A 55,063-nucleotide genomic window follows, 5' to 3' on the forward strand; every position below is an offset into this window, starting at 1 on the left:
ATGGCTTTGAAAAATGTACTTTGGGCCAGTTTACCTATTTTTACCCCTATTTACCAAGAGTATATAGGCCATGCTATATACCCTTAAGTTGCATCTTATCATTTAACAAACAATGAAATTATAGCTATTTTTAAAGGCTAGCTTCATAATATTGGTAACATAAACATAATTCCAGTGTTTGTCATTCCTATTCAATTGTGATTGTCCAAATGTCAGTCTGAAACCTATGATTTTGTGTTTTTCTCTTACATCTCTATTTTTACACAGGTCCTAGACAGCTACATTATTAGAAGGCCTCCCTTAAATATTAAACTATGATCAAAGAGTGTTTTGCTTTTTTAAGAACACCAAAAGGAGCCTTCTGGGTCATATCAAAGGTTTGTATATCTCTTTGCATATCCTAGTGAGGCCTAAAGCAGGTGCTCAGTGGAGAGCTAGGCAAATTGGTGTCTTGAACACTCCCTCTCTCAGCCTCCTACAAATGTTTTGTGATTCAAGAACTTCCTGAGCTAGGGGTGTTAGAGAGTATTTCCATGCCTTCAGTACCACTCATGGGTGTTTCTTGTTTCTTCCTAACTACATAAATTCAGTGATTTGATAGTATGTTATTTGGGAATTTTATTTTTTTTTTCATAGTATTTAAACATGTGCAAAGAACATTTTCAAAAGAAACAGGGAAAGAATGGAGTTTGCATTCAATGTTGCCAACATCACTGCTTTTGTTTCCTGCAATAGCAGTTCCACTAACGATGTCTTGTTACTGCAGAAGTCTCTCATTCCTGAATTGCAGGCTGCTAGCTGACACCTTCTAGGCTCCAGAGGAACACATGTGTCTTGGATATGGAAACCAAAGTCTCCATTGGAGAAAGCAGGCTTCCTTTACCAGCATGGGGCCCTTGAAGTTGGCTCGGTGTTCAGTGGCGAGCCCCTGCTGCCTGTGGAGCATGGGGAGAAGTACTCATGGCAACCCATGTTGCTAGGCAGATGGATGATTGTGTTTTGTTCCTGCCACTGTGTTCTCAGGGATCCTGGCTTCACTTCTAGATATAATTAATGGTAATAAAGTCTGAAGGTTAAAATATGTGGATCTCTAGGGCCATTTCTGAGCCTGGGTGGGACGGGGAACAGCATCCTGGCACTTACATATAAAATCAAGAGCTTTTTTCTGCTGCAGCTCTTTAGGCATAGTCCCAGAGGCCAAGCACTGCCAGAGTGCCTTGACATTGAGGAATATTGCTGAGGGAAAGAAATGCTTCCTTTTTCCTAGTAACTCATTTGTAATGCATGTTCAGTCACTTTTCCTCAAATGCAGCTTTATTGAAGCTGGATAGGAGCAGATAAAGATCCATAGGATCGTAGCTGTCTATGAGCAGCAAGAGATATTTGCCAGGGCAGTTTCAAAGCCATTCTGTGGACTGAGAAGGATTTGCAAAGCTGCTATTATAAGTGGCCTTCAAACCTATTTTTTCCCTTTCTTTCTGAGTTTTACTTAAAGACTCAGACAGCCAATGAGCCTTCTCCCTCTAAAAGAACATCTTGTCTTCCTGCCTTCCTTCCTATCTCTCCCTCACTTCTAATTGCATGGTCCAATTTCCTGTCTGTGCTGATTCAGATGCTTCTCAGACCCTTTACCAAGTTTCTTAATAGGGCAGAAAACTATTCACTTTTGGATTGTTTTTTCTACTTTAGTGACTCATACCGGGTCTCAATGAATGGCAGAGCCAGCACCAGGTAGAAAGAGCTGGATCAGAATGCACAGCCAGCAGTAGAGAAGGAAGGGCAAGACAGAAAGAGCTGGATCCTCCCTATTCAGCACTGGTGAACGCCATATGTCTCAAGGAATCATATCCTGACATTATATTTAAGAGATCAGATCTGGGACTTCTAGATTTATTATCTGTATTAAAGGTAAAGGTTAACTCCCTTGCCAATGTGTGTGCTTTTTGCTGGTGAGTGCAGGAATATTAATATTTTTCAAAAAGAAAACAAAATGATGACAGGTAAGTTAACATGGAATCTCAGCAACCTGGAAGAGGTCAATAGTGGAGCAAATAATGGTGGGCATGCCTATTTTTCTGCCTCTCCCCATTCTGTTAGGCTCCTCCTCATCTGATCCAAGCTTAGGATTGAAGCTTGCATTATCAAAGAGAACATGCCAGAAGAGAAGCTGTCTTCCCTCCCACACATCAAGGAATGACGTAGCTGCTCTCAGTGTAATTTACCCAAAATCTGAAGGGAAAGATACAGCATAGGCAAGGAATGATGGAGTATTTTTCTCATTTTTATCTGGTTGCTGTGGATCATTTGAGTGAACAGATAATGTTTAGATAATACTCTGTTTTGAAGAAGCTGTTTCTGAGTCACTAGGATCAGCTGCTGAGCCCAGAGGAAGAGTAGAATGAGGATGACAAGTGCACTTGGGTCATTTGTATTATATTGGTGAAAAAGGGTACTGTGACATGGAAACACTCTGAGTGGTAGGGCTGTACCCATTTAGCTCCAGAAGAGCTGCAGGTAGACTCCCATCACAGAGTCATAGCTATTAATTTACTTTCTCTGTGAAGGGCAAATGAATACACTTCTTTGTGCCTTAAGTTATGTGGTCCTCAAGGACCCACAGATGGTGTTCTATAGTGAAGGTCTTCAGCAAGAGTTCGGAGCAAAGATGTGTCCAAATGCTGCAACCCTGAAGGCATGGGGGACATTGTGTTGTAGGATGTTATTGCACCTCCTTGAACTGCTTTATCTTTTACATCACTTCTCCCATCTTAGAGCTGTTTCTTACTGCTGAACAAATTTCTGAACATATGCATGGAAAATATACAAAATGTGTGATAGGACCCTGATAGCTGAGAGGAATGTATATGATGAAATTAGGTGCAGAGTCAGGGGTATCTTATGTCTATTTCAGTGGATTCAGGCTTCGTATCAACAATGCTGGTTTCTTCCATATTTTCCCTGAGATATTTTTTGACATTTTTAAATGAAAAGTTACAAGTTTAAAAGGGTATGTTCTCTTCAAAAGAGCTCTTTAAAGATCTTTCATGCAGCAGCTGATATTTCAAGCTGTTGAATTAGTAGTTCTGGGTTTCCTTTTGTACTTATCTGTGCCAAAATGCGATTAGTTGTTTCAGCCCACTCATACCCTTGGTTTGAGATGTCTGTGCATTAAGTTAGAAGGGAAACAGAACAGTCATGTCGTTCGGGTCCAATATTTGATCTGCATTATAACTGTTAATATTTTTTTTCCTACATAGATTTTTTTCAGGGTATGTCGCCAGGAAATTTTAAAGCAGTGAATTCTAGTTCTGAAGTTCTTTCTCATTCCCTATTTTGTACTGCTTCTGCAGACAGGCAAGGCACCCAAGTCCTGTGTCTGGAATAGGGGGAAGAAGGAGAAACAGGTGCTGATATTTGGCTGCAAGCTATTGAAAGCAAAAGGAAACTCCAAGCTGAAACAGATGATGCAAATGTAGCACTTTGATATACAGTAATGGCCTGAGTGGAATCTCAATAACACGGGTAGGACAGGGCAAAATCCTGTTTGCTGAAATTAGTATCAGCTGTAAGTCACACAAGATTCTGCACCTAGGCTAAAGGTATCAAACATAGTAAGTGCAAACATCCATAATTTGATCAATACTTTTATACATTCTGAACAATGCTCTCTCTGAGGAGCTGTTGTGGCAACTCCTGAGGGCCAGAGTCAGCTGCTACAACAGGACATATACATTGTGGCGTACACAATGTGTCATAGCTGTTATGTACTTCATGATTTCCCCTTTCAGGATTGGCTTTTACACACACTGGCATTCTTGTTGAAGGAAACAAAGACAACAATTTGTCAAATAGGAAAGAGTGCTGAGGAAAGCCAATCACAAGCCCTGGTGATATTGCTGGGAATATGTTAAAGTTAGTGGCCTGAGAGGAGTTACTGTCTTACTGCTTTGCAGTGACTCACTTTAAAGGCTACTGTAAAAACACAAGAATCTCAATAAATCAGGACAACAGGCAATATTTGTATCTATTTTAAAGCTGAATGTTTTCATATTTTGGGTATGGATTTGACATGAAAACCTGAATAACTAGAACAGGATTTTAAAAGCTTTTATTAGGAAATGTGTTAAACACTTTGAATTAGCGTAGCGTTTGTAGAAAAGCTGTAATGTCCTATCAGGTGATCTTGAAAATGGTGTAAGAAGTCTAATGCTGGGCACAGTATTCAAGAACATGAAATTCCACAGTTGGGGTAAGCAGCGTAAGAGATAAGAAAGCTTTATCTTTGCCAAAATGATGTACTTTGCACTGTTCTTCAGTTTCAGACACACAACTGATCCACCACTATAGATCTACAAGCAGGAAAGACTGTTTTCTGTGTGGCAGGGTTGAGAGAATAAGAAGTGGCACCCCTGTAAGACTGAAAGAGCCTTTCCTTCTGCTGCATCCTCTAACTTGGGCTGCCGTGCTGTTCTTACCAAAACTTCTGTTATCAATTTAAGAGGAAACAATCTGTGCTACTTCTGTAGTCAAACGTGTAATTTGAAATATTTAATATTTAATAAACTGTTAAAGTCAGAATATAACCTTTCAGAGGGATCAACTTGTTAACATAATCAGCTGTTTTCCCAGCAGAGTAAAGATGTATTCTCTTGGGTATCTTTTATAACCTCCTTACTCTGAGCCACGCTCGATAAAAATGCAGAAAGAAGTGGCTGAAAGGCAAATAGCAAATGTTAAAATTTATAAAAAGGTGACTATTCTAAAGCAAAGAAGCCCTATTTGGGTTCAATGTGGGTTGTTTTGCTTTAATTTCAGGCTTCCACTGCGCATAACTTTGAGAGGTGGAGGAAGACTCATCCAAATGGGCTTTGCAAAAATTTAACATCCAACAAGCAAGCACCTGCTGTGGTGAGGACAAGGTTTAGTTCTAAGAATTTCATAAATATTTATTTTCTATGAATATATGATTTCATCTTGCCAGAATATTAATATTTATATTTTTTTCTAGTTTCACAGTTGTTTTAGAGTCAGAAGAAGCAGGCATAGCAAGTGTGTCTGCTAAAACAGCTAAATTTAAACTGCACAGTTTTATTTAATATCACTAAGACAGAATATTTTAGCTGTTTTGGCGTGATGGTATTTAGAATAAAATGTTCTTTCACTTCCTAAAGCTCAAATACATGAAAATCTCAGCAATTGCTGGGAAAACTATTTTTAAGAGAAGAGGGGTACTGTGAAGGGGCAGGATTAAGCTGCTCATTTAAGGGCCTCCACCTCATAGAATAGATGCGGGTTTTGATCACCTTTTCCATCTCTTCAGCACAATGGGGAGCGATGCCCGAAACACCAGCGTGAGGTGGTGTGGGGCCCCGTGCCGGGGACACAGACCGAGCCTGGACCTCCTCACCGGCATCCACATTTTGGGCTTGATTCACATTTTGTGGGGGGACTGTGGCCGCGGCACCCTGCCCAGTGCGGCACTGAGCCTGCACGTAGAGCCCTCAGCGGTCTGCCTCCATCCCCCTTCCCTTGCTGTGGACGTTAGCAGGCTGCGAAGGCCGCAAGGAAAGCGCTTTCAGCCCGGCCCGGCCCGGCCCGGCCCGGGAAGCAGGCCGCTGGCAGCCGGCGGGAGCAGAGGCCCCGTCAAGCCCGCGTCGCCATGGCGACGGCGCGAGGCTGCTGCCATGGCGGAGAAGGAGGGGAACGGTGAGGGTAAGGCCAGGACCGGGGCCTCCCGCCCGGCGGAATGTACGGGAGGGCCGGGGGGGCCGGGCACCGGCCGAGGGGGACCCGCCTCGCCACGGCTTCCTGCGTCTGGCGGCGGGAGAGGCGGTAGCCGACGCGGTCTGCCCTGGCCGGGGCTGGTGCCAGGATGGCACACGGGCATTCACTGACGGACACAGTCATATACGTGCGTGTGTGCGCGCATTTATGCCTATGCATGCACACGTACCTACTTACACACGCGCATAAACACAGCCCCTGAGCCCCCGATCCCGTTCAAGGTGTCCACACCGGTGTCTCCACCTCAGGCCTGCCCCCAGCTCAGAGCCAAGGGGATGCCGCCAGCCGCCTGCTGCAATGCCACCCGTGGCCAATGCCACCCGTGGGCGATGGCCATGGGAGCTGACAGCCTTACGGTTGTGCTACTGCCATGCAGGGAGCACCTGGAGTTGATGGTGGTGGGGCCCACCGCCCTGTCACACAGGAGGGTGGCTTCCAGGGCAGCTGTGACGGCTGAACCAGCTGCTGGAGCCAGTTGGTCATCACCGCTTGCAGTCATTTGTGGATGCATCGGGCTCTCTCTGCCAGGAAAAAGTAATCTGTGCTGCTGATAGCACCATGGCTTATTTTTAGAGGCAAGTGTGTTCTACTTTAGGGAGTGTTGCCAGAAATTGCACTTTACAGGCTAAAGGTAGTTTCTCTTGCAAGGGTATTCAAGTGTCATTTCAAGGAAAACATACTTTCTGTAAAACTCACAATATTGTGACTTCTAAAATCTGTCCTTTCCATAAGTAAACTCGTGTATGTTGTAATAGTTTGCAAATTCTGAACATTGTATTTGAAATACTCTAAATAATGGATGGTTTTGTATTGTTTAGGAAAAATCCCAATGTATGCCGTAGAAAAGTCCTGTATAAATAGTTGCTGTAGATGGTGCTAAATTAGTAATTTGATTTTGGTAGAAGTATTTCTAGCTGCCTTCTGCAGCACGTCTTGCAGAAGTGAAGAAATAAGACTGATGTAGCTTCAGTGAGGACTGTTCTAAAGTATCATGCCTTTTATATTGTTTTTAATTTTTGTTTAGTCTTGTGGAAGAATATTTTTTGCTATTTCCAGTTTTGCAAATGAAGCTGAGGCACAGTGCTGGCAGAGGTAGATAGAGATGGTAGGATAACAGCCTAGAAGTCTGCAGAACCATCTGAGAAGAAGGAATCTAGTATTCTGGCAGGATAACAGTAATACTGGAACATTCTGGCTCCATATATTTCGGGCACCCATATGTAAAATACTGAGATTTTGCATCATTTTGTCAATCCACAGGCAGGAGCTCTTGGAGAAGGAAGGTCATGGGGGGGTTGGTTGTTTGATTAATGGCTTTTAATGCTGTTTTTGTAGTTTCACATTGAGAATACTTTGTAAGAAATTTACTGTATTACTGGAGGCAGACTCTTTGTTTTGTTTTGTTTTGTTTTGTTTTGTTTTTTTAATTCTTTTTTTTTTAACATAATCTTCTAGTGGAAAATTGTGCTGTTATCCTAAATGACCTTGATCCAGAAATGCCATTCCTGGCCCTACCAGACTTCCCAATGGGTTATGGAAAGTGACATATTGGGCTTTGTTTTCCTGCCTGTAGAATGAGTACAATAAATTGTACCAAACAGACAAGGTGTCTGACTGAGCTTCTGCCACTCACAAGAATCCCGGTCTGTTATTGGCAAACCAGCTGCTTATTGCCCTATAAAGGTGTCTCATTATTACAGACAGGGCTGAGGTAAACCAACAGTCAGTGTCTCATTAAACTGCAGAAGTAATCCCATAAGAGTTAAGGCCATTACACCCATTTAGAGTTACTAGTAGACTTCTTGCAGATAGCAGTTAGAGGGTTAATGAGGATTCCCTGCTTCTGGATTCACACATTGATCATGCTTTCTTTCAGACATGTGTTCCACATAGAATCATAGAATAATTAGGGTTGGAAAGGACCTTAAGGTCATCTAGTTCCAACCCCCCTGCCATGGGCAGGGACACCTTACGCTAAATTATATCACCCAAGGCCTCGTCCAACCCGGTCTTGAACATCTGTGCAAACTGCAACTTTTACTTTCTTATGCTTCAAACAGAATGATAACCTTAGTTGTATTGTCAAATAACTAGTCTTTAGGGTATTCCTCTCAGTTCTTTGCAGAATTTCAGTTCCACCAGCTTTCATGGTGAAAGTTTCCCTCAGGCCCTATCAGAGTTAAATGCCTGCTTAAATGTTTTTACACATGTACATGATGTACACAAGGCCAAAATCCTCTTGTACATCATGTTACTCACATGAGCATTACCCCCTAACTTATGCAAGTCTTATGAATAAAATCTTGTCTGTGCATAAGTGTTAATGGGATCACACCCATACTATCTCTAGCTTCATATTTTATGTATGAATTTATATCCCTAACTTATGCTTTCAACATTGTTTAATGTTTTTTCTTCATACCCATCTGATTACACTATAATGTTTGCTTAATCTTTCTCTTCCGTATATTTGCTATCTTCCCTCCTATCATTCTTTCCCTTTTTCTGCTACTTAATTCAGTCTGTCTGTTCTTCCATTTGCTCTCAGATACTGTCTTTGTACTTTGACATAGCATGTCAGATTTTCTAAGTTTTAATATCTCTGATCTCAATACTAATATTACTAAAATGTGAAAGCAAAATGTCATTCTGGGAGTGCCTGAAGTAGAACTAGACAGAAGACAGGACATATTTTTATCCAGCTGGGATTTAAGAAATCACATGAAAGTACATAAAGGAAAGAACACTCAGTGTTCCTATATCATTATGTAATTGATCAGTATTACAGTTTTTCTAAGACCATATTCTTTGTGCAAGATAGCTCACATTTAAAATGAGATTAATAAGTCATGAATCTTAATCCAAAGGAATGTATATCCTGGCATCTATCAGAAACAGGGTGGCCAGCAGGACTAGGGAAGTGATCATCCCCCTGTACTGGTGGGGCTGCACTTCAAATACTACTTTCAGTTCTGGGCCTGTCACTGTAAGAGAGATAATGAGGTGCTGGAGTGGGTCCAGAAAAGGGCAGCGGAGCTGGTGAAGGGTCTGGAGAATAAGTCTTATGAGGGACAGCTGAGGGAACTGGGATTGTTTTGTCTGAAGAAGAGACGGCTCGGGGGAGACCTTACCACTCTCTACAACTACCTGAAAGGAGGTTGTAGTGAGGTGAAGGTCAGTCTCTTATCCCAAGTAACAAGTGCTAGAACAAGAGGTAATGGCCTCAAGCTGCACCAAGGGAGGTTTAGATTGGATATTTGAAAAAATTTCTTCACCAAAAAGGGAGTTAGGCATTGGAATAGGCTGTCCAAGAAAGCAGTGGAATCACTATCCTTGGAAGTGTTCAAAAACCTTGTAGACGAGGCCCTTAGTGACATGGTCTAGTGGTGGTCCTGGGGTAATGATTAGACTTGAGGATCTTAAAGATCTTTTCCAACCTAGTTGATTCTGTGATTCTGTATTAAATAGTCTGAGCTCTGGTTCACCCATGTATTTCCATTTGAAACCAAGTAACTATTTCTGGGTAACAGATGTCTTCCAGAAAGATTATGGTGTGAAGACCTACAGACATGGAGAATAACCATTCTACTATGATGGTTTTCTCTGGCAAATGGTTAGTAGTTGTTCTCGGTAGTTTGAGTTACAGCTGTAGTATGTAATCAGGTTTCACAGGTCTTCTTCCCCACTCACAGAACAGTCACATGAAGGTTGTTAGTGGAGAGGGGAAAGAGTTTTCACCCCAAGTTTAGTGTCTTATGTAAATACAGTAACTGTTCAATCATACATATTTATCTCTCTCTAATTGCCCCAGTTTGCTGCATGGCATGCTGGTGAAATCGGAGATGTACTTGGAGCTTACATTTGGTGAGAACTAGCTACATTTCGCATTCAACTTTTACCTTCTGGCAAAGAAGAAGAGCTGCTCCTGCTTCATGTGCCCTGCTGTGTCTGGATGTAGGGTCTAATCCTTCCTTCTCCATGGCACATGGCTCTGCCTGGATTCTGTATCAGTAGAGATATTGAAAATGTGCTGCCACTGCTCATTCAGTTTTGATGAAGTTGCACGTCCAAGCTTGGAGAGTCTAGTAGCTGCCATAAGTACTGTAGGCAGTTGTAACCATTAATTCTGCTCAGAGCTCACTTAATTAACATAAGAGTTTCAAATCTGGTACGGGAAAGTGCTTAAGCTCTTTATGACTTTGGGGAATCCCGCTGAATGGGATAACATGATGCACATGACGTTTAAGCACGTGAGTACATTTAAGGGTCTTGCTGTATTGAGGATTAAAAAATGTATTGTTGAGTGTTTTGCAAATAAGCATCAATGTTTGAAAGGTACGGAGGCTGTGGATTTCGCAGTCACACAATAAACCTTCAGGCTAAAGTAGTCCATCAAACAAATTATCTCTGATTTAAAAAGTGGCAGTGTTTCATTTATGGGAAACAATACAAAATTAGTATGGGTTGTTAAGAATAAGCAGCTTTCACAAGGCTCAAGCAAGTAATATTTCAGCTCTAGAAGAAAGTCTGAATATATGAAATCACTTAGGAAATCAGTTTTATCACAGTGGAATTTACAGATGAACACTATATTTTTATATCATCTTGTGGACACTGCTGTGAGAAATTACACTAGGAGAAAAGTTTATAGCTTTTATTAGACTGTAAAGCAGTTTAACTTGCACCTTGACATCAGAGGTGTGTTTTAATATTTGTACTTATTTCAGAGTGAAGAAAAAAATAAATTATGTCCCTCTCCCATAGAGAAACACAGGCTGTAGATTGGATCCTCTTGGCTGTACTCCTGTACTTAAAGTTGATCTCAAATGGATGTAGAATAGGTAGCTGCAGATTGACAGGTTTCTTGTTCCCGTGGTGCATAAAATGGCACAACTTTTTAGTTTGGCTCTTATTGAATAAAAAATTGCCTGGTTTGCAGGAAGTCTTTAAACTCTTTCGTCTTTTAAACAATGCCAACTAGCACATACACAGCGCTGAGAGGGAGCTTGAGAGCTCCCACAAATTATCTTTTCAACAATAGTTAACATGTTATTAAGAATTTCCATGTCTACATACTAATTCTCAGATCTGAGGGGTTGGGTTTGTTTTTTTCACAATTTAGGAGTACCGCTATTTTGTCTGAGCAGATACTGCTATTGGCAATGAAAGGTGGCTAAAGGCTGGGGAAGGGAAATGGTCTTTCAGGCAGCAGGGGTCTGACATGAGCCTGTTGTCAGATGTGCTCAGGGTTTATCCCTGAGCTGGGAGGTGGCTCAGGTTTATCCCTGAGGTGGGAGGTGACCATGCAGCCAGAAGTGCTGGTCACACCACTGCTCTGCCCCAGCCAAATCCTGCCGCTGCTCTTCCTGCCATGGAGGTATGGTTGAGGTGTTAACAACCATAGTTTTCACAAGCTTACCAAGTTTCATCTTAAAACCAGTCAGGATTATTGTGTTGCTGGAGTAAGGTCACAGGAGGTCCTGGACCGTTCCTGCCTATGATCAGGTTGAAAATTGGACATGAATTCTGAAATTTACCTATAAAGAGTTTGTATCCTTTTTTTTCTTTCCTGTTTGACCGTTTTCTCCTTTAGTTTAGCCTGACTTAGACAGTTACATAAATAAGTCTTACTCGTCATTGATGATAAATGTAAATTACTTAAATTTGTCAGCTGAAATGCTGTTCAGATTCATAATATTATGCTTAGGCAAACAAAAAGAAAATTGGAGGATAGTATTCATTCATGATATATAAAGAAAGTTGTTTATCACCGTGATACTTTCAAGACAGGCCCTTAAAAATCAAGCAGCTGCAGCAAACCCTGGTAATCCCTTGCCGTTTTGTTTCACTGTAACCTTTTTCCTTTGCTTGGTCAAAGCTCTCAGCCAGGCTACTGTAGATAAATTTGCAACCAGTCTAGGAACTGTATTTTTTTTTTAACCCATTTGAGATCCTGTCAGGCAAATTGAAGGGTTTGTGATATGAACAGCATGTATTAAAGTTGTAGTTAAAACCCCTCATTCTCTCATTACACTGTAGGCAGTTACAGTTCTTTCAAGAGAAGGTGGTTTACAAACTGCTATATTCTAGTAGTGCTACTGTGGTGCTCTAGTTAAACCTTGTAATGGTTTATGTTTAAAATAAATTACTTCTCAGAGTGCTAATATCCACTTGATTCTCGTCCCTGCTTCCTGACCACTTGAGCAATCAGTGTGCAGAGACACTCTAGCAGGCATAGTCAGTTTATGAGGCGTGTGGTGCTGCCACACATGCAATCAGGTGTACATGCACACTGTTGGTGACAAGTTTACACAGTGCCCTTTGGGGCCATCCCACCTCACTGGCAGCGAGCTGCTGCTGTGGGGCACACAGCACCCTGTGCACTATGGCATTTTGGTGGAGCTTTGGGTAGTTCATATGTGTCAGGGCTGTGGGGTCAGAGTTGTCTTTTGTGACTCTGCCATCTGCTTCTGGGGCCAGCACTGTGCAGAGTCCCGGAAAAAACAGAGACAAATGCCTTATGTGACCACACAGCATAGCAGCATGGGTTGTATTCTGTTGCAGTGTCCAGCCTATGTATGCTCTTCCTTTTCAGCAGCATCTTCCTCTCAGCATCACCAGGAGACCTATATATCCTTGCAGGGCAGTTTGCTGTTAGTGATGAAAGAGAATGTAAGTATGGGCTAGACATAACTTTTTCATTATATCCCAGGTGTGTCTGAGATGAAAGATATGGAACAAATTGCGACAGTGGAGATTACTGTTTTTGCCAGCTCTGAACTGCAGCTGAAGTGCTGACTGGTACAACTGCCAGAGTTGGGATTTCAGGGATGTGCAAAATGTCCTTAATGGAGATTTATGCTTGAGCTTACCTCTGCCTTATGAAAAGGGAGACTGCATGCAGCCAATATTGCCTTTAAAAAAGGTGTCATAATTTTTTTACAGGTTAACAAATGTCAAGTGCTTTCATTTCACTATAGGAAGGAAAACATCATGACTTTCTTCAAGAGAAGTGCAAGATATTAATTGCATATTATCAGTGAATTACAGAAATACAGGAGGCAACCCAGATCTATGCATGGATGGGGCTTCCTTGTTTTCTTTGGGTGACTGGAGGCATATCTCCAGATCCTCTGCTCAGACGAGATGATCTTTATATCAAAAGGAAATGATTTCCCCCCATCCTTCTGCAAGTTAGTGTGACAAGGCATGCTCTCAGTGTCAGTTGTTTGCAATGGCAAGTATTTGGCAGCTTGTCTGTGGACACCAGCTAGAAGAAGGAGAGCTTTGCTGTCAGAGCTGGACCTGTGTACAGTATTAGGGTGAGTGATACTATCCAGAGCTTGCTGCTTTGGCTCGTGAAGCTCCAGGCTTTTGTGAAGTCAGACTCAGCCACCGTTTGTGTACCTGCAAAATGATGATGTGCTTGGCTTGCTGAAATGTAAGTCATTATTAAGACCTGTTAGGTCCAATTTGGATACATGTTTCTTCCCAAGAGTCCTTATTGCATGCTGCTTCCAAAGGAATAATCTGCAACAGTTGTGAGGCCTGTGGAACTAAAGCAGCATGGCTGTGGGTCCTGAGAGCTGTAGTTGAACATTTCATGCTGTGACCTGATTGTTGCTCTAAAAATGTTACAGCAACTCTTAACATAAAATGTTTGACAGCTTATCAGATGAAAATGTGTATTGTTATGACCCAGGACTCAGTAGTTTTTTTCTGTCCTGTAACTGCTTCATGCCAGAGTCTTGAGGACTGTCTCATCCAACCCTTCCCCCCCAAGTAGTGCAAAAAGGCAAAATAGGTTTGAGAAAAAAAAAAAAGTTTCAACACATGACCAAATATTAGGGTGGGGGGGAAAGAAATTGGCTTTTCTACAAGCACTCTGCAGCAACAAGTGCACAAAGTGTGGGCAGACAGGCTTGTGTGAAACCTGGGAAGAGGAAAACCACTATGGATGGTCAGGGTAGGTGCTGTTGTATTTTAAAAGATGCCTGGGAGGCCTGCCAAGCATTTCTGCTGTAAATAACAATGACTCCAGATTCTTTCAAGTGCTAAGAGATTATCCCTGCTTTTTATCTAAGGTTTGGGCATACACGGGGCATAACCCGCACGCATTCCTTCTGTTTCCCAGTGCTATGTATTCTCCAGAGGATATAGGCAATGTGCTGTTTGTTACTGTTCACAGCATGACCCTGCACTGTTTAATACAGGGGTGACAGTGGGTTAGGATCCAAGGAATAAGGTGCTTAAGAAGGCCAGGTCAAGGCATTAGCTCTCACTATTGACTGTTTCAGAGCTCAGAGAGGCTTTGTACTCGGGGCGATAAAAATCTATAAGCCGTAGTTATAGGGAAAGGTGCAAGATGGAGCTATGAAGTTGCACAGCAATGTGTTTATCACTGGGTGCTAGCTGCAGTATTCCCAACAGCCGGGGGACAGTTGGAGATGGCAGGAGGAGCTCGGGGCTGTGGCCAGATATTGCTACATGCAGTCCTTAGAGAAGCAGCAGAACATCATCAGGTTGGAGCTGGAGAAGGGCTGAGTGCCAGGTATGTGCTTGTGCATTTCCCTGCTACCTACATGTAGTAATCCTTCAGCACAGTGTCATCCTGGCTGGTCAGAACAGAGAGCAGAAAACTTGCCTGTGCTGCTGCATATGTGAGGAATTAACCTGCATGGCCATTTCCTAACGGAAGGGCTTCTGCCTAGTACCACCACCAAGGCAGTAGGTGACAGCCTCTGCTGAACTATTTTCCTTGCAGATGTTAGAGGAATGCTGTAGCATGGCTTACAAATTACTCACTAGAAAATGTGTCAAAATGTCTTTCAGTTTTAACTTGAATTAGGCCAACTTGCGGTTTTCTTTTCTGACTTTTTTTTTAATGGGCATGCTGCTGGGTCCATAACACTTCATCAGCAGGAGAATCTAGTGCTGTAGCCAGGTCCTGGCCCCAGCCTGCATACTTCCATTTCTAAGGCCTGGACTAGCCCATCTCAGCTAGGTGCTGCTATGGGCAGCTGCCTGAGCTTGTGGTGAGGCAGGAATCCCTGCCAGAGTCTGTCTCATCTTAATTTGTTTGACCTGGAACATGATGCATGCTACATACCAGGTGCATGGTCATGCCAATCAGCCAGCCACCGCACCTCCATTTCTCCTCTTCGGCCTATACAGAGCAAATCACAATTTATTCTGTCCAATGACGGTAGAAAGGACTTCTTCCACATCACCCCACCAGAAAAAAATAAAAATGAAAAAATGGAACAATTGAGCACCCATCAAACCTCAGACAGAGCTTCAGGTTTGAACTCTAGCTGAGTACAGCTAGGTAGTGTTCCTTGGTCATTTCGCAGGATTGCAGGCTTCTCTGCTGATGATCATGAAGACTGGTGCTCCAGCATATATAGATATATGTGCAGATGTAGCATATCTGCACAGAGTGTGTACAGGAAAAACATCAAGGCATATTTCGTTGAGCTTTTCCTGGGATACTTGAAGTACTGTCACTGACATGGATTGTTATGTACCTGTGCGGAATCACTCAGAAGAGGTGCCTCCAAGAGAATGGATTTTTCCTTAGCAAACCATATGACTATAGATTCCTTCCCCAGTACATCTTGGGTTTGTGCAGACTGAACTTGCCCTCACCAACAAGCTGCTCAGGAACAATTTGAGCAGCAGGAAGGGAGGATTTTCTTGTCTGTAGGGCAGGGGAGAGACTAATCACATGCAGCACATGAAGAGAAGCGAAGATTATGATGCCAAAAGCATAAAGCTGGGAAGGGAGGTTCAGCAGAGCAAATAGGTGCTATGCTGGAGGTCCTCCAGGGGAAAGTGAGCAGAGTTGACAAGCAGTGTCAGCCACCTCTGCCTGTGTTCATTGGTGTGTAAGGAGCCCAGGCAGCTAGTAGGAAGGGCAGAGTCATATCCCTTACCACATCTTCAGCACACGCTGATGATTTTTGTCTTCAATGGCACAAAACTCACAGTCTGTTTTCCATACGCCTTCCTCACGAGCAAACTTGCCACATGTCCAGCCCTGAAGAGCACTGGAGTTGTACAAACTGTAAGAAGCACAATATGCCATTAGCAGGACTCCTAGGAACCAGTCCCACTCAGCCAATGCTAACCCTGCCCCTCTTCCCTTCACTTGCAAATTCTGCTTGGTTATAAATAGTTTGAGTAAGTTTAGAGTAAGTTTGGCTTGTGTTTTGTGTGTAAAGTCCTTATGCCTTTTATTTCTTTGAAACAAATTGCAATTCTCCATTCTGAGGACCTCCAGAAAGAGCTGTGTGGAACCAGGAAAATGAATGCTTTTGTTTCAGAAGCCTTGGAACAAGGAGGCTGTAAGGGTCGTAGTATAGGAAGTGATGCAGAAAATATCTGTTTATTGGTCCCATTCAACATATGGACAATTCTGTGTTACAGCAAGCATCTGTTAAGGAATTTGTGGAGGGAGCAAGGGTATCCCTTGTAATTTGCCCTTCTCCATTCCCACAGGCAAATACATTATCTGCAGCAAGCCCAGGCAGTGGTTGTAGTTCCGCTGGGGCTTCATGTTGACATACTTTGCCATCCGCATCCCTTGGCTTTAAGAAACACAGTGCAGGCTCTGGACAGAGCAAGCGAACAGGATCCTGGTAAGGATGTGGGAGGCAGGTTTAACGTAGCAGCTGTTCAAGCTGTTGTGTCATTATGACTCAGAGCAGATAGGTGTGAGTTATCAAGTACTGAAGATGCAGAGTGATCTCTGTGGACCAGTGTGGGGGCAGTTCGCCCAGCACAGACCAGGCAAAACAGTGGCATCTTGCAAGAGCAACCAGAAGTAACAGCATTAATATGACTTTGATGGCCTTTTCCCATGAGGGAAAGAAATGTATTTTTCTGTTAATGGAACGTATTTGATTCGGAAGGGAGGGCAATAGCTAAGATTCGCCATGACTCCAACACCTCTGGGGAGATAATGAGGACAAGAACTTTATGAATAGTGGATATTCCCTTTCAAATTAGTGACACTTTAATATGAACTGTGTTTTGGACGCAGTGTGAAGGATGGATTTAAACACCTTTGTATATACTAGGTGATGAAAGGCATTGACTGTTAATGGCTTCTTTCCTAGCTTGATGTGGCCTGTTTTGTTCCACGTTATAGTGTCAGTTAGATTAAGACTTTTATGAGCAACTACAATCTTGCCTGTTTATCAAAGTAGCAGTAGTTTCTACATTTTGTTTCTCAACAGTTGAGTTAGTTTGTTAGTTGCTCCATTAGTTTTGTTAGTTTTGGTTCCCATGTGAATTAAGACATCTGAATCTGTGGTAAATTAGAATGCCATGGCATTTAAAATGCCACCTACTGAAGAATCAAAACCTAGGGTAATATCCAGGATATCTTGTTTCATCAGCAAAAGTTACTGGCAACTTCTAAGTCCATTAGTTGTCACCAGCTATCACAAATGATGTATTTTGCATATTAGTATATTGTTGCATTTTTCAACTTTGAGGCTGAAATGCACAGTTATTAAGTCATTTTTGAAAGTCTTTAATGCATTTATCATAGAATCATAGTGTAGTTAGGGTTGGAAAGGACGTTAAGGTCATCTAGTTCCAACCCCCCTGCCATGAAGAGTCCTTCGGCAGCATCCTTATGGGTCCCCTTCAGATACTGGAAGGCTGCTATGAGGTCTCCAAGCAGCCTTCTCTTCTCCAGGCTGAACAGCCCCAATTTTCTCAGCCTGTCTTCATGTGGGAAGTGCTCTAGTACCCTGATCCCTGGCAGTGTTCAAGGCCAGGTTGGACAGAGCCTTGGGTGACATGGTTTAGTGGCAGGTGTTCCTGCCCATGGCAGGGAGATTGGAACTAGATGATCTTAAGGTCCTTTCCATCCCTAACTATTCTATGATTCTATGATCATCCTCGTGGCCCTCCTCTGGACTCGTTCCGACAGTTCCATGTCCTTTTTATGTTGAGGACACCAGAACTGCACACAATACTCCAAGTGAGGTCTCCCGAGAGCAGAGTAGAGGGGCAGAGTCGCCTCCTTTGTCCTGCTGGTCACGCTCCTTTTGATGCAGCCCAGGATACAGTTGGCTTTCTGGGCTGCAAGCGCACACTGAAGGTGGCTCATGTTCATTTTCTCATGAACCAACACCCCCAAGTCCTTCTCCGCAAGGCTGCTCTGAATCTCTTCTCTGCTCAACCTGTGGCTGTGCCTGGGATTGCTCTGACACAGGTGTAGGACCTTGCACTTGGCATGGTTAAACTTCATGAGGTTGGAATCAGCCCACCTCACAAGTGTGTCAAGGTCCCTCTGGATGGCATTCCTTCCCTCCAGCGTATCAACCGAACCACACAGCTTGGTGTCATCGGCAAACTAGCTGAGGGTGCACTCAATCCCACTGTCCATGTCACCCACAAAGATGTTGAGCAACAGCAGTCCCAACACCGATCCCTGAGGGACACCACTCGTTACTGGTCTCCAGCCGGACACTGAGCCATTGACCACAACTCTTTGTGTGTGGCCATCCAGCCAGTTCTTTATCCACCGAGTGGTCCATCCATCAAGCATCTATCTATAGTGTGCTTCATCCACAGAGTCCTTTTGATCAGGACATCTGTAACAGGTTCCCACAGCAATGTCCCCCATCACTGTTCTCCCTTTAACCCTGACCCACAAACTCTCTGTTGACTGCTCACCTGTCCCCAGGCAGAGTTCCATACTCTCCAGCCTATCCCTAGCAAAAATAGCAACTCCCCCTCCCCGCCCGCCCAGCCTGTCTTTTCTAAAGAGCCTGTAACCTTCCATTCCAACACTCCTCTCATAGGAGCCATCCCACCATGTTTCTGTGATACTTAAATATTTATCAACTTCTAATGGAAATAACCAAAATATTTCCATTATGGTTAAATTCTATGGTTAAATTAAACTCTTTTATTTCGTATTACTAGCATAATTTTATAAAACAATCTAATTTCTATAGCCAAAGCTGGAGTCAAGGTAGTGCTTACTTTTTTACATCTCTTTATTATGTATTTTGCCCATGTTACAATTGTCTTATGTAAATAAGACAAAAAGGAATAATTGTGTTTAGTATTTTTGTGTCAGAATTTAAAGCAGCTTTTGCGGTTAACTTTTCCACAGCCGTCGTCAAACTGACAGCCTGTATTTTATTATCAGACATAAAACTAATTAACTGTTTTTTCTAAACCCCTATTTGCTGCTGGTTGTTTTGTTCTCATGGTTGTTTGCACTATGGGCCATGGGGCTGTGCAAAGATTGTTCTCATTGCTCCTCTCTAAGAGCTCCATTCTGTGTGTCTGTTTTTAAATATAGTCCCTTTATTTTTATTCTCTATTAGTTTTCCATAAGGCAGTTAATGTGAAGGAAACAACCAGGTAATTTTTTAGCTCTCACATGTACTACCATTAGGAGAAGAAATATGACAATAGGATGACATTATGTTCTTAGGCCAAGGTTGCTCATATACATGATGATGAGTGTAGGGTTCTGGTTTTGTTGATTAACACTGATGATGTGGTCTGCTTGTTTTATCTAATTTCCACATGCTGTGTGCTGTGACAAACATAAACAATAGGGAGCAATGGTACAGCTGGTTCCCAATAATGCTGAAAACCATGGAAGAACAAAGCTTTTGCTGTTCTTGAGACTTCATTTTTCTTCTTGGAGAATGCTTGAATATGACCTCTGCAGGAACCAATTAAGTTTTGGTATTCTTTTACATGAAGCAGACTACAAGTCAGATTACCTAAGTATCATCTGTGATAACATGGGAAGCTTCTCATTCAGGAGTAAAAGCATTATCCATAGCTTGGATCTGCAAACTGGAGTAGGTACTACTGTCAGTGAAGACCTTAGCCTCGTCATTTCTTGGGAATTGGCCTATACCAAATTTCATCTTTTATCTCTTCATTTGATCTGAATGGCTAAACTCAGGTGGTAACATTTCCCGCTGCTGCCGTCAATACTTTGTGTCAACTTCAGTTTGCAGTTCAGGAATGAGTTTATCTCATCTTTTGAGGAATCAAGTTTCTTTATAAACATCTTGTTTTTCTTCAAATTTTGCCTGTTTGCCTTTCCAGAATGAAGACTTTTCAATGAGCATTTTCATTATGTATCACAAACACAAAAAAACAACATTGCATATTCTGCAAGCTTGCATCTTAATCATATTATGTGGCGTCTAATAATATCATACATGCTATATGACTTGTATAGCAGAGAAGAAAATAATTCTCTTGCCTCAATATTTTTAGGGCACAGCATGCAATTACTGTTTCATCATGTTGGTCTGACTGTACATTAGGCTTCCTCTGGAATTAGCAAGGTCACTAGAAAAAAATCTAATGTATGCCTTTTCTTCTACAGAGCAAAAAGGTCTTGCCAATAAGCCAAATTCAAACGGTCTCAAGACCATTCTCCCCCTGTATTTCTTTTCTTCAGTAATTTTCTTAAAATAAAATTAGTTAAATGCTTTCTTCTTTGGGGAGGGCAGGGTTTCTGAATTTTTTTTAAGTCAGTCAAGCTCCCTGCAGTTAAGATGAAGGCAACACAAACATTTGTGGCAGAATGATCTAGGGTGTTGTATCCTTTCCTTTGGAGTTAGGGAAGAGAAGCAGTTTCACAGGATATCATCTGATACTATCACCAGGAATTCCTCTTATGACACCACACTGGCTTTGCTTTTTTGTTCTGGAAACTCCCTGTCTTGATAAAACCAATGTACCGATTTGAGAGTGTTGAAGATTTTACCTGTGCTGATAGTGCTCAGTACTGTAACTGCTTTTCAGTATCTTAACCTAGCTGATGGTCCAGTTAACGCTTAAAAAACTGATTAGATCTCATTCCAGCTAACTGATAACCTCCTCAGAGTTGCAGTTGTGAAGTCTCTTACTGTTTTTTTTTCCTGCATATTTAAGCAAATATACATTGTACATTTCTTATTAGAGCTGCAGCCAGATTTTTTTTCTCCCTCCCTGTTCTTATGCCCTTATTTCCGTTAGTGGTTTTGTGAAGGATTTTTGATAAGGTCAGATGAAAGAGTGGCTACAAACATCAGAGACAAATCTCTTGCTTTCTTAGTTAATCCCTTTCATCCATTTGCCCTGTGCACCTAGATTATAAACTGGGAATCATCTTTAAAGAGACCATGGTGTTCTTCAGGAACAGCACCAGTCTCCATTCTTAATGGGGACCTGTTCCTGCATCTTGACACATTTTTAAGATTTTGGCTCCATATTAAAGCTGTAAGGGCTGAAGTGCGTTTGCCTATTTCTGCTTGTTGGCCAAACATTTTACCACTTTTTAATATTAAAAATATAATATAAATTGAAGATATAAAATATAATATACAATTATTATATTTTCACCATGCAGTAGGTTCAGTTTTTAAGCAGGCACCTCACACTTATTTACTTTTTTGTAACTTCTCCACCTCTGGCTGTCTCAGATATTCCCCATAGGTCAACCAACTTCTCACCTCTCTTTTTTGATTGGCATTGTATGGCAAGACAGAGATTATTAATTGTGATTTTGGAGATGATGGGAAGAGCTAGGATTTGCAAAGGCTGGTCATAAGGGCTTTATGAAAGAGTGTTGGAGCAGTGTGGGGAGGGTAGTTAAATACCGTAGCTTGGATCTGTGAGCAGAAACAGAAGGTTTGCTGAAGCTGAGTGGAGATTGCAGGGAGCTTTAATACTCACATTTTCTCATGTGGCTACCTGCACAGTCATGTCCCCTCTCGTGTCCAGTCCAGTCTTAAAAGTCTTCCTTCTTTTTTAAGTCTTTGCAACCTGTTCCCAGTTTTTGAACCCCAAGCACCAAGCTTGCTGCCTACTTTTGGCTGAAATAATGGCTAGTGGGAAAGAGAAGAGATGGTGCTGGAGTCCATAGCCACTGGTACAGTTCTGTATTTCCTGCTGATAGCCTTGCTTAGTGGCTGGGGATATCTACAACAGAGCTGCTGATAACAACACTTCTAAATAAAACCAGAACAACAACATATACATTACACTAAGACAACAATATACACATTACTCTCAAACTATCTGTCACTGAGTTGGGGTTACCTAGTTGCGTTGCTTGTCCTTTCAGACTGACCAGTTCAGCAAGGCAGCCCCAGTGACAAAGGATTCCTGTCTCCAGAGACCTCAGGGGTTTCCTCACACCTACTTGTAACCATAATATAGTACCATGAAGAGAGGATGGAATAATTAATAAGGTGCCCACATGCATATAAGAGTTTAAATATAAAATTGACTATATTTATTAAAATGCACCTAGATTAATGTTTATAAAGATTAATGTTTCAGGTGTGTTGATCAAGCCCGCTGGCGCTTCTACAAACCAGCCCTTCATTTTACTCTTTATATAGTGCAAAAAGAGTTTCAGAGTATCACATAGTGTAAATAGGTTCTTCTGGCTGTATTGGGACTGAATTTTTTCCTCTTAGCAGAGGACAGATGCTGCTCCCCAGCATTTTAGGTGGTTATTTAATGTTGGCCTGCCTGTTCCTTTGATGCCTCTTTTTTTCTGCACATAATTTCATTTCAGTGAAAGGAAGGATTGTATTTTTGAACCATCAGAGCTACTGGCCCTGAGGAAGAAAAAAAGCAAGCTCCTACAGTTAAAAAAAATGGTACAATCTGGCAAATCATATCAACTAGAAATCACTTTAAAAATGCTCATTCCTCAAGAGTGGCAAAGACTCATCTATTTAATTACTCCTGTTCCCTGAAAAGACTGAAGCTGTGGTCTTTAAAGAAGAGATGTCACAACTGAGGCAGGTATGCTGCTTAAGGACTGGCTTCAAGTGGGCCTCAAAGTGCTGGGGAACTGTCTGAACAAGCTGAAGAAGAACAATTCGGTCTGCAAGACCCACCAGAATTAATCTGGGAGTCCCAGCTCCCTGGCAGTCTTACTTAACTGGCAGCGTCCAGAGCTTTATCTAGTTCATGCTAAACAAACTGGGAAAGTAGCAAGGGACAGTACAGGAAGGAAAAGTAATATTGAATACACTTTCCAGTTAATGTACCTTAGGAATGGAGTTTAAGACATTCTGTCTTCTTATTGCATATGTGGTAGGAAAATAAATGAGAACGAGAAAATGAGAAAAAAAAATGTCTCTGAAGCATTTTAGCAGCATAAAACTGGAAATACTGTATCACCCCTGCAGGATACACTTGAGGGAATAAGTAGTTGTATGTATTGGCATATTTTTTTGGCATGATAGTTTTAAATTATGATTTAAATTAATTTATTAAATTAATATTTTAAATTATTTATTCAATCTATTACAATTAATCAGATAATTTTATCTTTGATATTATGTATTGTTTATCTACTTAGTAGAATAAGTGAGTGAAATCTTTTATTCAATCAGAGTGTACATATTTCTGTCCTGAAAACTGCTAAAACGCTGCTCCATGGGGCAACATGAAACTAGTTGATCTACCCATGGAATGAGTCTCCTTGTACCAAAAGATTTTAGTACATTAGAGCATCACATCTGCTGAGTTAACTGCGTGTCTGATCTCTTGATACCCTTCTTGGAGGTATAATTTTAATCCTTTATCCATTACTTACCCTAGCACCAGAATCCATCTTTTTCTCCCTCCTGAAGAGAAGTTTAGAGTGACTCATAGAAGTCTTCAGATAACTAGCTTTGCCAGCCGGAACTGCATTGAATATCCTTGGCTTTCATTCACAGAGCAAGGATGAGAGATTTAGGCAATAGCTCATCTCCTGTTACTCATCTCACAGGGAGTCTTTGAGAGGACTACAGTATATTATGTTTTCTTTGGTGGATATGGCTCTTCATCATAACTTCCTCTCAGTTTTTGGAAGAAATATAGATTATCTAGTACTTAGATTAAACATCAGTGCAATTTCATTTCAGGACCTTTCTTTGACAGCCCTCTTGACACAGGTAAGATTAATGCATACTTTCTTCACATAAGGCAAAGATTGAAAAGGCTGGATGGCTACATAGTTCCAGTACTGGAAATCTCTCTCTGCCTCCCCTTGGTTAATTTTTATTTCTATAGAAGGCTCACCATCAAGCCAAGAATATGCAGCTATAAATATTTATTCAGCATTTCTCGTTGCAAGACATAGTGTACAATTGAAGTGCCAGATCTCAAGAACTAAACTCCAACAGTGTACATTGGAGACTGGATCCAAGACTCTCTGAAGTCACAGAAGAAAATCACATCAAATGTAGTAGTTTGAGAGTCTTTAGGGCTTCTTACTGCAAGGAATCAGGTCCACTGAGATTTAACTGTGTTTTCTGGAATGGAATTAAATGTGGATTTTACTTCTTAGGCACATGAAAGTTAGGCATTATTGTCAAGCTATGAAAAGAATACAGCTTGTCCTATATCTGGGCACTGAACTCTTCTTCCTCAGTAAGCTCCAGTCTCCAATCCATTGTACATCTACCTGCCTATGCCTCTGTCGGGGAAATAAAGTCAGAGGGAGGAATACAGGATATATTCGTAGCTCTCTTCTCTTTAAGTGTCCTCTGGAGGAGTTCAATACAAAGTTCAAACACAGGTGGAAAACAGCAGGCACCTGTAACTTTATAAGGGGATGCATCTCTCTTCTGTATGAGGAAGAGCTTCCTTATGTCCGGATGAATCCACTACTATATAGAAGTACTTGCAGTCTGTGGTGGGTTGACCTCGGCCAGCTGTCAGGCACCTACCCAATCACTCCCTGCCCTCCTCAACAGCACATGGGGAAGAAAATACAATGAAAAAGCTCATGAGTTGAGATCAAGACAGGGAGGTCACAAAGCCAATGTGTCATTTAGCTATGTTCAGTTCTGATATCTTTTGCCAGAAAAGACATTTCTGACACAAGAACAAGAGAGCAAATGGAAACAATGGTTGCATGCTGCAGCCCCTGGGATTGCCAAACTACTGTGATTGTAGAAGATGAGGTATGAATTTGTTATGCCTGTGGGAGCAAGATCCAGTGGTTTAGTGCTGCTGCTCAACATTTAACACCACATAAGCCTAAGAAGAAAATAAATAGTCTAGTAGAGGAGAGCTATGTTTTAATTATTATGTTGAAAATACAGAAGAGTGAAAATGTGAAAACAAGCATACTTGATACAAACCTCATGTTCTGGCTGTCACTCAGTTTTTCCCTGTGGCATCTCTGTAGAGACGTCTGGGCTAACTCACAAAATGATGTCTCCTGAGAGTTGGTTTGCCAACCAGAATTTGGGGCTGTATTTAGCCACAGGAACCATAAGGTCAGCTCCATATCACTTTGCTTTGTATATTCTGTCTTTTGGCATCAAACATTAATAAATGGGTTAACCAGTTCATTCTTGATTTACCCTGGCATCCTTGGTTTTTTAGCTGGACCTCTTTCTCCAGAATTTAGTTCCTGGTACTTCCCTTACCCAAGAATGCAATTTCTGGCTTTAGACAAGATATAACTGTGATAACTTGTGGTTCTTCTTGCCCCATTCTTTGAGGTATAAAAAGCAAATGCAGTAAATTACTTCTTCCCCTTTGCTGGGATTGTCTTCCTTTCCAAACTGTTACAATATATTATTTACCATGACACTTATTCACTGTGCATGTATCTTATCTGTCTCTTTGTGGTTCTCAGCTTGTCATACATTATGGTTTAGTAGACATGAGGGCACTTATGTTTCCTTGGATGCAGGAACCTGGACGAAGTGACTCAGCCCATCTCAGGGCAAGCCTGGACCCACATTTGCCTTGGTCCTTCCACTGGCATCATAGCAACCAGGAAGGGCTCACGGTTCAGAAGAAGCTGTGGCACGCTCTGGGCAGGGTCCACCCCAGGACACCTTGGTGATCATGTAGCTGAGGCACAGCATTACCACCAGGCTAGATGTAGCTGCAGAGCCATAGCAAGGCCATATTACTAATGTATTACTAATACAATTGACAGATTTTGCATTTAGAGTGGTGTTTTGGTTTTTTTTTCAGAATAACATTTGCTCTTTTGAAGTACCTTTCCTGGCTGCCCCTTTATCAATTTTGGTGCTTCTGCTTTCACAGTTCCTTAATTGGAAGTAAATCAGTTGCAACAGCTCAGTGAAACTTTCTTTTCCTTTTCTTATGTTTGTTTTTGCAGATGGTGCAGTAGCTGAAATTGAGAAAAAGATTATAGAAGTTTTTGAGGCATTTGACAATGAAGGCAGTAATTCTGTGGATGCCAGGTTTGTAAATATCTTCACACAGAAATGTTATAGGATATAGTACAGAGATAAATAACTCCCAAGAACTGCATCTGCTTTACCAGAAAATGTAATTTGGCCCTGATTGGGCAAGTATGTCTTTGCTTGTTTAATAGATATTTTGCATTGTTCAGTGTTGAAGATTGAAACTGGCTTGAGAGAGGGATGCTGGGACTGGTGGAGTAAAGAGGCAAGAGGAAACTGCAGCTAGACCAGAATTCTAAGGCTACAATTATTAATAGCAAATCTCTGCCCTGAATATATTAATTCTATTAAATATAAAATATCTGGGGAGATCTTACAGCAGCCTTCCAATAACCTAAAGCTACAAGAAAGCTCCTACAAGAAAGCTGAAGAGGGATTTTTACAAGGGCAGGTAGGGATTGGACAAGGAGGAATGCCTTTAAACTGAAAGAGGGTAGATTTACATTAGATAATGTGAAAAAATTCTTTACTGTGAGGGTGGTGAGACACTGGCACAGGTCGCCCAGAAAAGCTGTGGTTGCCCCATCCCTGGCAGTGTTCAAGGCCAGGTTGGATGGGGCTTTGAGCAACCTGGTCTGCTGGGAGGTGTCCCTGCTTATGGCAGGGGGTTGGATGTTCTTTAAGGTCCCTTCCAATTGAAACCATTCTATGATTCTATGAAGACGATCAAACTTGATTGTACCAAAAGCCCATTTAGCTCAATACCCTTATCTGAACTAGTAGTTGCTTTGGGGAAGAATATAAGGAATTGAGCAAACATGCAGCATTTCTTGTTGTTTTTTTTTGTACATCCGCCACATTAGTTGAATGGTGCCTGAATTTTTATGATAAACAGCAAACAATCATTCTCTATTAATCTTCTCAATGCCATTAATGATTTCATACCTGTCACATGTCCCCCATCACAGTAGTTTAAGGCTGAAGAGTCTGGATGTGTTTAATCTCTTAGGAGATGCTGCTCCATAGCTCTGGCCAGTTATTATTTTTTTTTTTTTTGTGCTCCTTCTTGTTCAGCTTTCTCCTTTTTGAAATGGGATGACCAGAATGGAGGGAATGGAACGTACAGTTGGGAGTCAAGAGGGAGAACTGCATACATTATGCCTTCAGCATGCAATGTAATGGAAATACATACAACATATCTGTATGAGGAAGTAAGAAAAATTCAGTGGAAGATAAAACCATGGACTGTTAGACTGATCAGGGCCTTACTGGCTCCAAGATACAGAACTAAAAGAAGTAAAATTTTAAAATTCCTAAATATCTTAATTCTGGTATTTTAAAAGTTTGAATATTTGACAGTGCTACTTTAATGTCATTTTAACATAAACATCTACACACATAGCAATACAGCTTTTGTTGCAAAATACGTAAACTGCGTGTTTATGCCTCACTGAGCAGGGTCTGAATTTGTTATAAACTGTTGTTTACTGAAGTAATTTTTTATATTTCAAATTAGTATTTTCACAAGAATATCACCAGAGCTTTTAATTATGAATCAGTTACTATAGAATTATAGAATCATAGAATAGTTAGGGTTGGAAAGGACCTTAAGATCATCAAGTTCCAACCCCCCTGCCATGGGCAGGGACACCTCACACTAAACCATCTCACCCAAGGCCTTGTCCAAACTGGTCTTGAACACTGCCAGGGATGGAGCATTCACAACCTCCCTGGGCAACCTATTCTAGTGCCTCACCACCCTAACAGGAAAGAATTTCCTCCTTACATCCAATCTAAACTTCCCCTGTTTAAGTTTTAACCCGTTACCCCTTGTCCTATAACTACAGTCCCTAATGAAGAGTCCATCCCCAGCATCCCTATAGGCCCCTACAAAGGAGTGTGAGAATTGATGGAATGATCATTAGACATTCCTCACAAAGCCAAACTGCAAAACATCTTTAAATGTTCCAAATGCCTTTTCTACATTATAAAACAGGTGAGAGAGGTACAAAATATTTCTGTGATGGTTTTAACAATGTGTGCTTACTAGTGCCTCTAAATTCAAGAAATTATGGGTACTTCATAGAAGTGAAATGATTTTTCAGTTATAGTAGATAGTGAAAATTTCAGGGTGCATCACCACACTGGGTACCATTGCTGTTCTGTTGCCCTTAGGGACCTTTGGGAAGAGAGCTCACTCAAATCTCTTGGACAATCCCCAGGGAGGTGCCTGATGCCCAGGCTGGAGCTGCCCTGCTCCTGGCATCCCCCAGCTGCCCTGCTCCTGGCTGGGCAGTGGGACAGGTTGTGGCGGCCCTCCTGGGCTTGCCACCTCCATGGGAACCCCTGACAATGCCACCCCCCTGCCCGGGGGATCGCCTCACCCTCACCACACCATGACGTACCCATTTCTTATTTGTCATTTGCATCTGCAGTCCTGACTAAATAGCAGTAAAATTTGCTACAGGTCTCGGTCTATTATATACTGGATATAGAGTTTGAGAAAATGTGACAACAATGAAATGATACAAGCAGACTTCAAAAAAAAAAGTATTTATTCAGGCAGTAGGTCCTAACATGTGAAAGGGGACATTCAGAAGTCTATTTAACATAGTAAATGCACAGTTTCACATTATTTGTTATCATAGTACAGTTACTGACAATAAACAATTTATTATCTAATTATTCCCTGGTTCATATTGGAGGGCTGAATCACAATAATGGGATTATTAATGGCTGGTTGTCTTGTATCAGAAGGTGGCAGTAGAGCACAATTCTTAACAGAACTGCAGCCATACGAATATTATTGCCTGAAATATCAGATACCCGTGAAAAATATGGGCAATTACACTGGCTTGACAGGCTGCCATCAGTATTGCATGATTCCTGATGCAAATACAAGTTATTATGCAATTAAGCACGAGGAAGACAGTGCTGTTCTGTGCTGCTTACAACACATCCTGAGTCAAGGGCTTTTCAAATCTTGTCATTGGAAGTGTTATACAGAGGGTGAAAACCATGACCCAAAGTTACATTACATCCTTGTTATGAAACTGGTATGAACATAAACTCATTTTGACCATCATTTTTGTGTGCTAGAAACCGCACAGCAGAAACCCAGCTGCTCAACTAAGTGAGAGGAAGTGGCTGGGAAGAAAATACGATTTCCTAGCTGGATCCTTTAAACTCTGTGTTATTACCGAATGTGATGTTTTCACCACAGACGCTTCAAACAACATCCTCAGATGATGGCACACACACAGACTGCCAGAAACAGCAGAAAGCAATGCCACATTTTGGAAACACTTCTAGGACCTGGTTTACCTTAGTCCCATGGCTAAGTCCCATTACTGAGTATTACCAAGTCCCATTGCAGAGTATGAGGTAAGGAAGGAGGGTGACAGCAGCCTTTCCATCTCTGGCAGTCTGTAAGAGCAGAAATAGTGTGCGACAGCAAGGAGGCATGATTTGTGTTGGGTGTTTCTCTGGGGGTGGCAGAGAACATTTACAGGTATCTTTTAGCTAGAAAAGATGAGGAAGTACAGGAGTGAGGGCATCAAATATACTATACCCATACTAGAAACAGGGTGCATGGATAAGGACTGTCTGACCTCATTGAGGCCAGTGGCCCAACTCTCATTCACATCCACAGGGGGCAAGGTTTCACTGAGTCATTTGAGTAGATGGCTTAATTTCATAACAACTCTATGTATGGGATTGGGTTTTGTCTTGTAACTAGGTTGCTGCAGCTGGCCTTTTCCTCTCTGTAGTATATGGTAGTGCTTCTCAATGCTTTCAGTCAGAATGGGAGCTTCTTGCGATCTGTCTGAGGAGGCCAAAGACTGACCCGCATAATTTCATGTGTGTTTGGTGTGCGAGTTTAAGACCTTACCATTATAAGATGATTTTACAAAGGTCATTGCTTCTTGTACCTACCATTTTTAATAGGCAGTCTATTTTTTCCACCAAATATACTGGTGAAGATGAAGAAACCACAGAGGTTTGAGTCATGGGAACCACCACCACTGTGGATACTTATTCAAATGTGCTTGCATTTCTGTGTTGTAGAATTGGTCTGAAAATCACAAGAGATATTGATACTTCCATTATTTTGTTTTCAATCATACCCTAAATCTCATTAGCACTCTTTTTTACAGCTTTTTTGTTTCTAGTCTGTGATGTTGTTAAATTTTTTTGAGGCATTGCCAGTTTGGTCAGAATTTTATTTAGAGCCTCAGAACAACTGCACCAGGTTCAGCAGCAAATGCAAGCTATGAATATAATTTGCAGCATAAACAGGGTGGTGACAAACCACTGTACTGGTGTGTTTGACTCTTTCAGAGCACAGCAGAGGCATAGCAGGGGTGCCTCCTTCCTGACCTCTTGTAATTGTTCTTTACTGCAGTTAAAATATGTATCTTTACAGCATTTAATGTAAACATATATTTTGTTACCTTTCATCTCAGTAGGTTTCAAAGTACTTTATTAACTGCATAAATGTAGACTTTACTGAAATTAAGCTTAACAATTAGAGGACAGCAGTTGAAAAGTAACCTGCACACAGTACACTGCAATACAAAGGTAAAGAGGAATTTTTGGGGAAAGTCACAAGAACAATTACATGCTTCCAAAAATCTCCAGAATATTTAATGTCTGTAAAAATAGACATTGCTTACTGAGACATCATCTACATATGTATGCTTGTGTGTGCTTGGGTGCTTTTACATGCACACCCCTATATGCAAACTCTGAATTGGTGTCTGGATTCTCCAGGCACTCTTGTGTTGCAGATTTACAAACAAAGTTGTTCTTTCTTTATTTCAGGGATATTGGTGTAATTGTCAGGACACTAGGTTGCTTCCCGACTGAGGCAGAACTGAATGAACTGCTTGCAAAGGTAAATGTTTAGATATATTGTATTTTTTTTCAATCTTAAACTTGCAGAAGTCTGTCCCTTCTGCCTGGCTGTGTGGGAAACCTAAGCTCTTTTCCCAGAGGTTGGAAGTGTCATAGAAGTGGCTCAGACAGGCAGTCTCTCAGATTGCCCTGAAGCAAGCTTTCAAGCTGATGAGGTAACAATATTAATTGGTCAAAATGAGGAGTGTTTGACACTGTGGCACTGTGACATGGTGGAGGGGCATTTGTAGCAAATGGAGGAAAAATTGGTTTTGGCTGATGAAAAAGACCCCTCAGTTGGATTAGGATATCCAAGCCTTAACCATCTCACTCTTTTAGACATGCTGTGGACACACACTGGATGATTAAATAATAAAATAAGTTCTTGATCAGGTGTTCTATAGATTAAAAAAACTTCCACAAAACACCAAATTCCAAAAATACAGTGAGGGAAGACCTGTTATTTCTTTCACTGGGTCCTGTTATTGCTATCTTGTATCTCTGCTTTCTGTCCTTCATGAGGTCTTTCCCAGTCTTGAGCTTTCTCAGTTGTAAGTAATCTTTTCTTACTTGATTACTTAAGCCTGTAATTCAGAATTCAGATATAAAACCTTTTTAGTGGTCCTCCAATTCTCCCAGTGAAACACAGGGGCAAGGAACTTCAATCACATCTCTCCACAGTTTTTCCTACACTAATTTTTGTCTCCTTACCTCATGCTTGAAATAGAAAGGATGGTGTGCTAGTGCTGTGGCAGGGTATGGTGAACAAATGAGACAAAGAAATGGGAAAAAGACTTCACATTCATTTTGCAAACTGATATGCTGCCTTAGGGAATGGAAGATGCTCGGGCTGAGAGGTGGAGGAAGGATTTTTCTCTTTTTCATGTATAGGTCAGGATACTGGGAATTGATCTCTTTTTTCTTCACGTCACCAACAAAAATTTGGATGCTTGCAGTAGCAGTCTCTCCTTGATAGGCTTGTCTGGTCTCTTGTAGATCAGAATTTAGTGTGAGAAATCTTATGCTAAGTCTTGTGAAAATGATGCAGCTGCTTCAGATGAGGAAATGCAAAGAACCATCAGAGGAGAAAGAACTTTTAATGTGATACTGCAGTCTGTCTGCTCTGGCTCTGTACTCCCAGTACCAGATTGTCCCAGCTTCTACTGACAACAAGACAAAATGGAATGAGAAATTATGGTGCTTAAGATCGATGATATTTTTAGTGGCCCAGAGGGATTTTTGTTTGCAGCAAATGAACAGCACAAGTGACTCAAGATTCAGAATTGAGAAAAGGAAGGGGATGCTTTGACCACCTCTGCCCAGTCCAGGGAAACCAGGACAGTTGTTCAAGGCCTCCTTTCCCCTCCCAAAGAGGTTGGACTTCCTTTTGTTTTTCATTTTCTTCTTCTTCAATGTTACTGCATAACAAATAATGCATAAGAAGGTGCAATACAATACAGGAATGAGGCAGAAGATTCTTGAGATAGAATAATGTAACATACGTGATTGTTGATTGTAACTGTATTAAAGTACAAATACTGCAAAAAGTACATTCAAGAGTACTGGTTAAAGAGCACTGAAGTGGAAATTAAATCCCACAGAAGGTTTCATGGTGCCTGTAAATGAAACTTTGGCGTAGGTTTAGTACCAGAACAACACTCTTCTTGTGAAACCCTTGATATATCATGTTAATCAAAAGTTTGTCTTAATTTCTTTAAGACACTGTTATCATTGACTATGGTAGTATAATTTTATCTTAATCTAGATATAAAGTAAAAATTCTCTCTGTTGGCCAGTTGTAATCAATTTCTCCAGTATTTTTTCTCATTGTAAGCTGTGATTAATTTCTGTTTCTCACTACTTGTGTCTCTCAGTAATCTCATCTTCCTATTAGCTTTATTGTAGCTAAACTAGCATATGTTGCCCTCAAATTATTCATATCTGCCAAATCAGCATTCATATAATTATTTTATTTGTAAAAATTATCATATACTGTTTCCTATATTGCTTTATGCTAAATGTTATACGTAATATTATGTCTTTAGGCCTATTTATAAAGTTAAGCGATAAGCCTGGAGATGGTGAAAGCTACTTTCAGGATTATTACAATGCCTGCAGTTTGAAATCCCAGGTTCAGTGCACTGCTGTGCCACAGATCTCCTGGACAGCTCTGGAAGATGGTTCTGTTTCTTTGTGACTGGAGTCCCAAATGTTACATGGATGATAATAGTATGGCCGTGAGAGCAGAGATATGAAACATAATGGGTGCTATGATACAGTTGTTACAGGGGCTGTAGATGTACACAAAGGAAAGAAATAAAGCAAAACTCACAGAATTTGAACAAACAAAACCTGTTGTTTTCACAGTCACTGTGAAAAGAGGAGGAATTACAGAAAAAAGAAAACATAAATGGGAAATGAAATGTAGAACAGGAGTGAGCATGAGGAAGAGTAAGAGTATACCTATACCTGCAAATCTGAATACTTACTGATTTAGGCAATGTTAATATATTAATATATATTTATATAATTTATAATTTATACACATATGTATCCAATGTTAGAAATAGGATTGATTTTAACAGTTTATGATATTGCTGGGTCTGTAAGACCCACTGAAACGGAAGGTGTTCGTTCCAGGTCAGAGGCAGCTGAGGTTGTTTATCACCTCCCAGGTCCATTGTCAGGAAGGACACATTTCTTTCACAGACTGGTTTCTAGAGGGAGAATAAAAATAGCACACCGATAAAAAGAGACAAATGTGGATTATATTTGTCAGTGAGGGATAACAGTTTCACAGGTATTTGCTACATCAAACTCTGAAGTGGTCATGAGAGTGAGTTCCTCTGGTATGAAAATTAGGATGAACTTCAGATGTTTGGATGAGCAGATCTAATGTTTTGTTTGGGTTTTTTTTTTCTTTCTCTTAAACATCTTCTATATAACTTGCCATCTTCATGGATGTTTTGGGTCCTTGCTTTACTTTGTTCCGCTTAACACAAGACATGTCTATTTCTGATAAATAGCTACCACATTTATTTTTCTGTCTCTGTGGACTTCTAACCTAATACTAGATGAAGGACAGATGTTGCTAAAACATCCTATGTACTTATGCATCTCAGTATTTGTGACGCAGTGTATTGGTTAACTGTTACGTCACTGAAAAGAAGTTCAGTTTTGCCAGGTATTTTGTTACATCTTTTCAATCAGGCAAGCAGTAAAACAAATGATTCTGTAGCAGTAAAAGGTACCATTTGATTTAACATGAAGTGTGTAGCAGCTTTATTTCCTTGCTAAGGATCCCTTATGCTAGGCTTGCCAAACAGAGGGGAAAAAGTGTCTTTTTCAAGCCAGTTTCCACTCTAAAGCAGCAAGAGGTGGTGGCTGCCTCCTTTTCACAACCAAAACCCTTCAAGAGCACTGGAATAGATCATGCAGCAGCAATTGCAGCTTTCCATTTAAGCAACTGCATGTATCAGTTCTGACCCAGCTCACAAGATGCAGATTTCTTACTTTGTCTTTTCCTGGCTTGGTTAGGAGATTTCAAAAGAGTGTCTGAGTCTTCTTTCAATCTGAGCTGTGTCTTGGAGAGCCTAGTAAGGTGTTGCTGCTGCCATGTGAGACTTCAAGACATGCATCCAGGTTCAACACAAACAGGAACAGGCTAGCTCCATTAGAGGGGTCCTTTTTGTACTAAAACTTGAACTTTTCAGGGAGAGGATGTACCCCAATGATAGGGAGCAGTTTTTACCACATTGCTCATCTCTTGTGGAAGTATGGGAATGTAGTGAGAATGCTGCTAGGAGTCCCTGATGTCTTAGGACTAAACTGTTAATTTATTCAGGAAGCAAAAGGAACCTTTTCTTTGTATAGCTTTTTATGGGCTGCCTTATGACTGTTTCAGCCTGCCCTGGCTCAGTCTGCCTACTTCTCTGGTCCTTCCCCTGATGACTCTCTCTGGCTATGAAACATGTGGAGACATCAAATTCCATCCTTGAGGTGTACTAGACTGGGGCTATGTCCAAACTAGCACATTAAATACGCCTAGAAACATCCTTGGGTGTTGAAGCCAGCTGGCACAGAGCAGCTCATGTCTGCCCTGGTAAATGTTTTATGCAGAGAGGCTGCACAAAGCAGCTTGCTGGGGGAAAGTCCCTAAGGTCCTGGTGACTGCTGGGAGGAGTGGTAGGTGGCACAGGCCAAAATCATGCCAGGGAACGTGCTAATGGTTTGCTGTTACAGGTGGCCACGTTACACTGCTTGGGAATATTCCAGGTTCTGCCAGGCTTCACTAGCATGAATGCAGTCTGAATGCTTAAACCTCTGCTCAGTTACTCTGGGAGATAAGATCACTTACTAGGCGTCCGGTTCCTTTGCACGAATGGTTTCTAAGCACAAGAGGGCAGTATTGAGTTGTTGACGGTGTCTCTAAGAGCAGGCCTGTGTTTTGCCTGGGATGGTATTTCTTCCTCTTATTTCTATTTGTTCGCAAGTATTTCACTCAGATGCTATGGTGCCATGTGATATTAAAAACCTGATATAAATATTCAAAGTCTAACACTATAATTTTAATGCGGGAACCACCCCAGTTTTCTGGTTTTCATATTAGCTTGCTAATGAGTCATATAACCTGCCATACTTAAGTTTTATTTTTAGGTAGAAGATGAAGAAGAAACAGGTGGTTACGTTCATCTGGAAAACTTTCTTCCTGTGATGACAAAAGTACTGCTCGACAGAAGGTAATGGAAAGTGGATTTTTCTGTGTCTGTAGTTCATTCCAGATTAACTGAGTTGATGCTGAATAAATATATCTACAGTAATTTTATATAACTGGAAAGAATACCGATTATTTCTGCCTTGGTATTTAAACTCAGTTTACATTAACTTGATAGATTTTGTTTCAAAATTACTTTGTTTACATGAGATTATGTTGTATGGATGATATAAATAATATCAGTTTATAGTCGTGAATTGTGATAATGTGAATCAGAATTAACTTGCTATTCAACATGTTTTGTGTGTCTCTGAAATGTTTTATATGCAAATTAAGGTCATAACCATTACTTTCTCTGAACATATGAATTAGAGTTACTGAAAAGCACAGTCTGTTACAGTGTATTTTTAATAAGTTGTATAAATCAGCTTCATATTCATGTGTGAAAGCGACTGCCAGGTACAGTTGAATGTACACAAAATAGCACTCTGAAAGACTACTGATTTGAAAATCTAGAACAAAAATGCTGTTCAGTATTCAAAGGTTCATGGCAATCTTTGCATGTACACAGGAACTTGTGTTATTTCAATATTTTCCACTAAAAGCAAGATTACTTATGGGCAATTTATCTTTTTTTTTAAAGATGGCAGCCAAAGGTTTTGAGGGACTTCATCTTGTCCAATACTGAGAAGCTATTTTGCACACAGAAGGCCTTTGGTAGGCGGGTGTGTTACACATGAAATGTCTACAGGATTTCCCAAACTGTCTTGCAGCATCCAGAGGGAGTGGGGCCACCCTGGGGCTGTGTTTCAGAGTCTTTGCACCCATGCCTGGACAGAGACCAGCCGTCAGTGTTTGGTACCAGTGTGCCTTTCCAGGTTCCTGTGCCTTTGCATTCTCTGACCTTCATGTCAGTTTCTGGCTCTACACTGATGTTCACCCTTTCCTAAAATGATACCTTGATGCTCTGAGCTCTCACCCTCTCCTCCACACTCCCTCCACACAAACACACACAAAACCTTCCCCTTGTGCTTTGCCCAGGCTAGTGCAGGCTTGTCAAGACCCACTTTATCTTTTGGGGCATTATGTTCATAGTTTACTTCTCCAAGGGTACATGAGATTTGGATCACAAAAAACAAGGCCTCTTGTTAGAACATTTGATTTTTAGATAGTAAAAGAGTGAGGCGGGTCTGGACAAAGCAATCAAGCAGTTAGAACCATTCTGGCTTCAACGTCTTCTCTTTAGTATTCTTGGGGGTTGGTGAGAGTCTGCTGGGCTGTGGAAGGTCTCTGTTGCTACACAGGGCTGCCTTTCCAGCTCTGAAATCAGGCACACATATGCACGCACACACGTGCCCAGTTCTCCTGTGTCTCTGAAACTGTCAGTGACATAGCTTTTCTTTTATAGCCACCAGCCTCCTTTGCACATCATCAGCTCATTAGACTGTCAAAGTCCCACTGGGTGATCAGTTGCCTTAGCTACCAGCCTACTAGGACAAAACTTCATTTCCTTGGTTTGGCCATCTTATGTTCAGTGCATTGGCTACGTGGAATGATTCACCTGTTACTGATTCCTGCCTGCCAAAACATGCAGAGCCATTCATGTGGCTCCTTAACACAAGGGAAATTAAACAGGAGTAGAATAAAAGACATGAGGTAAAGATATGGACAGTTCAAAAAAAATCAAGCTGGAATCAAATGCTTGACAGAAAAACTTAGTAAATTCTCAGAGAAAATAAGTTTTCCTTTTCCTTTAGTACTAATTTTATTTTTTCAGTATAGTACAGCAGCCTGGCAAACAGTGACTTAACTTTTCTGATTCAATTGTTTCAGCTACCGGCCTATTCCAGAAGATGTTCTTCTACATGCTTTTGAGGTCTGTAAATAAATACTCCAGTACCCAATTGCTGGAAAGAAGTTTCTGATTCTTGGTTCAAAATGATTAAACCCAAGTTTCATTCTTTTTTCCTTAAAGGTTTTGGATGAGAATAAATGTGGATATATTACTAAAGAGGATCTGGTCAAATATTTGACTGAAGAAGGTAACATGACTTTTGTAATATCAGTACTTAAGTAAATAAACATTACATGTGTATATGGCACCTTGAGGTCCTCATTCTGCATGCCAAAACTTGCAGAAGTAGATACATTGTCTTCAAACAATAGTGTTGCTGTGATGAGTGGCTGCAGACTAGAACACTTCACTGGGGAATAATGCAGGAAAGGAACATTCATCTGCCTGCTTGCAGACATTATAAGATAAAAATTATTATTAAGAGTTATAATTCAATCTTATGTGGATATTTTCTGATCCTGTGTGCATCTCTGTGCTTCCTAACAATCTGACATTTTCTGTCCTGTAAAATGGTTGGTTGGGTTTCCTGATGATTCAGGTAGTTTCAGTGCTCATTCATTCCTACATTATCTTGATCTTAATTCTAGTGCCATATGCAAACAAAGAGATTCAAAGACGAGATTTGAGTTGTATATCATGTAATCCTCAATATCCCTTGAAGAGCCTGCTTTTCTTGCATGTCTGATTCATGCGTGCCTGCCTGTCTCAGGTACAAAATGATGTGCAGCCTTTCTGCAAGACCTATCCTCAGATGGGAACCTTCTTCTCAAAGAGGGATGAAGTAGGCATCAGCAGCTTTAAAGCTTCCAAAAAGAGAAAAACCAAAGCCTTTCACAATGTAAATGCAAGTGCAAGGATAGCCAAATGAGAGAAAATCATTCTATTGTACACATTAGAAGAATTAATTCTGCCAAAAATGGTTGCTTCAACATCTCTGGGGCAGAGCAGAATAGGACATTTTTGAGTCTGTGAACTAAAAGGAGATCAAAAAACCCAGGCCCTCTGTCTCCTTTCCCTTAGACCAGCTTGCTTGGTGTGCAGGACTCACATTTGCAAAAACGAAGGAATCGGAACCTTCGTGTTACACCTTTTCTCCTCTGTGTGAGGACCAAAAGGGGATCCTTTCAAGGAAAAAGTGGGATGACTTGCCAGTCCTTAAAAGAATAATGAAGACAAAGTGTTATTCTCTGCTGTCTTTCAGGTGAGCCCTTTACTGAGGAAGAAATGGAGAACATGCTCTCTGTTGCTCTAGATCCAGAAACAAACACTGTTCGCTACAGAAACTACATTTCAAAGCTGGTAGTAGATGAAACTTAAGATCTTGCCGTTTAGTGATTGGGATGCCTTTTGGTAACAGCAGTGTACACTGGCAGTTAGTTGAAAGGAGTATTTCAAAGTGTAACAAAGCTCAATTTGTAACTATGCTTATAATTCAAATAAAATCTGTGTAGCTATATTTCCTTAGGTTCTATATACATGTTGAAATATAGTCACACCTGGAAAAAGAGCTCTTGACAGAAATACTGTGTAAGGTCTGGAAAAGAAATCATGGAATTTGGTTTGAAAATAACAGGAAAAATAATGTTAATGGAGTCAAGAAATTACTTTACAATTGCTTCTGAAAACCTAATGGAAAAATGAGACCTTGAAAGTGGGTAATAAGTAGGTAAGTGAGTACCTTAAGATGACTAAAATTGTGAAGGCATGCTACTAAGATAAAGCTTTTATATTTATATGTAATCCTTGTTTGTGCTTAACTAATAAAACACGGTAGGCTACTCCTTTTGAAATATAATAGATCAAATAAGCTTTCTACAATTTCTGGGTATAGTCAAATATTTGTGTTTGGTTAACCATAGGCAATTAAACTGGACCAGTTAGTTCTATTTTATGCGACTCATCCATTGGCACATGGTATTTTGCTTCCATTTTAAACACGCAGGTAGCGCTCAAACCATTGCCATAGTCAAATTTACAAAGAAATCCTCAAGAACATTTCTGTTACTATAGGTAATATACAGTTCCTCTTTCATAACCAGTTTGAAAGTCAGGAGCTTAAGCTGTTCAAAACTCTGCACTGTTGCCTTGAGATCATGGGACTGGAATTTGGTTTTCATAAACTCATAAAGCACTTTTTTTTGAAAGATGTTAGTGTAGAATACATGTCTCAACTATCCTGCTAGAAGACCACCACAGACCTCACTGCTCTTCTCAGTTCTAGCTGTTGTCCTTTAATATGACTTCAAGGTCTTTCCTCTCAAGTTCTTGCCTTGTACATGGTCTTCTAACAAGTAACCAATGGTTGCCCTCAACTGATGAGGTCTCATTTAGTAGGAGAAGAATCTGTGGTCTGGTCCCCAAGGACACCATCTTGCACTTTGTGCTCCCCCCCTTCCACGCCATTTCTATTTTTCTACTCTCTAATCAAGTTTGTTTTCCTCCTGTACATTGTTCACTCCTCTGCCTCAACTATATACCCCAACTCTGTGTCATCAACAGACTTCATCATCTGAGCAAATCTGGGGAAGACTGATACACAGAGGCATTAAACGCCTTACCCCCTGTCATACTCTTCTAGTGGTAGAGTTGAGAACAGAGCAGAGGGCTCCTCACGTCAGGTCTCTTGCTCTACGCATTTGTTTCACTTGAGGTGGAAGCTTAGAGGAGCTGTTTCCATACAGAGCTGCAAGGGAGCTGGTATGCCTCACAAAGAAGAGATTATCATTATCTAAATGTGATGATGGAAGCATTCTGAAAGAGATAATTTTTTAATTCTTGTTTTACTTCTTTAACCCAAGCTGTCTTTCACTGCTATTTTCCTGAAACAATAAGGCAACAAAGGGTTGATGCAGGTAAACAACATTTGCCTATTTGTAAGCTGTATTTCCATCTGGGAACCACAGTTGCACTGATCCTAAGACTCTGCAGTGCACTCTAGCTAACACATTTAGTGTGTATTTCATTTCTTTGTCAGTAAGAATGAAAAACAAAGGTAATCATTAGTGTTATAATGTGTGGAGATATAGGTTTTTGAAGATTAAAACAAGAGCAACAAAGGGCCATTAAGAAAACATATTTTTTATTAGCCTTCTTTAGTCTCTCTTTTAAAGCTGAAATTATTTTCCCTAGATGAATCTTTCTCCCATTTGATATGCAGTGTGTTGTACTGGATTTCTAACACAGCTGGCATGTATACAACTTTAATTCATATTCTGCAGTCTCAGAGCCACTGTCAGCTTCATCTTGGATGTCAGCAGGAAGATGTTTATTTCAGGAAATCGTTTCATAGCTCACGGTGCTCCAGAGAGACCAAAATTTGTTTCTAGTGGTGCTACTCCCAGAGACTGCCTCAGCTGTTGGTGTACCAAATCAGGATGGCCATGTACAACACAGTTACAATTCATAGCGTAGATACCATCTTAACATATATCCTTTAATGATCTCTATATAATTTTGTATTCTGCAGTCCTCAAATGCAAGGGAAGAGGGTACTCTGGCAAGTAAAAAGTGTGATTGTGTCTGAATTTATCACACAGCACCTCCTTCAGACCCATTTTCTTATACCTGTCCCGAAGAAAAATACATACAAATAGGACAGATAAAAGCAAATTGCAGTCTTCACTTTGGGCATAAGTAACCAAATTCCATTTCCTAGAAGGTTTCCAAATTTGGGTGAAGGAAGTGTGAGGAACAAATCTCAGACTCTGTAGGATCCTAAAAGCTGAGTGCTCCCTGCCAGCTAGGATCACGTAGTGGTGATCTGATGGGCTTGTGAAGGAGCTCCCCATGGGTCACCCCAGAAGCACTGAGCAGTGCCACACACAGCTGTCCCCTTGTCCTCCATGACTTGCCAGCCTATGCTGTGCTCACCCATATCTCCCCATGACTGTGGCTGGCTGCTTAAGGGGGACTTTTTGAAGCTCCCTGGCACTGGCTCTTTAAGTGCCTTGTCTCTGTGCTCTCTTGGGCCCATACCTTAGGGGAAAGGGCAAGAAAAGAGACTTGGGGAGCAGCTTTGCTATAACCAAATGCTCCTCTTTGTTTCTAAATTTGAAAGGAAAAACACATTACTATGTCCTCATCTTTGAGGTGGACAAATTGAACTACTGAGTGGTCTTGTGATGTCTCTTCCTGCATGCCTCTCCTTGCTGTTTTGCCTCTTCCCTCAAGATCAGGAACCAAGATAACAGAGTGGATTGCATGGAGAAGCCTCTAGGGAGTAACCAGCCTAGCACCTGGACTAAATCCACACAGGGGAGCAGAGCCAAGACTTTGAAGAAACTGGGAAAGTCAGAGGGTTTTTGACCCAGTTGAGGGAGGGAGATGGAAGGGAACTCATTACCCAGATGCAAAAAAAGAAAAAAAAAACCAGAAGAAATCAAAGAAACAAACGCTGGAAACCATCTACAAATACAACTGAATCAGCAGGCTGTTTACGTCACTGCTGCAACTTGTAGGCTGGACAAGACTTTACTTGTCTAGAACTTTAAGTTCAGCTGTGTCAGGGCATATCTGGCATAAAGTGGAGACCTTCTCAGTCTTACTGATACAATGGAGAAGTTCTTCCAGTTGCTGAACTTGTGTTTGGGAGTCCCATTGCTCACATTCCAGATCATACATTGCTTTTTATGTTTCCCTTACCAGCTTTGGAGTCGCTACTTTAAAACACTTTGCTGTCTGCTAGTGACAGTTCTGTATATATTCACACCTGAAGGCTTCAATGTTTTCACATTGTACTGCATACCAACATGGCATTTACAGTTCTTTTAGACTCTCCAATGACTGAGGGCAGAAGCAGAAGTTGCAGAACATCCTCCACCAATACACTAAAGGGCCAGCATCAGACCTGGGACTCCAGGAAAGGAGCCAGGCTTTTCACCTATGCCCCTCCACCCATGTTTCACATGCAAAACATTCAGCCTGTTACCTCTGTTCAGGCAACAAGAATTTGCAATGTATTTTCAGTCTATCTTTTCTCTTGGTTCTTTTATACCTTGTTTCATTAATCCAGTTGCATGATAACCTGTTGAAAATGCAAGAGGGTTTTGCTCTGCCCCACTCTGTCGGTGCCATGAGCTGAGCTGCTTGCTCTGACAGCTGCCCATATCAGGGTACCATTTATGACTGAATTTAGACTTGCTGCCGCTGAAACCAGCACTGACAAAATGCTCATCACAGATAACAGGGAGAACCAAGGCCATGTGATAGCCACTGTTAGAAAGCCACAACAGCTGTGCTTGCTGGAGACACTGACAGGTCAGTGTAGGACATCAAAAGTGTTATGGAGAAACTGATCAGGTTAAGTTCTCCTGATGGGTGCTTCAGCTCAAAAATATTGAATATACCTATGACAAAATAATTTTACTCTTTTTAAAGGGACTTGTGATACAGAATTTCATCTAAGTGAAGAACAGTCTGTTATCTTAAACATATGCAATATTGAGATTCTTGTTTTACTTTAGGCTGGAAAAATATGCCAGGAACAGTCAAAATCCACACAAAGTAACAAACAGCAAAAGGTAGCAGAAAGAGAAACAGGTGAGTGCAGCTCTGGTCAAATTCATAGTTCTTTAAATCAGTTAACAGCTCATTTACATCGGAATTTCTAACCAGTTAGATGCAAGCCCAAAGAAGCATTTGATCACTGCAACTGGTAATAAAATTCGATTAAATTTATCAGGCAACTGCCAAAATATGAAAATTTGCAGATATGATAAAGTAGCTTTATCTGAACTTGATCAGGACAGACAAAAGTAAGTCATTCTATTGGTTAAAAAAAACCCTACATTCAATTTTTACCAAACAAAATTTCACATGAAAAGTATTGTGTGATTCCAAAGTTTCTGGAGTAGAAATCAGGTGATTTGAAAAGTCAAAGACCTCATTGTTTTGCAAATAAATGAAAATACAGGGGGGGAAGTGGCTGGGGATGCTGGAGTTCAGCCAAGGCTGGGATGGGAATCTATATTTTTTTAAGTCCTGTAATGTCCTGTTATCACTATGTAAAGGGGGAGCATAATCTTGACAGTAAGGCACCAGGCTGGAAGGCAGGTCTCATTCTAGACTTTGTGAGAGGTAATGGGTCAGTCACATAATCTCTTCCTATCTGAACTTCCCATCTGTAAAGTCAGAGCAATTGTAAGGAATAGGAGAGAGGGAATATCTGTCTTGCCTACCCAGACTGTCGACTTTTTGTATCGCTAACTCTGATGTTTGCACAGTGTCTGGTACTGTGATGTTCTGATCAAAATCATTGCCTACAGACCTCAGCCTTAAAGTCTTTTGTTCCAGACTGTACATTGAGGTCGCAACTTCTGAACAGGTCAGTCTACAGCAAGTACGTTTGTCTTTCATTGAACACAATTTTGTTTCATACTGTTTCATGCCATGATAGTTTTGATTGTAAAACTAGCTATTAAAACATCTGGTCTTATTGTTGGAAGGTTTCTTTTGGGCAGGTCAGTACTAGGCATGGGAACTATGGTGATTTAGAAGCTAAATAAAGATGTAGGTTGAAACAAAACAGATTCTCCTGTTTAACCCATTTTGAATCCCTGGGGCTACTATTTGGCTTAGTATAGTTCTGAAAGCCAAGAAAATGTTAGTCATTATACACAAAAGATTGATCACAGCATTTATATCCTGAGGCCCAAATCCTGAAGTCCTTATTCAGACAGAACTCCCATTGACTTCAAAGGGAATTCTGTCTGCAGGAGAGCTTCAGAAATAGTGATGTACTGGCTCACAAGGCACTGTAAAAACCTCTTAGCCTCATTACATAAAGCCTCATCTGTGGAAGATCTAACAAAGATGTACAACCAGTGTGCAAGTTGTGTCATTGAAATGACCAAAACCGTAAAACCATGGGAGTAGGTAGTTAAGTCTTGTCTACAGTTCCACAAGAATGTAGTATTCAGCAATATTCAGCAGACAGAACTTTTCCATATTGTTCAGAGTACAAAAGGTAAAATCTAGGGATACTACTGCATGCAGGCTTGAATTTACTTTTCCTGTGTTATCCTGGAAACACTACAGCCTTAAAATGTTGCTTCTGTGATTTCGTATACTAAACCAATAACTTTTATCCTAGACTCTAACTATTCCTTTTAGAAACCCTTTTAGAACAGGCTTGCCCGTTGCAAATATCTGCCTAAATGATAGCATAAAAGGACACAGTTTGGAATGTTTCATGTAGACAAAAGCCTTTGAATATTTGCTGTCAACAGCAGTCTCTTTCCTGCCAAGGTGACAGCATCCTTCAGTGCAGAACAGGTCCTAAGCTTTGCTTTACAGTATGCAGCTATGTCTTCCCCTAGACACCAGCCTAGTGAGTAACCAGAATGGAGTTCTCAGGTTTTCTAGGGGTGTGATTTTGGAGCGGATAATTTAATGCAAGAATTTCAAGCTATTTGAGGTCTTCCACATGTGCATGTTATGCAAGTTTTATGCATTACACTAGTTTAGGATTTATGATGGAATACTAAGGATGTGCTATGGTCCACGTGGAAACTAGTAGCAAAGACCAAAATTTAGCTTCATTTTAATTTACAGTAACACAACCAAGAAAAACTCAGTAGTTCATCTTTAAGGACAACTTTATTGAAATATGTATTTGCATGGTGAAATTGTGCTTAATATTGCAGAAACAAAGCTAAAATATCCCCAGCCTTCATATGGTGCTATGCTGTTGCCTTGAGAAGCAATGCCATTCTTCAGAGCTCCCCCAGGCACAGAGATGCATTTAAATTCAACTCAAATTTGATGGAAAACTGAGAACCTGCCTCTAGTTCTTTGGGCTTCATCAAAGTTGTAGAGATAGTTTGTTAAGTTAAATATGTTTTACCATTAACTGTTGCGATCAGTAGGAGAGAACTTTCTGAAGAAGTATAACTGGGAATGGGAAACCAACTCTCAAGTACAGGGTCCTTGACTCAACCAATTCCATGCAAGCAAGCAAGAAAGCAAGCAAAAGGAAGGAAGGAATGATGTCACGCCGAAGTACCTATCCTGAAAACATCTGTAAAACTGCACTGGAAACAGAGATAAAAGGAACTGTTGAAAGCATGTAAATATTGGTTTTATACTGATGTGAAGTTCTTCCTGTAAATTTTCTATGGCAATGTGCTGTTGGGCTGTTGAGAAGATGTTCTCATTGAAGTCTTGTGGCTCCATGGTGTACTGTGGCTATGAAGAAAGGGGGCATGTGGAAATGTGTCCTTTGGATTTTCTCACATACAGGACTGAAACTTTTTATTTTTTCCATCTTCCAAATCGCACAGGGATGCAATGTCTTTTGGCAATAATACAAGATGTGCTTGTTGGTGAGATCTCTGCTTTCCTCTTTAAAAGGGTACCACCTGCCCAGCATAACACAATGGAGTAGTTGGGGTAGGGGATCTTTCCCAGGAACTTACTCTTGAAACAGATAAATGAACACCAGGAACAGTAGCAGACACTGCAAAGCTTAAAAAAAACTCTAAAAAAAGGTAAGAGATAAATCTCTTCATATGGACTTTTCTAATTGCCAGGGGCACGTTCTGTCTGGCAGGGATGGTTTAGCAATACCCACTGAGAGGATGAGCTTGGGCAGGCAGAGAGGAATAATGATAACTCTTCTTTCGGGCAGGATGGCAGAATTTTAACTTGGGATTCTCACAGGCTCCATAAGCTCCCTCTTAACATTTGTATTTCAGAACCTGACTGCTTGATATTGGGGGGTAAGGACCATTTCAATGTTCTGAGAATGGTCTACACCCACAGACATTAGTCCCTCACTGTGGAATAACAGCCGCTTTGTAAGCCATGCTAGCTAGCCCTACATAGACAGAAATCACTGCTCCCATAGGAGGCAATGCCAGCTGGAAGCCTACAGCTATACAGTGCAGAGAAAGACTGTTCTGTTTTGTCAGGGTAATATAGAAATTGAACACCATTGCTCACTCCTTGCCCATTCTCAGGGGGGAAGCAAAGGCTCTATAGTGACACACAGCCACAAGGGGAAATGATGAATGATAAACTGCAGACGTCTGGTACAAAAACAGAATTAGAAAAAATGACCTATAAGTAGATGTGTTGGACCCATACACCTTTTACACATGAAGATCACACCCAGGATAGCTAATGTCAATCATGCTCGGTACTATTCCATGCTTCCAAAAAGGCAAGCTCAGGAAAAACATTTAAACTCAGAGAACAAATTTTCTATATACAAATCAAGATCCAATTCAGTGACCAGAACTTGTTGAATAGGGTCTGTACAAAATGGAAAGAACCAACACCTGCATTCAAAGACTGAGACACACAGAGAAACAGTAATTGCCTGGGCTAATATGACAACTTCAAGAGATCAATAACCATGGAAACCTCAGTAGAAAGAATGTATCTTCAAGGAAATTCAGAAGAGAGAAAAAGAAATGGTAAGTGGAGAACCCTTCAGAGGCAAAAGTACATTTATTCACATCTCCAGAGATGCTTATGGTACAAACAGTTTTTATTTTTAAACAAAAGTATGTTCTCACTGCCATCTATGAGGAACTGGTGCAAAGGTTTTGTAATCTCTCTTTTATAGAGTTGTCACATTTCTGCGTTTATAAAGGTTTTGGTTTTAGAAGCTTTTGCTCAAACTCACTCTGATTTCATTTAAACAAGAAGTAGGAAATAATCTGCCTTCCTCACTTCTGGCAATAGCTTCAAAAATAATAAAATCGATCTAAAAGTAAGTAGCTTTGGCGGACTATGGCATGCCTTTCTGACCTGTATTTAATGTGTGTTGTACTGTCCTCTGTTGGAAGACAAATTCTGCTTAACGCTGCTCAAATACGTTTCTTGATTCTGTAATCAGTGTGTTCTATGAGGTACACCATCAGAAACTACAGATAAATCATGGTGGGAAAAAGACAAGAGCCTTCTCTCACACACACAGAAAGCTTGCCTGGCCTTTCAAACAGCTGGCTGAGAACCAGATCTTGGCATCAGCTAATGAATGTATCTTAAGGAGCAAGAGAAGAAACAATGCATTCATCACTGCTAAAATTTAACTTTGTAATTTACCTTCTGGCAATGAAAATTCATAACCAGGATAATAAAAATGGCAACAGAGAAACATTCTTCCCCTTTCTCTGTTGGAACTACCTGCTGTTTTTCCAGCACTCATGTGCACCCAGCTGAGACCAGCAAGTTCATTTGCCTTTTGTTATGATCTGAACCAGATATAAACCATAAGGTAAAACTCGCATTAAATTTTTGCTCTGCTGATGAAATCTTTAAGAGTTACAATATTTGTTTAAGAACAACAGATAAGATTCTGTTTACAGGACATTTTTCAGCTGGTTGGTGGATTAAATAAATTTGTTCAGAAATGGCCATCTTTCAGTCCCTGGTGATCCATGAGCGTTCCTCTGAACAGCAGCACTTACAGACCATCGCTGTTCCCCATCTGGGGAGAAAGCCCTGCTCTGTCCCCCTTTCAGCCCCACTACAGCTGCCCCAGCAGACTCCCATGGTCTCTCAGCAGTCCGCAGCTTTCATACTGCCCCTGCACTGGCAATAGAAACATGAACTATATCAAAGCAATGACATTAATGGTAGGCCAAGTTGTAGAAAGTCACTTCTCTCACTCAGGATTGTAAAAATAAGATAAACTCTCCACATTCATTACTACCTTCATGTTACAAAAAACATAGAATCACAGAGTAGTTAGGGTTGAAAAGGACCTTAAGATCAAGTTCCAATCCCCCTGCCATGGGCAGGGACACCTCACACTAAACCATATCATCCAAGGCCTCGTCCAACATCATTAACATAACATCATTAGCCTAATACAACACTCCAGAAGGGAGCAGCTTGACTGTCCATGAAGTGTCCCTGTCACAGAGACGGTACAGTGTTTTTATCATCCTTGAACATCTCACTGAGGGGATGTACCTTATACAAGTGTACAGATTTTTATGTTCCCATCATAGACTCTGTTTTCATACAAATCTTAAAGTCAACTGGTTTCATCCCCATATAGCGGCCTACTTGGCAACTGTGTTGAGAAGAAATTGGTCTCTTTGAAAACTCTGTATAACTACATGTGGAGACTACAATTTCTACAAGTAAGTACTCTCTGGCCCATTAATATCTGTACTGTCAAAGGCAGAATAAAGCTGTTGCTGAAGGGATCTGTGTATTATAGAATAGAGGAAAAGTACCTATTCAGTTGTTGTATCTCTAACCAACATCAATGTGCCCAAATTACAAATTACAAGAACAGCAAGTTGTTTAGCTTGAGCCTAATCTAATGGGTTGTTGTAAAGTCTGTGCCTCGCTAGAGCAGTTTACTGGAGACAAAAGCTGTACCAGAGGGAAACTAGAGGAACATGGTTAACCTACCCAATTTCATGGTATTGTGTACATCTCTGTCTCTCATATTCCTCTAAAACCCACAACCCTTAGTGCTTCCTTCAAGCTCTCTGTGCCTGTCTTGGTTCCTGGAATATGCCAGACACATGCCATTAGGGAGCCAAGAGCACCAAACTGCTCTCTCATCTTCTCCTAACTGTCTTCATACTGATGCATCCAAAGGAGATCATTATTTCCTACACTGAAAGTTCAGGGTGCAAGCTGTGCCTTCTTCAGAGGTACTTGGATGGATCAAAAGTTCATATGCAAGCGCATACTCTGACTATCATCTTCCTCCTCCTAGAGAGAATTCCTCATTCTGCAGGGGTGCTGGTGGCGTCAACAGTATATTTTGGATGCCTGCTAGTTATAGAAATCTGTAGGTCAGCCATGCACTGCTGTACTCACAGATTAGAAATGGTTTCCATTTTTGTAGAACAGCCCTTCAATTACTGATTAATTTGGGCTACATGTTCACTTTCCTGCATGGTCTGTGCTTGCAAACCATGGGTCAAAGGAGGTTATTTCCTTGCAAGCAGAATTTGTTAAGACAGATTCTTAGTATTTATTCCCCTTACTGATATGTTCACGACTCTAAAATGAAGTTGGGCCTGAGAAGGCAGCCTGGGCCTTTTCTTGCAATAGATGTGATGTCAAAGTGCACCAGCAAACAAGCCTCATTAAGATGCCACATCCTGGCACCAACCCTTTGGCACATACCATGAATAAGAAGACTGTCCTGGGTTTAGCAGTAGCAGCCAATTTTTCTCCTTCTTGGTAGCTGGTGCAGCGCTGTGTTTTGACTTTCAGCCTGGGAACAGTGCTGATAACACCGATGTTTTTAGTTGTTGCTAAATAATGTTGGACTTTGTGAGCCTCATGCTCTGCCAGGGAGGAGGGGAAGCCGGGAGGAAGCAGAGACAGGGCACCTGACCCAAACTGACCAAAGAGGTATTCCATACCACAGCATGGCATGCCTGGGGGGGTAACTGGGAGTTACCTGGAAGGACACGGGCTTCTGCGTCGGACTCGTTTTTCGGCAGGAGGTATTGTATTCTCTTCCCTTGTTATTTTCTCTTATCATTGTTGGTGGTAGCAGTGGTGATTTGTGTTGTACATTGGTTACTGGACTGTTCTTGTCTCAACCCGTGGGAGTTGCAGTCTTTCGATTCTCCTCCCCGTCCCTCTGGGAGAGGGGAAGGGGAGAGCCCCCGGGGTGGGCGGGGGCAGCTTCCAGCCCAGCACCACTCACTGGGAGTGAGTGAACAAGATGTCTGGCTGGGTTTAAACCACGACAGAAGATGCAGACCCTGTTTAAAAGCCTGACTGCAGAAAGCATGCAGAAGAATTTCAGAATTAGTCTGTATGCAAGTTATCCTTATTTATCAAGACAAGAGCCTGAGTTTTAAGAACTGCTGTTATCAGTATTCCATGTGTCTAAAGCTTGGAGAGGAATCTTGAATATACAAGATGCTGAGTGCAGTTAGGAAACTGACTTCATTTACGTAATACATTAAAAAATGCCTCCTTGGCCTGTTTGCTCAAAGGACTGTGAATTGGCCATTATTCCAGACTGGCTTACAGAACTACTATTGGCAATACTGATGAGATGTGTAAAATAACTATCTGTAGATAATTTCTAGAAAGGTTTCTTGTTTCACTTTTTAAAGTTTTAATATCTCCTTAGTAAGTCTGAAAACAACTCTAATGCCTAATTAACACCAGTTTATTTTCATTAGTATGCTATAAACAAAAAGAGCAACAGGTGTCTAGGCAGGTAGGTAGCCTTTACAGCAAATAGTTCATCTTAGGAGGAGATACATGTTTTTCTTTCAACACAGAAGATGGTAAACACAGAGTCACACAAAGAAACACACCTACAATTAGTAATTACAATTAGTAATTCTGAAGTTGCCATATGGCCCTAGCTGCCCATTCTTTTTCAGATTGACTTGAACTATAGGTAGCAATTCTTTCTTCCTAGTTTGTCAGACTCATTCAACAAAGCCTTGTCAACTCACAGGGACCCCCTACTGATTGGTTAGTGTCTGAGTAGATTCCTAAAACACTTCCTTGAAAGGTTACAACCTTCCTTTAAAGTCTAAGAAAATCTGTTCCAGTCAAGCATGTGAAAGAATGTGAATGACTGGACAAACCTGACAGACACATTACAAAAGGTAAGTCAATCAGCTATATTTATTTGTGAACCAAAGATGTTTGCTTTCCAGGTCATCCTGAGAACCACTTCCATGAGACATTGGCCTTCACAAGTGGGAACAGGGGGGCTGTCTGACAGGAGAGGCTGTATCTCCATACAGGCTTTTGGAATGCAACTTTACAGCTATAAGGCAGTTTAAACTTAGAAATGTTGGCAATACTCTTTCTGGTCCCTCTGGAGCTTTCTCCACACTTTTTAGAAAAGAAAATGTTTTCTCTGTGATAAATACATCAGATTGAAGCCCAAATAAGACGAAGATACTCTGAAGGATACAGCCTTATATACATTCCACTCTGGAGGGTCATCCTTACATCAAGTCTCATCAGCACCCTGAGTCAGTGCAGCTTTTCCTAGAAAAAAGTCAGAATTACTACAATCTTCCTTTTGTTTTAAGCAGGTCCAGCATGCTACAGAAACACTCCATTTCCCCTGAGATCTTCCACTCACTGCTACTGATTTGTTTATTTATTTATATATAAACAACCTTCAAAGAACACACCTCCCAGGCTTGCAGTATCTCCTCCACCTAGCAAAGACACTGTTGTCATAGACTAAAGTGTAAACAGTACTGGAGCAAGCACCAGGCTCTCACTGCCAACAAGAGCACAGATCAATAAAAAATCACTGGAGCCGTTGGGATACAAAGGCATCCTGTCCTCAGGCTGCTGCCCTAGCCCACTGTGTTCCTGTTAGTGAATAATGAAGCTCCAGCTGCTCCCAGCAGTGCAGCATGGCATCTCATACACATTCACAAACACAGAGAAGGGCAGCTCCAGAGCACATATTCCAGCTCTTTTGGACCAAAGTCCTGTTTCAGTTTGCAGTTTCATTGGAGAAGTAACTGTGTGAACATACTGGCACCCAAGGCTTCTCAGTAAACATTAAAAGTATTAACAAGTGCCCTCACCTAGCAATGTTCATCCCAGAATATTGGTCCGTACTTTCAGATGGGACTAGCCTCAGCTGTCACTGCATCACACAGCATTTTCATATTGAATACCTGACTGCTCTCCAGAACTCTTTGGTCACAGAGTGGCAGTATGACTCTCCTACAGCATCAGCTACTTTCTAGACTCCTAACTTGCCTGTTCTAGGAGATTTGGACCATATTCATTATTGTAAATTGATGTCATTGCATCATTGCAGATCAGATACCATGCAGTGAATACACTGGTGAGGCTAGTGCTGGTTAAAATGCTCAATAAGGCTAATTGCATGGGTGAACATTTCTTTAGTATGAACAAGGATAAGCAACCTAATTAAAATGTAGGCAATTATAAACACTCTGAAGCCGTGTCTATGTATAGAGAGACTTCCTGGTGGGTCTGAAGAGAGGGAAACCTCTGTGAAAGAGGCAGTGAAGAGCGGTGTGGGCAAACTAAGAGAGCTAACCTCCACCACCAGTGCGGTGTATTCATCTTGCTGCAGTGCAGTTATGGCTATGTACTGGTTTTGGCTGAGGTAAAGTTAATTTTTTTTTTGTAGCAGCTGGTATGAGGTTGTGTTTTGGATTTGTGCTGAAAGCAACGTTGGTAATACAGGGCTGATTTAGTTAGTGCGAGCAGTGCTTACGCAGAGTTAAGGTGTTTTCTGCTCCTCACCCCCAGCCCACCAGCAAGTAGGCTGGGGGTACACAAGGAGCTGGCAAAGGGACATAGCCAGGACAGCTGACCCCAACTGACCACAGGGATATCCCATACCAGACAACACCATGCTCAGCAGTAGAAGCTTGGGGAAGGTTGGTGGGGAGAGCTGCCCCTGAGGGACTGGCTGGGCATCAGTCGGTTGGTGGTAAGCAATTGCTTTCATTTGCATCACTTGTATCTTTCTAGTGTTTCATTTCTCTCTGCTATTTTCCTTTTCATTACAAATTACTATTACTGTTATTATTATTGTTATATTTAAATCATTAAACTGTTATCTCAACCCACAAGTTTTCTCTTTTACTCTTCCAGTTCTCTTCCCGCATCCAGCTGGGAGCAGGGAAAGTGAGCAGAGTAAGTGCTTACTTTAGGCTGGGGTTAAACCATGGCAGGCTGTTACACTAAATTGGCTTTGTCAAACTGATGCAGCTTGATGTCTGAACATTGCTATCAGCTTAAAGCTGGCTCTCTCCAGTTTAACATGCACCTGCTTACATGGGTACAAGCTCAGTGGGTGTAACTAGTAAAATGAGCTTTAAATCCAAAAAAATAAGCATCCAAACTTCCATTTATTATATTTGTAAAACTTTCACAGGCAGGCAAGCTCTTTCTAAAGAATAGAAAACAACGTTCTGCTGAACTTGGTAACACAAGTAATGTTTTCCACTCTGCCAAAGTTTTTCAGCAGTAGGAAGAAATGCCCACCAATTGCTGCCAGCCCACCTCTGAAACTGTTTGTGTTGCTAGCTGCCAAGGTATGGGATTGTTTTCCCTCTGTCATGGTGTTTGACAGAATAGTTATGGCTCAGAAATGAGTCACATCATTAAGGCAGCAGGCGGGGACATGCTGCTGAGCACAGCTGCCCCATGCTTTTGTTGCTTCCAGGGGCAGAGTACAGCTTGAGGGGACAGACAGAGACTTTCCTAAAACTGAGAGCATGCCTGCCCTAAAACTGTGCAGCCAACCTTTATCCAAGCCTGCCTGGCCACACAGGCAGGCTGTTGGAGTCATCTCCCACACACTGACTTCTGTGCTCAGCGATACGACTGCTCATCTGTTTAAACCTGAAAGAAGTACTTGTGCACAGCTAGCCATGCTCACCCATGGCACTGGCATCATGGTGTCCCTTCAGAAGAACAGGTATGCCTTACTCATGCCCTGCTCTGTGAGCACTCCAGAGTTATGCTGCCAAGTCTGAAGGTTCCCTGACGGGCAGACACAAAACCTGCCGTCATCTGGGTCCAGTCATGAATCCTCCTGGATTCCCCCAATGGGTTACTTAGGTAGCCATAGCAGGAGAGCAAGAATAAGCCAGGAGAAAACTCATTGTGATGGACAGGGAAGGACAAAGAGAGCATCTCTATACTTTTCTTAGCCACTGACCTGCATCCACGGAAGGTGTGAGGTCTAGCCATGGCTCTGCCTCCCCAGCTGATGAAGGGAGGGATATGGGGAACAAGTTGTGTCTTTCAAGGCAATGACAAACTAGAGGCACATAACAAAGGTGTGAGGGAAATGGCATGCAGATAAGACAGTCATCATCCCTCTGCAGTTGCTTCATAAAGAATATAACCAGCATGGAATGATGTACAGCAAAGAGAACAATATAACTAAAATTTTTGGAAATCTGCATGCTGTAAGGTTCATTTTCAACCCTACACTTGGTGGTAAATGTATGAAAGGTTTGAAAAGGAGCTGAAAAAGGGTTTCAGATGAAACATATACTCACATATCTGCAATGCCTACCATTACAAAAATCTCACCCCCAGGAACACACTGGGGTGAGATGCCTGACACAGATTATCACGAACATAATTCTCCATTGTTTGAGCACTGAGTTGAATTAGTTCACCTCAGGTGAGCTGAGGGGCAGAAAAGAAATGCCTTCTGCCTTTTATATAGTGTTTCATCTCAGGCATTTACACATTCAAGACTATGACAGACTAGTGCCTGTGATGCCAGCTCTGCTGTTGATCTGTACTGCTATAAATTACTCCTGCAACAAGACAGACTGCAGCATAAAAATGTGATGATGTAAATGCTTCACTGTTTGTTTCTCAAGGCTGCCTGTTCACTTTGCTGTGTTACCTCCGCTTACCCCCCTCCGTGCCATCTGCGCTGCTTGCCTGTGTCCCGGGCTCCTAGGGTGAATCAGGCATGCACACGGGCTTTGTGCTTGCTGCCCTCCAGGAGCCATTTTGCCTGTTTTCTAACTTTGGCACATGCTGGACTATATTCCTCTTGTTAATTCTGTTATTTGTTAACACCATTCATTAATACCATCTTCTCCCTTCTTCTATCCAAAGAAGATTACTGAGAATAACTCTTTTGGAAGACACGTTTTTCCTCAGCCCCTGAGGTAGTTACGAGTCTTTGAAGAACGTTTATAAGGGCTCCTTTGCCCTTTA

The 55,063-nt window shown here is 41.3% G+C and overlaps 1 protein-coding gene across 1 annotated transcript; it reads left to right on the forward strand.

The window, feature by feature from the left end:
* The first annotated feature begins 5,508 nt into the window (after positions 1–5,508).
* Positions 5,509–39,247, forward strand: EFCAB2 (EF-hand calcium binding domain 2). Its single transcript, XM_062629461.1, has 7 exons — positions 5,509–5,712; positions 25,919–26,003; positions 30,771–30,843; positions 35,499–35,581; positions 37,390–37,432; positions 37,532–37,598; positions 38,613–39,247. Exons 1-7 carry the CDS (start codon positions 5,685–5,687, stop codon positions 38,726–38,728), a joined length of 495 nt encoding a protein of 164 aa, XP_062485445.1. The 5' UTR covers positions 5,509–5,684; the 3' UTR covers positions 38,729–39,247.
* The last annotated feature ends 15,816 nt before the right edge of the window (positions 39,248–55,063 follow it).

This window comes from Pezoporus occidentalis, unplaced genomic scaffold (genome assembly GCF_034315485.1).
Source record: "Pezoporus occidentalis ecotype Australia unplaced genomic scaffold, CSIRO_AGI_Poc_V1 ctg34, whole genome shotgun sequence".
Taxonomy (NCBI): Eukaryota; Metazoa; Chordata; class Aves; order Psittaciformes; family Psittacidae; genus Pezoporus; species Pezoporus occidentalis.

Bases quoted from the DNA above. Each gene is read 5' to 3' on its own strand.
- EFCAB2 (XM_062629461.1), top strand. From the start codon at position 5,685: ATGGCGGAGAAGGAGGGGAACGGTGAGG. The intron at 26,004-30,770 runs GTTTGTAAATAT...TCTTTATTTCAG, and splicing joins AGTAATTCTGTGGATGCCAG to GGATATTGGTGTAATTGTCA. The intron at 37,599-38,612 runs GTAACATGACTT...GCTGTCTTTCAG, and splicing joins CAAATATTTGACTGAAGAAG to GTGAGCCCTTTACTGAGGAA.